Consider the following 72089-nt stretch of genomic DNA (forward strand, 5'->3'; position numbering starts at 1 on the left):
GCAACTACAAACCCAGACTTAGTTAAATGAGGCACATGGCATTTTAGGTCATCCATAGTCCTCTTTTCCTGTTCTAATTTTCTTTCATGCAGATTTAGACAAAAGTAAGTTGTTTGTTGTTGCCTTCAGATAGTATTTCAAGATCCACTCTGGTGAAAATGTATATACAATGTATACACTGATAACTACATCTTTAAAAGTGTGTGTGTGTGTATATATATATATATATATATATATATATATGTATATATGACTCGTACAGATTTTATGTTTTATGTACTGCAAATTATAGTTCTCACACATTTTAATGTGGCCGACAGGGAAGAAGAAAAATCATGCTCAAATCATGTCTAATTTTGTAAAAGAAAGTATCACATTAGTCGCGAGGTAATAAAAAATTAAGTTTAGAAGTGTGTGTAGATTTTCTATATTGCTGAATTGTCATTAAGTTATATAATGCACACATACAATACCATGTTGAAAACCTTAATTTAAGTACCACAGTATAACTCATCTCCTGACAGTTACCACAATGTGAGCACATATGAGGAAAAATGTTGCAGTTTCACAGTTTTGACATTATTCCCAATGACCAAGTAACCCAATCGTGAGGTATGAGGTATGTGAGTGCAGTATGACTTTAAATGTCCTGACACCACAGCATGAACTTTGTATCTGTTCCATATGCAGATTAGTTCTGTTCAGCTCAGGTAATGCATTTAAGAAACCGCTGATGACTTCTTCAGCAAACAGCACGCTATCTGTAATAATCTGTAATCTTAAAGAAGCCGTCAACTCTTATAATGAGCATTGCTAATGGTTTAAAGTAATACATTTATCACTGAAGGCCATTGTGTCATGGCACACTGAACATTCTGTAGTAAACAAACACACTTTATGGGGGGACGTGTTTCGCAACCATCTGAAGGCGACAGAGCGTGACATCCACAAGTGTGATGACGGAAACTGGAAAAATACAGAAACAAGTGAACCTCTGAATGAGGGCAAATGATAACAAAATGTAGCTTCCTTGAAAGAACGAAGTCCCATGCAGATGATTTAAAAGACATGAAAAGATTAGTCAGCTGCACAGAAAAATTAACTGAAACTATTATCTTGCACTTGGGAAATATACTGACTCTCTTATTTAAAGCATTAAATGTCCACATTCCTGAATGTAGAGCATACTATCAGAGCAATGTGAGTGTTTTTAGAGGTTCCTGTGTGCATAAACTGAGCATTTGATCCTGTATTGCTTTTTAATGTAATTATATATGTATGCACATTTAGGCAACAATTTGCACTAACTACACCACTGACATCAAAATCCTGTCCTTACGTTTTAAAATGAGCTGAATCAAACTGCAGCCAGATTAAACAGACTCAGGGTTAAAAGGGTTCTGCAGTCACATGCATGGTAGAAAATACAGTAAAAAAATATGAAATAGTGACAGAAAAGAACCATGAAATCGGCATTTGGTTGATACCAAAACTCAAGTGTGGTTCTTTCTAGGAATGTCTAACCAGATAAGTCCATAGAGGCCCTTCTGTAGATGCACTCCCTGTACCGATATAACTCAAAACAGGGATCCAAGTTTAATAAAATAACAGAGGTTTGTCTTTAAGCCAGTAGGTCATTGCTTTCAATTAAGTAAGTTCCATTATAGCCTGTAACCACTGTGAGAACTTAAGAGGTTTGTCAGAGATCCACTGAAGTAGGACGCACTGTCTGGCACCAAACAGAGGAACATCAGGCAGTCTCATCATACAGGGTTTTAGTTTCAGGGCAGGATGTAATCCAAGGATGCAAGACAGTGGAGTGAGATCCAGGTCTTTACCGAATATGCTGGAAATTTCTTTGCAAACCTTTCTCCAGAAATCAAAGAAACAATGGTAGTGTGAACCCTCTGAGATCTTGCATTTATTACAAGATTTGGAAAGTTTAGGATGAAATGTAATCCATTGCACTGGTATAATCTGGAGTCTATGGAGCCTAACTTTATTGGTGGACAAACAGCCAGATGAGCTCAGCCACACATCACCCCACTCATCATTTGAGATTGTTACCCCCAGGTCAGCCTCCCAGAGCAATTTAAGATGACCAGTGCCCTCTGCTGGAGGAGACAGAGCATTATAGAACCTGGTTGTCAGTTTTCACGGCCCACGTCTTGCAGTACTTCTTCTATAGAAGAGCGAGAAAACCCACCACCAACCTTACTTTTGAAGAGACAAAGCTACAGATCTGCAAATACCTAAATAAATGTCTGGAGGGAAGCTTGTGTTGTTCAATTAGCCAATTAGAGGATTTAACAGTGTCAGTGTCAGATAGTAAGTCTCCCATAGTAAAAATACTCTTCTCAGACCACAAGAAAAATGCGTTGTCTTTAAGGAGAGCGGGAAAATCTGGGTTTAAATGAATAGCGGTGAAAAGAGAGAGAAAATCCTCCTGAACTAGAATCGGAGGAATAATTTGACACATGTAATCTAACTGTAAAAATATAAACAGAGAAGAGAAACAATATCCTGACAGGTCATCATGGTGGCACCTCAGACAGTTTGGGATGACAGGTTATCAAGCAGTTTAAATTGTCAGGCTTGTTTTTTTTTTTAAAGAAAAAAATAGAAAAGCAAACCATGGCCCACTACATAACAGTTAAAGCACAGATATAGGCTGCTGTGTAACAAATACAGCCGCCAAAGTCCCGAACATCATATGATATAGCAAAGAGTTTGTAGAGCCAGTTTGTCAAACAGTTCAATTCACAAAGCCTGCAACATTTAAAGATGTAACTCACCCTGAAGCAGAAGGCTGTGGTGTAGTGCGCACAGAAGTCTCAGTCCCAAACATTAAGTCCACGGATTCTGCCTGGCGACTGGGTACATAGACCCTGAGTGGGGACAGCTGGGCCTTCTTGATGAGGTGGGTGGTGTTTGCTCTCCAGGTCAGGTCCTCTGAGATGTGCAAGCAAAGTGTAATTCAAACAGGCTTAGCAAATGATAAGGTGTCCTCTGATATGACAATGGATTCAGGATAAACACTTGAGGAACACATCTGAGGAACTTGAAGTTGGAGACCTGCTCCATCTCCACCACACTGATTTTAAGTCCTCTGTGAACAGTTTTCTTCCTTTTCCTAAAGCCCAGGTCAGTTCTTTTGTTTTGTTGGCGTTGAGGTTCAGGTCATTGGTCCAGCACCATGTGGAGAGTGCTTGGACTTGTATGCAGCATCATTATTGTCTGTTGTTAAACCTATCAGTGGTTGTGTCATCTGCATATATTGTTATGGTGTTCGAGCTGTGGGTGTCGGTGCAGTGGTGGGCGTAGCGGGAGTAGAGGAGTGGGCTGAGGCCGCATCCTTGGGAGATGTTGTGGTAAAATTCCATTCATACCTTTATGAATTTTATCTGTCTGGACCTTGACGTTTAGTCAGGATCACAATAGGCCAGACTCTGAGTAACTTTCTCTCTGTTTTCTGTGATACGTGATTATGTTGTGACCAGCATCGATCACCAAGGTCTCACAAACTCCTGTGAAGGACAGATACTTTTATAAATTTGTGCTTTATGTTTTTGTCTGTAGGGCTACACAGTGGAATAGTGGTTAGCACTTTCACCTTGCAGCGAGAAGATCCCTGGTTCGCATCCCAGCATCTTTCTGCATGGAGTTTGCATGTTCTCCCTGTGCATGCGTGGGTTTTCTCCAGGCAGTCCGGCTTCCTCCCACAGTCCAAAAAATGTGCTGAGGTTAATTGATTACTCTAAATTGCCCGTAGGTGTGAATGTGAGTGTGATTGTTTGTCTGTATATGTAGTCCTATGACAGACTGGCGACCTGTCCAGGGTGTCCCCTGCCTTTGCTCGAGTCAGCTGGGATAGGCTCCAGCCCCTCCGCGACCCTAGTGAAGATAAAGCAATGTATGGAGAATGGATGGATGGATGTTTTTGTCTGTGTCAGACCTCTGAACACGAGCTTGGTGTAGGAGCTCTGCCTTTTCACCTGAAATACTCATCCTGCATTTCTCTTCTTTATTGTTCAGTGCTACTCCTTTATTACCTGTGCTCAGTTTGCTGACCAGAAAGACAGTTACATAACCTCGGTTTTGACAAAACAGCATGGCACACACGACCGGTGGCATATTTCTCCACCAATCTAGACTCAGTAGCAGCAGGTCTCTCTGTCTCCATGCAGTGGCTGAAGTAGAGAAAGCTGTCACTGCTTCATGATTTGGCAGGTTATAATAATCTCACACTCATGGTTCGTCATGCTGTTGCAAGGATTTTACAAAAATACCTCATCTCTCAGCACAGCGATGGCTGAGATATCACATACAGTAACCTTGCTTGCCTTTCCCTAATGTTACTGTGCAAAGGTGCATTTTTTAAAATCCTGCTACTTTTCTTCCCACTGAAGCAAATGTTGAACCGCATGATTGCATACAGGTACTGGAGCAGAGCAACACACCAAGACCGAATCTCTCAAAAAATTCCACTGCAAAATGCTGACATGGAACTCTTTGTTAATGGGTCAGCGTCACACTCCCCTGACACAGTTTGAATCGTGGGTTTTGCAGTACTCACACAACATGAGGTATTGTTTTCAGGTCGTTTGCCGTGACATTTTTCTGCGCAATCAGCAGAACTTGTTGCAATCACTGAAGCCTGTAAACTGCTTCTGAGGTCTCTGTAAACATTTACACAGACTCACGTTACCCATTTGGCTTAGTTCATGATTTTGGGGCCCTCTAAAAACACAGATGCTTCCTCACTTCATCTGGCAAACCCATCTCACATCCCCGACTTGTGTCTGTGTTGCTTGAGGCTATTCTTCTCCCTGTAGTAATTTCTCTAAATAAATGTGATGCTCACACACCTAACACTAACCCTGTTTCAGCAGGAAACACATTTGACACTAAGGCAGCTGCCTTCTCGGAAATTTTGTCTGTTCAAAAGCTATTGGTGTCTCTCCCTCCAGCAACTCATCCTCATACTGAGGTCTCAGATATGCAGGCTGTCTGTACCCCACATGAGCCTACTCTGTAGGCAAAGTCTGGGCCTGTGTACTGGGACACAGTGTAGGTTGGCCCAGATTTTACAGCATTTGCACAGGACTATTTCAAGAAATGTGGTGTTGTTGTTGTGTTGTTTGTGCACCCTCTCAGACCTCTGGGGTGCAAGCCTTTCCTAATGTTGATCTCCATACTGATAGTCGTTCATCGTTGGGAAGAAACAATGACACCTTCTCAAAGTTCCAGTTCCCTGAACGTCTTTCCAGGATCTGTGTCAGAAGGTGCTCACATGTTTTCTGTCAAATCTGGATCCAGTGTCTCAGTCAGCAGTCATGTCCATAATAATAAGATCTACTCAGTTGATCTTTCTCATAAAGGAGAAACCAGCACTCTGGAATATAGATTTGCAGATAAGTTTTATAATTCATAGAGTATCCAGGCAGTGGCAGCATATAATATGTACTTGTTTCCCTGTGGACATGTAACATAAATATACAGATGCTTTTACTCAAGCATGAGTACAACTGTAACAAAGCTCAGTGGTTCAAGATCTGGTCATCGGCAGCTACCAAATCTTGGGCAACTGGAGTTTTCACGTAAGCATTGGAAAGTTTTGGCCATTTTGCTATTTGGTAAAAATACAAAGCCCTGTTACTCCTTCCGCTTTGATCAACAGCATGTCACAGAAGAAATATTGTTCTTGCAGAATTTTTCAATATGGTCTCCTTCAACTTCAGTGCTCCTGGTTCACTTATGTTCAAGCTTTGCAACCCATTCACAGAAGAAGGTCACATCTTGAGCCTCCAGATGCTCCTTATCAGCATGAATGACTTCATCACTCTGCAAAATGGCAGTTATGCAAGTGGGTTTCAGTTTGGAATTCAAAAGTTCACTTAAGTAAAAGTGTGTAAGTGTTATCCACAAAATCTCCCTAGATTGATAGATATCAAAATTAAGCTCTCTCATCGTGCAGTAATATCAATATTACTATGAATATTGATATTTTAGTACTATATGTGATGTTTTTAAATGATTATAGCTGCTGCAGTAATGTGTAGGTGGCCTGTTGCTGCCACTGATGTTTGTTCAATACATCATATGTTAAGATCATCATGTATTTGTAGTTTTCACTGCACTGTGAGGACCATGCATCTGTAAAAAGTCAGCTTTTCATGAGCTCAAAACAACCTCTCTGTTGTCAGCCTCCCTCTGTTGGGCAGCATGCTGCATTTTATCTGTTGCTCTTTAAAACACTTTGAGTACTGAACAGTTAGAACCCAGATCTACAAAACTGACCTCAGAGAGCGTCTACTGAAACGTATCAATAATGTTGTATCAAAATGAATTCATGTATCTCCACTTATAATGGCAGCAATAAGTTTGTCTTCATTTTTTAAGGTGTAAACAATCCATGCTTATTATAATGCCAAAACTCACACAAACCTATATTCATATAATATAATGTATCTCTAGGTGTAGAACAGAATTGGGAAAAAGCATGTTGTGTCTTTTTCTTTAATAAAGAAAGCTATAATAGAAGACAGGGATGAAATTGCACAAAACATGAATAGATACATTTTGTGAGCATTTTATTAAAGTGCATTAATAAAAGTTCAATATAAATAGGCAAGCCACTTTTTACAGTATAAATTTAAATCAAGTTAAAGATGATGTTCATTAATGAGGAACTGCAGCTCAAGAGATGGAGCTGTCTGTATACTAGTCCAAGGATGGAGGTTCGATCTTCGGCTTGTGCATGTGCCAAAGTGTCCTTGGGCACTGAGCCCCAAGTTGCTTCTGACAGCAGGCAAACCGCCTGCATTGCAGGTCTGCTGCTGTTGTTGAAAGTGTGTGGGTGAATGATGCAAAGACATTACAAAGTGTTTTTTCACCGCTTTGGTAAAAAGTTTTGCATACTGTATTTGCAGGCCATTTACCATTTACAGCAACACAGCAAGTGAACTAATCTTGCATTTTATTGCATTCTGATTTGTTTCATGAAAATTAAGATAGCTGGCAGATTGTTTCACTCATTTTTTTCTTTTTCTTGCAGGTCACAATTACCAGCCTACATAATGCATACAGAGGTACTGTCAGACTGGGGACTCCCGCCAAAAGAAAGATGACTGCACTGATCCACGAAGGGTAAGGTACTGATGCCAGAGATGGAAAATCATCCTGTAAACCAAAAAAGAATATAGTGACATTCAATACGTTACCATTCTATGCTGTACTTTGACTACTACTACTACTTACTTGTGATACAAAATGTTTGACACATCACAAATGAATCTTTGCAAAGCCTATAAAAAGTACTGACCCTCCTTGAGAGTTTTCCCTTTTTATTGATCTTAATAAAACTAAAGTAAGTCATTACATAAGTGACTCACCTAATTTAACACGGGTGTAGCCACATGGTTCTAGAAATCACACAATTAATGAAACTGAGCTCATCTGAGTGTAGTGAATGTGTCTCAGATGATTGTAATGCAAAAACATCTGTATCTGCAAAATCTGGTCACTGGTGAAGCAGTACTTCTGGCTATAACTACACCATGAGGACAAAAGAACACTCCAGACACCTCTGTGAAAATGTTGCTTGTCAGGAAACGGATACAAGAAAATGTCCTAGTCACTGAATATTCCTTGTAGTACAGGTAAATCCATCATTGAGAAATGCAAGAAATCTGGCATGTGTACATTTGCCTAAAGCCTGAAGCAGGACGTTGTCAAAAACTGAATGACCATGTAAGAAAGAGACCAGTGAAGGAGGCCACCAAGACACCTATGACTCATCTGAAGGAGCTACAAGCTTCAGTGGCTGACATGCAACACACTGTGCATACAACAATCATAGCCTATTCTTCACCAGTCAAAACTTCATGGCAGATAGCAAAGAGAAAGTTACTGTTGAAAAATGCTAATTAAGTCTCGACTAGAGTTTGCCAAAACACGTGGGAAACTCTGAAGCTAACTGAATGAAGGTTCTTTTGATCAGACTAGATGCTGTGTTTGTCAGACACCAAACTCTTTACATCAGTACAAACACACCATCCCGCTGTGAAGCATGGTGGTGGCACCATCATGATGTCAAAATGAATGCAGCAAAGTATCGGGATGTCCTAGAGAACAATCTGATGCAATCTGCAAAAGAACTGAGACTTGGGAGAAGATTTGTTTTCCAGCAAGACAATGACCAGAAGCATACAGCCAAAACTACACAGAAATAGCTTAAAGACAACAAGGTAAATGTTCTGAAATAGTGAAGTAAGAGTCCAGACCTGAGTTGAACTGAAAATTAGTCTTTGGACTTGAAAAGGGCTGTTCAGTCACAGTCCCTGTGTAACCTGACAGAGGCTGATTAGTTTTGCTAGAAAAATGAGGAAAAATTGCAGTGTCCAGATATGCAAAACTGACTGAGACCTGTTTACACAGAATCATGGATGTATATCTGGACAAAGGCACCTGTACTAAACACTGAATCAAATGTAGTGAATGCATCTGCAATCAGTTATTCTATACTTTATATTTTAAATGAATTGACATTGCTTTGTTATTTTTTTTTACTTTGACATGAAACTGTCTGTTTTGTTAGTGAGAGGAGAAAACTTCCAAGTGGGAGCAATGCTTTTTATAGGCACTGTATAGAAATTCTTCCACGCTTACGGAAAATGTAAATGTACACAGATTCATTTTATGTGAGCTTACCGAGTTGGGGTCCCAGACTAAGTAGGTGAGCTCTTTTTGGACTTCAGTCACCAGGTAGGCTACTAAGATAACCAGAATGATAACGGGACCGATGAACCTCCATGAAAGCTGCCAGAAGATGGAGGGCTTATATCCAATCATGAACTTTATGTCCTCGTTGAACCTGCCAGATAAGAGCACTTGTAATTCCATTTTGATATATAACTTTATGTAGTCAGTAAAGTACCACCCTGAGATTTTTACAGTTTTACAGTGTGATCAAGGCCAAAATAGCAGCAACACAGAGAAGGGATTGCAAAACAACAAGGACTTGAAATCCAATTGATGCAATAGAAAGAGAGGAATCAATGCACAGTAAAGTTGCAGGCTGTAAAACAAAACAATGAATTAAGAAGCCTGTTTAAACTGTTCCGTAACTTAGGATTGCAATTACTTGTATGTTTGTCACCATGAAAAGACATTTTAATATTAGACTACCATTTCTTATTTTTTTAAATATTGCAGCTATAACTATATGTGAAGATAGGATCATTATCAGGGATTTTAATGACTGACGGTTTAAGCACAGCAGCTGCATATTCAGGCAAAAGATGTCTGTTAACTTGTATAATTGTGTTTTATGCCTGGCAACATCATAAAATTGACAAATAGAGAGCCTGTGCGGACTAACCTGTCTATGCCGTAGATGTAAACAACAGCTATCATCTCAAACAATCCAATGGTCAACAGTGGAACAGATCCAGCAAAATCATCGAAGAGAGTTACCCAATAAATTCCTGAATGCTGTGCAAACAGGAGGGTAATGACGAAGGCGACAGCACATGTAACTCCTGAAAGACACAAAGACAAGGGAGCTGATGGTAAGACACAACGCAGGCAATCAATTCATTTGTGGTTGCATGGACGGTGTATTAGTTTCAAACCTATACAAAAGATGGATGTAATTTCCAGGTCTGACAAGTGAAGCTAATTGTTTTAAGGGCCAGCAGGGGCCGACTCCTCAAGTTGTAAAAAGAAGTCAGATTGTGAGGTAATCTGTGAAAAAATTACCCTATTTTTGACTTGAATTATTACCTCAGTCCATATTTTTCAAATGTGTTCATGGGCTAATCTACTAGTTTTACGCCTTCTTTAATACAGCATGGTGTTCATTTTTTAAAATAATAATTCCATTTAAAATAAAGCAAACCATAAAGCAGGATATGCTACAGGATGGGGCTACATTGTGATTGAGGATGCTACCATATTGCTCTATGTAGTGTACTCAACTTCTCAGTCAGACCCACCCCTTACGTCCAGTTTCAAAACATCAAACTATGGCAACAACCATGTTTTTAACTCGAGATGTAGAAAGTGGTTCAAAAGTTAGTGGGTGACAGGATCAACGCTACATCCATCTTATACATACATTGTGTATTGGTTGTTTTAGCAACAAAACAGAATACCAGTCAGTGCTTCTTGGGGCCACTTTTTAGGTAACACATTCAAGTCTTTCAAGGGGACCACCACTCCCTCAATGTTGCCAAACAGGGTTGAGATTCCCAGACAGAGAAGCATGATGAAGAAGAGGATAGACCAGGCTGGGGAACCAGGCATCTTGATGATGGCTTCTGTAAAAACAATGAAAGCCAGACCTGTTCCCTCCACTCCCTGAAAAACACAATGGAGATTAGAGTAAAAAATGATAACATGGAGATCTGATGGGTTTTGATCAAGATAGTCACCTCACTGAGAAGTTTCTGCATGTCACAGTTTTCAAAATGCAGTCCAAGAATGATATCAGGAGAGGAGCTGTTCAGGTGATTCAAGGCTGCATCGTAGTTGCTTGCAGTGATGCTGTCTTCAGGAAGATGAAATGCATTCACTAATGTCATGATGTTTCTAGGGAGTAAATATGAGGAGTTTTAGTCCAGGCAGTTGTCGATGAAATTGTGACACTTGCATGTCAGTTTATCGTAAGGCATCATTGATATCTCTAAACTTGGTTTTGGTGTTGGGGCGACCTGTTTGAATAATTTTTGTAGCCTAGCCGCGCTAGACCCAGCTCTGAAGACACAAGGGTCTAGGAACTCTCGACAGGGAGGGAGGCGGGCTAAAAGGTTGTCTTTCAAATCACTCTGCAGCAATTGGGTAGGTATAGAACCAATCAGCGCAACGAATAGGCTGACGTAGTTCCTAGAGCATCGGAAATCAGAAGCCTTATTTATACAGTCAATAAGTGAAGCTCAAGTATATTACAGACATGTTAACAGAAAGATTATTCAGAGTCGGTGCTAATGGAGCTCAACGACTGTTGTCGTTTTTGTTGTCGACCCTGGCAGAGAATTAAATTAGTTGCCGTGGGTTGTCTAGCGCGGCTAGGCTAGTTGTTTCCGGTTGTTTCTGTCAGAATCGTCGCGCCTTTGTCGTCACTTAGTTATGCCCGCCTTCTGACTCTACACTTCATGGTGATTTGTCGGCCAGTTTTAGGAGCATCCAACCTCTAGGCTTACCGAGGTTAACTAGACCTACCCTGGCAGAGAATTAAATTCGTTGCCGTGGGTTGTCTAGCGCGGCTAGGCTATAACTTTTGATCACAGATTGTGAAATAAGCAGTGGTCTGTGAATGCTCTGTTAGAAAATACTGAAGTCCCATGTTTTGTGAATACTCACTCACTCATACACTTTTCATATTTCTCAGTGGCCCTGAAGCCAATGATGGTATAGGTGGCTGTGGCAGCGTAGATGGAGGTGAAGCCAGTTATAATGGACAGTATCACAGCATCTTGCATGCAGTTGTTGCTTGGAGAAAGAAAAAAGGCAAAAGATTGAGAACCCACCATGTCTGACAGCTACGCTTTAGCTAAGCTGTTGTGTGGTTACAAAAACACTTTAAAATGAGCCTTACTGGACAGGGTTGTAGCTTGAGAAGGAGATGAGTCCTCCCCATGCTATGCTGAAGGCATAAAAGACCTGGGCACCAGCATCTAGCCAAGTTTGTGGATTCATCAATTCGTCCACCTGCAGGATCAAGACATAGAGACATGTGACTCAGTATTAGCACATTTCTAAATGTTTTTGGGTGATCAAAATGTGAAACATACATCTGGTGTGAAGAGATATTTTAGTCCAGTCACTGAGCCTTTGAGAGTCAGTCCTCGGATCAGGAAGATGGCCAGCACTATGTAAGGCAGGATGGCTGTGACGTACACTGCCTGAGGTCATGACAAGATATAAAAAATATAAGTAATACTAATAGCAGTCACTGAGAAATACTTTGGTTTTTATTGCCGGTTCAAACCTTTCCTGAAGTACTGATCCCCCGTATATAGCAAATAAAGATGACTGTCCAGGCAGCGAACAGACAGAGCACTATCTGCCACTGGAGTCCTCCAGAGTCAGCTATGGAGGGTGTGCTGTTCAGGGTCACTCGGTAAAAGTAATAATCCACAGTGGTGCTGCGTTGACACTCTGATACAAATTCTGAAGAAACATTTAACAGTCAGTTGTTTTCAGTAGAGACTGAAAGGTTGATCTGTTTAAAAATTTCCATATGCATTTTCAGATAAATACCTGTTCTGTTTTCATTGAGAGGACACTGGGCCCAAGGCAGCGGGTCTTGAAAGGAGTTGAAGAAATACCACAGGATCCAGGCTAGTAAGGTGTTGTAATACAGTCCAATCAATAAAGACACCAGCATTGAGGCGATACCTGTAGGAGAACATCATTACTTGTCACCACACTTACAAGGAGCCAGATATCCATTAGTCTTCCTTTGGTACCAACAGTTGTTTTGTCTTCTCTGGGTGCATATTCTTATAGTCTTAATACTTACCAATACCAGTCAGGTAAGGATTGATGGCCTTCCAAACCCCCACACTACCTTTCCTGAGACGCTGGCCGATGGCAAACTCTAGCAACAGGAGAGGCATTCCTTCTAGTACCAGCAGGATCAGGTAGGGGATCAGAAAGGCACCTGGTAAATGTTGAATAATTAGCAGAACATTTGTAGAAATAAAGAGTCTTTCCAACATTCCAAACATGACAATACATTCACAGGCAAATAAAGTCTCTTTACAGTGTAGACTAAAGAGTCTGATCTGTAAAACCGGGCTGCCTATCTGTTTTTGCTTTGTAGTGTTTTGTCAGTGCAGAAGCCCAGCAGGTACAGTTGGTGTTATTGGCTCCTGGCTTTGACCTCTGGGCCACCTTCATGTGATTTTTAGACTCCTTACATCTTCCATGGATCCACGTAACTAATCTGCAGCATTGTAGTTTGTCTGTGCGCCACGTGCAGATGTTGAACTACTGTGCATGAAAAGAATGAAGTCCTCCAAACAGACTAGAAAGTAGTGTAACAACAACTAAAAATCTGAGGTGATCGCAGCTGTCCATCTCCAAGGGAGTATAATCAAGGATTGAGATCGGTGTTGGACTTCATGCATCTGGAAGGGTCCAAATGGCTCAAATTTCATCGTCTCCCAAAATGTGTAAGAATCTGTATGGACTCCTCCACACACTTTCAGTTTTAAACCCCAAATGTGTCCACATGAAGACTATGCTGTAAGGGCATGTCGAATATGTAGACCCCAATCCACTATACATAGATGGAACACAGTCAACTGAGCCCACTTTGAGCATACCAGAAGATGGTGTAGCAACAGTTCCGTATCCTTGGTGTCTTCAAACAAGTTCAACCAAGTCCTTGAACTGCCTTTTTGTGTGTAGTTGACAGTGTTCCAAATTTCCAAGCTGCTCTATTTTGCTAGTTGATGATGACATGCAGGGTCAGGAGAACCCCTTTCGAGAGCTCAGCGGCTATGGACATTGAGCAATACCTAAAAGTTATTTTCCACTTAAATAAACATTGTGGCAAGTTCTGGCAACTAAGTCAAGGTAATAAAAATATAAATTTTATGGTTACAATGGGTTGTTGTACAATCCTGAGATTTTTTTTTTTAAATTTTCACAAGGTCATCTTTGCTATCTCAAGGTTTCTGTGTACATGATCCCAGACAAGGGAATTATTTCTACTTTTCATGACATCAGCATGAGAAAAGAGCTTGAACATCAAGTTTTTAAAAAAATCATGGAAAATGATGAGATTTCAAGGTTAGATTAAACTTTAAAATGCTCTGTGGCTTAATCTGTAACATTTAAAAGTTATGTAACATAGCCACTTTAGAAAAAAAAAAACAATTACCGTCCATGCACAAAGATCAGGTATTTAAAAGGGAAACAGTGTGAATATTTGGAATCAACATTGGGCTTTCTGTGGGTGCTGAAAGACCATTACTAATTCAGCCAATTCAGACAATAAGTTTGTCCAGGAAAATGTTTTTTAAAGAAAAATAACTCATTGTGCAGTAGTCTTGACCACACTGATTTGTTCATCACTTCAGATAGAATTAACATGTCCCTTCACTACTTTGATCTGGGCTTACCTCCTCCATGACTTTGACACAAGTAAGGAAACCGCCACACATTGCCAATCCCAATGCAGAAACCCACACATGTTAAAATGTACTGGGCTTTGTTGTCCCACTTAGGTCTGTCCTCAGCCTCCTCCTTTTCCATCCTCTCCAGATCTTCATGGCTGAAGATCCGGTCTTCCAGTCCAGGGTTAGGAAGTACCAGTCTCATGGTGACCACTCTGAATCCTGGATGTTACACTGCTGTACTTGGAAGTGCAACTGAGGGATTATTATAAGTGCTTGGCAATGAGGTTTATGATCTGTCACTTTATCTGGTTCTGTTCATAGATTAGCAAGAGTGTACTCTGCTCTTCTGCTTTTGTGCCATTATGCGCTTTATAGCAACATCAAAACAATGGTGCAGTAATTTCCATTGTTCCCTCCCAGCATGAAAATTGTCTCAGTCCACAGGTGTACCTCACCTGTCATCCTGTTTTCCAACTCAGTTACTTCTGCAAGTCATATTGTTGTGTATCCCTGGAGCTGATAACGGGGTAGATGGGTGCAGGCCCCAATGATGATGACGAGCATGTGGAACATGTGAATAGAACTGGCCCTAATTGTGTACGGTATCCAAGGCAGCTATTTGCTCAGTGGAGTTTTACTGAAAGAACAAGATGAAATCTTTAAGGTAGAGTAATTACAATGTGATATTTTTCATTTTTACATTATATCTTAAATGTAGTTTGGTTTTAGTTCAGTTTTTATTGCTTAAAAATGGTCAGTTTTAGTTTAGTTTTCATTCATTTCAAGGTAAGATTTAGGATTTTTTTTAAAGTAACAGTATAAAATGGATATTTTTCAAAATAGGTATAACAATACAAACATACCACTTTGTAAAAGCAGTTTTCTCATGGTTATGTAGACATCTCAATCTGTTGCACTCAGTACTGACCAAGCCAACACAAAAACACTTTCTGTATATTTTTCTGTTATTTTAGTCATGAAAGTACACAATATTGTTTCAGCCAATTCTCTTTCCCTCTAAAGGTAGTTTTTATTTTAATTTTAGTCAACTGAAATATTTTTTCTCGTACATAGTTTCAGTTTAAGTTTGGTTAACTTTAATAACCTTGGTCCTTGAGAAAAACATCTTTGTATCTGCTGGCGCCCAAGTTAATTGGTTTGAAAAGTAATTAAGGAAGGATGATTTCATTGTAAAATTTAGGATTTCATTGCTACTTTTAGCTAAAAGTAAACACTATTTCCAGTTGCCTTGGATTTTTGATCATATGTATAATGCTGTTATTCATACATCATGCATATTGTTAACACTTTGATCTTTGTTTTATCACAGATAGTAGACATACATTCTTTTCTGGTTAATAGGGCAGCTGGCCCAGACCTCCAAAAATCCAGAGGTACCTTGTGTAAATGTTTTTGTGACGACACTTAAACCCATCATTACCTGAGCTAATAAGGTTGTCAGTCTTTATTGTAACATGTTTATTCTTGTAGGCTGTATATTCCTAAATTATTTTTCATCAAAGGAATGATCTGGGGGAAAATTAATGACAAAACCATGAACATTTAGCCCTTGGGCAGCAAGATCTGTAGGTCAACATCGAATGAATCCTTCACTGGTTTTAAGAAACTGGTAAAAACAGTGGACTTTGGCTCGAGACTTGTCAATGATAAAATTTACAAGTGTGCTTTATGCTGAATGTTGCCAAATATACCTCAGTAAAATACATTTCTCGCTGAAAGTTTACCTACCCTCTTTATTGTTCATGATAGGATCGTTAACAGCAACATAGAAGCTGCTTTATTTTCTTACATAACGGTTAGTTTGAGATAAAACGTGTTTTGGATGTGTATGAGGATTTTACAACATACATATAAAACTATATCTTAACAACAGGGCTTAAAAAGATACTCCTCTCTCTTGGCTGAGATTGCTAATTTCTTTTTTCTATGAGAAAACAAAACTCAGGGCTTCTTACTCGTGCTGATTTCACTCATGCGATAACTTTGAGGGCTGAAAATGGAAGCCAAAGCACACATGCCAAAAACTGCAATTCCTCAAGTGGCCACTTGAGGCTTGATCTCAAAGTGAGGCACTTCTAATAGACCCTGATGTAAAAAATGTCAAACTTTACAGGAGAAATAAACATTTTCACAGCCTGGCACAAAGATCTGTTTTGATTGGCATCGCTAACATCCATGTTTATGAGAGCTGTAGGATGGTAAATTTTATATAACTCATAAAGTTACACATAATTCATTTGAGTGACACGTGAGTGTTGTCACTTGACAGTCCATGCCTGACAGACATTGGCATTGCCCCTCTCAGCTCCATCAAGCTCCGCCTCTTTACTCGTGTTTGGATGGTGACAAGGTGATCGGAGCCAACACAATGAGCTTCAAAACCACTTCTTAGGAAAGCCATGCGTGATGTCACAGAGGGTTCATCCATCTTTGCATACAATCTATGATTTCACTCTGCCATACTCCTGAAAGCACTCTCATGTATTTCATTTGTCTTTAGCTCATTTGGTTCATCCCAAATCAGAAGTGTTACGGTGGCACAGTCTTCTAGGTCTGCCTGAGTATTCAATTTTACTCATTTCGTTCCTTCCGTGTTAGCTGATAATATCCGTTCATCTCAAATACATAGTGTCGTGTGAATTTTACTTCATTCTATTTTCTTACATTTTTCATAAAATCTGACAGGTACTGACTGAAATGTTTTTAAATGTGCGCCATGGTGGCATCTTTAAAATTACACAGATTTGTTATTCCACATGGTTTCCCTTTAAATCAGTGAAGCAGAAACAAATGGCGATTTAGTCAGTATATCAAGTTAAAATTCATGACCCATACCCTACATTATTTAAATTGTGGTGATGGATTATTTGTTCATTCAGAGAATGGACATTTAAAGAGAAAAAAAATGTGTTTTGACAATGAATTAATCATAATGATGGACTTTTTTTTCACAGTACACATGAATCCACTATCACTCAGACTTCAAGGCTAAGCTGCAGAGCTCATGTTGTCTGCAGTGGTGTATTCATATTAATAAGTGATCCGGTGATGATAGGAATGAGTAGTTTTAAACAAAATCAGTATAGAACATCATAATGTGTAAGTTTATCTTGCTTTATCATTATTTTTGTAAATCATTGAACGGTAATAGTTTGGCTGTTATCCATGCACAGCGGATGAGCAAAGTTCAGTTTGGCTTATTATTAGTTATTTAGGTTACCTATTATTATGGTATGACGGGCTATTTTAGCTTTTGCTTGTTCATTTGTACAATGGAAAAACTGTTTGACCGAATCAAATATAATAACACGAAAAAGTATCTAAGTCTTTGGAATTATCTGCAGTCTTTTTGGCATAGAACACAAAAATAACTATTGTTATTGTCCATATTGCACACATTAATCATTCACAGACCTGGACAAGATTACTGGATAATGTTTTATTGACAGAAGAAACTAAAAGCACTGCCCTCTGTATGGTGTCATAAAGACAAGCATGAAAGCAGCATCCCAAAGTGGAAATGTACTGGAGGGAATATAATTATTTGAGGCTTATTTGCTGCCTCTGAGTCTCAACAGCTTGCCATCATTGGTGCAAAAATCAATTCCCAGGTTTGTCAAGGTATGTCTCAGGATAATGTTAAAGTGGCTTTACACAGTAAATCTACGAGTGAAACGCACAAAGTTCACCTTTTGGAGGAGCTGATGCAGTTTGAATTGCAGTTACATTTTACTACCAATTAATGTAGAATAGTGGTCAGGTAATGTTTTTGAAGTACATTCCTGCTTATGTCTCCACCATTTTCCTATTTCCTACAGTGTGTTGTTTAGTCAGTGTGAGGTGTCCCTCTTCTGGCCAATTTGAAGCACTACATCTTCTACTTTCTCACTTATGTTCAAATATTTGTACTGTAGAATTAGGTTCTAAATGCAACAAAGAAATGATTCTGGTTAAAACCCTTTAATGTTATTTGTTGCAGAAGCAAAATGTAATGTCACAGAAACAAACATGATGACAATGTAAAGCTATAAATGGAGGATAATATGCCAATTTTAAAAAGGTAAGTGTCCATAAAACATATCTGGATGGGAAACAGAAATATGAGTACTAGCAGACAAACATTAGAATTTTATCTTGATAACAGGTCTACTTATTTTTTTAATATGCTGGACGACACATCATGAGCAAATTAGGCAGTTATTCTTCTGCAGAATGAATTTTTAATGAATTAGTCCAAAATTCCAACTTGTCCTTTTGTAGCATTAAGTAGCAATCAAGGGTGAGCTGGTTATGCTCGAGTAGCAATGAGCAACGAGGGGTGATTGGAGAGAGAGGGGAATGAGGGTTGGGGACAAACTTCCATGCAGAAAGATCCCGGGAAGACTGGGACACGAACTGGGTATCTTCTAACTGCAAGGTGAAAGTGCTAACCAAGCTACTGTGCAGCCTGTTACAAAGATCTGCACATTCTAAAGTAAGTAACAGAGCTTTATCGAAGACATTTTATGTCAGAAAGTGGATGCTTTCATGTTCTCTGCATGATATTTTTTCTGCAGCTCACCATGACCAGTCTCCATAATGCATACAGAGGTACTGCCAGAATGGGAACTCCCGCCAAAAGAAAGATGACTGCATAGATCCATGAGGGGTAAGGTACCGATGCCAGAGATTGGAAACTGAATCTGTAAACCACAAAACAGTATGAATAATTGTTTGGGTATACAATGACTTTTCAACATTTACCTTAGAATATATGCCATGCTGTATAATCTATGAATGTTGTGATGAAGGAACATAAAGATTAGATGTTTAAGCTGACATGCCAGCTGATCATAGAACATGTTAGCTTACAGAGTCAGGGTCCCAGACTAAATAGGTGAGTTCTTCTTGGGTTTCAGACCACAGGTAGAGAACGAAGATAACCAGGATGATAGAGGACTAGTGAACGCCACGGAAATCTGCCAGAAGATGGAGGGCGTATGTCCAGCCATGAATTTTATGTCCCTTGTTGAACCTGCCACAGAAAAGATTAGTTTTGGAATATTCATGTTGCAAAAAAAAACCCTGGTTCATATTGGTCATTTTACCACACACCTGAAGATGTAAAGCAATCACAAAAAGACAATGTGCTGTTCAAATTCTTGGTATGTGAACAAACCTGTCTATTCCATAGACGTAAACAACAGCTAACGTCTCAAGAACTCCAATGATCAGCAGTGAAAAAGATCCAGCAAAGGTATCGAAGAGAGTTAGCCAATAAATTCCTGATTGCTGTGCGAATATGAGGCTGATGATGAAGGCGACAGCACATGTAACTCCTGAAAACACAAAGACAAGGGAGCGGGTTGTTGAGACACAATGCAGAGCCAACACTAAGGTGATTCCTTGTGAGGTGAAAAGTTGGAAGAACCAGTGCAGTTACCAGTCATTGCTTCTTGGGCCACTTTTTAGGAAACACATTCAAGTCTTTTCAAGGGGGACCACCACTCCCTCAATGACCCCAATCACAGATGAAACTCCCAGAGAGAGGAGCATGACAAAGAAGAGAACAGACCAGACCGGGGAACCAGGCATCTTGGCGATGGCTTCTGTGAAAGCAATGAAGGCTAAACCTGTTCCCTCCACTCCCTGGAAAAACACAGTGCACATTAGAGTAAAAAAAAAGATGAGTAACATGGAGATCTGATGGATGTTCATCAGATTATCACCTCACTGAGAAGTCTTTCCATGTCACAGACTTTGATGTTCAGTCCAAGAATGATATCAGGAGAGGAGCTGTTCAGGTGATTCAAGGCTGCATTCATAGTTGGCTTGTAGTGATGCTGTCCTCAGGAAGATTGAAATGCATTCACTAATGTCATGATATTTCTAGGGAGTAAATATGGGGAGTATTGGTAAATATGGCGTGAGCATCACAATCCAGTTAGTATTTGTTGTTTGATATGCACATAGCTAGGAATTGAAACTGTTGATGAAATAAGTATGAATTAAGCAGTGGTCTGTGAATGCTCTGTTTAAAAAACACTAAAGTCCCATGTTTTGTGAATTACTCACTCACTCATACAGTTTTCATAGTTCTCAGTGGCCCTGAAGCCAATGATGGTATAGGTGACTACAGCAGAATAGATTGAGGTAAGGCCAGTTATAATGGATAGCATCACAGCGTCTCGTGGGCAGTTGTTGCTTGGAGAAAGAAAGAATACAGATTGAGAACCCACCATGTCTGACAGTTAAACTTTAGCTAAGCTGTTGCGTGGTTAAAAAACACTTTAAAATGAACCTTACTGGACAGGGTTGTAGCTTGAGAAGGGAGATGAGTGAACCCAATCCTATGCCAAAGGCGTAAAGACCTGGGAATTTGCATCCAGCCAAGTTTGTGGATTCATCAATTCGTCACCTGCAGGATCATGACATAGAGTGTGATGTGACTCAGTATTAGGACATTTCTAAATTGCTTTGGGGCGATCAAAATGTGAAACATACATCTGGTGTGAAGAGATATTTGTAGTCCAGTCACTGAGCCTTTGAGAGTCAGTCCTCGGATAGGAAGATGGCCAGCACTATGTAAGGCAGGATGGCTGTGGACGTACATTTCTGAGGTCATAACAAGATATAAAAAATATATAAGTAATACTAATAGCAGTCACTGAGAAATACTTTGGTTTTTATTGCCAGTTCAAAACCTTTCCTGAAGAACGGATCCCCCGTATATAGCAGATACAGAGGACTGCCCAGGCAGCTAACAGACACAGCACTATCTGCCACTGGAGTCCTCCAGAGTCAGCTATGGAGGGTGTGCTGTTCAGGGTCACTCGGTAAAAGTAATAATCCACAGTGGTGCTGCGTTGACACTCTGATACGAATTCTGAAGAAAACATTTAACAGTCAGTTGTTTTCAGTAGAGATTGATAGGTTATTCTGTTTGAATATTCGCATTTTTAAAAAAATACCTGTTTCTATTTTCATTGAGAGGACACTGGGTCCAAGGCAGAGGGTCTTGAAAGGAGTTGAAGAAATACCACAGTCATCCAGGCTATTAAGGTATTGTAGTACGTTAGAATTATTGAAGACACCAGCATGGAGCGATACCTGCAGGAGAACATCATTGTTACACTTCACTTACAAGGAGCCAGATATTTATTAGTGTTCCTTTGGTACCAATAGTTGTTTTGACTCCTAAGGGTGCAAATTCTTCCAGTCTTAATACTTACCAATACCAGTCAGGTAAGGGTTGATGGCCTTCCAACCCCCCACACTGCCTTTCCTGTGACGCTGGCCGATGGCAAACTCTAGTAGCAGGAGAGGTGTTCCTTCAAATATCAGCAGGATCAGGTAGGGGATCAGAAAGGCACCTGGAAAATGATCAAAAATAATGAAAATAATCAGCAGAACATTTGTAAAAATTCCAACATTTCAAACATGACAATGCATTCACAGGCAAATACAGTCTCTTTACAGTGTAGACTAAAGAGTCTGATCTGTAAAACAGTCCTTTCTGCCTCTTAGTGTATTTTGTTTTGCAGTGTTTTGTCAGTGCAGAAGGCTGGTCGGTACGTTTGGTGTTATTGGCTCCTGGGTTTGGCACGTGACGTTCTGGCTACCAAGTCAAGGTAATAAAAATATAAATTTTATGGTTATAATGGGTTGTTGTATAATCTTGTCACTTTTTTTCAAATTTCACAAGGTCATCTTTGCTATCCGCAAGGTTTCTGTGTACATGATTCCAAATATTGAAATTATTTCTACTTTCCATGACATCAACATGAGATAAGAGCTTAAACACCAAGCCTTTTTTAAAAATAAAACAAAAACAAAACCTCACAGAAAATAGTGAGATTTCATAGTTAGATTATCCTTTAAAATGCTCTGGGGCATATTCTGCAATATTTAAAATTTAAATAACACAGCATCTTTGGAAAAGAAACCCAATTACTGTACATGCACAAAGACCAAGTATTTAAACGAGAAACAATTTGGATTTTTTTTAAATACTTGGTCTCCCTTGCTATAATAAGTCTATCTAGGAACTTTTTTTTGAATGATGGAAAAAATAACTCAATGTCCAGCAATTGTGACCACACTGATTTATACATCACTTCAGATAGAATTAACATATCCCTTCACTACTTTGATCTGGACTTACCTCCTCCATGACTTTGACACAAGTAAGGAAACCGCCACACATTGCCAATCCCAACGCAGTAACCCACACAAGTTAATATGTACTGGGCTTTGTTGTCCCACTTAGGTCTGTCCGCAGTCTTCTCCTTTTCCATCCTCTCCAGATCTTCATGGCTGAAGATCCGGTCTTCCAGTCCAGGGTTAGGAAGTACCAGTCTCATGGTGACCACTCTGAAGCCTGGATGTTACACTGCTGTACTTGGAAGTGCAACTGAGAGATTATTGTACGCGCTTGGCAAGGTTGTGACAGGTTTGTGATCAAGTTTTATCTGGTTCTGGTTTTCTGATTAGCAAAGGCGTACTCTGCTCTTTTGCTTTTGTGCCATCATTTATAGCAACATAAAAACAACTGCACAGTAGTTTCCTGTCATCCTTTCACAGCAAGAAAATTTTGGTCTTTCAATTATCAGATGTCTTGCACCAAGAAGATAACATCTGAAGAGTGCTGTAAGGTGCAGACACTGATGATGACGATGAACATGTGGAGCACATCCTCAACAACATGGTTTTAAAAAGATGCCCCTCTCTCCTGGTTCAGATAGCTCATTTCTTTGTTAAATGACAAGATGCAATCAGGACTTACTACTCAAGCTTATTTCACTCATGCTGTAATTCCTCAAATGGCCACTTGAGCTGGATCTCACAGTGAGTCAGTTCTCATAGACCCCCATGTAAAAATTTAAAACTTTACAGGAGAAATTTATGTGGAAACTAAGTCCCAAATCATGGACCAGAGTCTAAGACTTGACCAAGCTCAAATGTCCAAAAAACTTCTTTAAAGATCTACGAAATAATCAGGAGGAGAAGTCAGCATTCAAGGGCAGCAGGAGCTATTGTCGACAGTACATCCAGGAGCAGTTCTTAGCAGCGATTAACACCACAAGAAATATTGAAGATACTAAGCTGTGCATCGTCTTTTATGCTGTGAGAGTTGGTCAGATTTTCCATGCGTTTAGGGTGTATTTTTGGAGAGACAGTTGAGACACCATTATACTTTTCTAAATCTGTTGGTCAGATCTTGACGTCAGGTTGTCATATTTCACCATTAAGTCACACTTTAACTGAGGACATGTGCATTAGGTTATCATTAGGTGGTGTTTTACTGAGAACATGGCCAGACATGCTCAGACTTTGCCCTGGTCTCCTGTACACTCATCCCATTTTTTTTAATGATAATTTATTTCGTTTTATTATGCTTCTTGTACATTTTAAAACAGTCATACTGCCTTAAGTATAAATTATTATGCTTTAAGTACTCCGTCTTTCATTTTCTTAAAAGCATATGATTTGTTTTCACACAAAAATGCATATTATACTTTATGATCTTCCAACTGTGTGTGTGTATGTCCTCCTCAAACACACATACAAATAGACCACTATGGTTTCAACCTGGTTACTATAAACTGGTATCTATCATCATTAAACAGTACAGAGCTATATATCCAAGGGAACTGTACTGCGGTATCTTCAAAGGGTACGAGGCTAAGCCTTATCACTGAATAACACTACTTCAAATATGATGCACAGTGAGTATATAAGACTACCATAAAACCGCCAATGATTATTAAATTAAACGTTATCATATCAGTTAAGGTAATCAGAAGAGGCATGATAATCTTGAGCCAAATCATAAGTCAACGTGATCACAAAGTGGTAGGAATACTAAAGGTCATACACAATCAAAACACATGTTTACCAGGTGATTATACCATTTATAGCATATTAGGCAGTGTTTATGAGATGGCACTGTTCATTCAAGCAAGACTGGCGTCCATCGTTCAGGGACTTGTATGATTGTAGGAGGGAGAATGTCCAATTGGGGGACTCATTGGGGTCAGGCCCGGTGGTACAGGACCTGAACTATTGCATGCAGGCATCCCATTGGAGTTTTGGTTTCGGGCCACCATCTCCTCAAAGTTGTACTGAGTCAATATCGTTCAACACAGAGCTCGACCCCTTCCTAGATAAGGTCGTACCATTCTTGATAGAGGTAGTTCTTCTGAAGGCTGTCCCTTTGTTGCATGAGGCATTCTTCTCTTGAACTTTGTCTCTCTGAAACTTTGTCTCTCTGACTCAATTCAAAAACCTGTAAAAGGAAAATGCAATCCATATGTGTAACTGTTTTTCCTGATGTGCCTTTTCTCTTTCTTTTATTTTTGTTTGAACCTGTTTCGATATTTCTTATTTATATATCTGAATTGGGCTGCTCAGCGGCGTAGTGGTTAGCACTTTCACCTTGCACGCAAGGGCCAGCCGCGTATACCTGTAGATGGCGATCAGCCCTCTGGGATCGAGTCCTGCCAGGGGCAGCCTTGATTTACAGTTAAATTATATTTGAGCTATATTTTTAAAGTTGTAAGTGAAAAGTTTGCATCATTACTGTTTTTTTTAACTGTGCAACCACTTTTTAAGTGTTATTACATTTTTAGCAGTTCAGAGTTGTGACCCAGTTTTAAATGGAGACTTTATTGAATTATTACTCTTCTAAAATAAAACAAGACATTTTTATAATAAGGCTCAAATCACTTGTTTTTAAAATGTACTACAGAACATATATATATATATATATATATATATATAAATATGGCATGCCTATGGCATGCCGTTTAGGAAATTATATATATAATGAAAGTCGATATATATATAATGAAACTTGATATATATATAATGAAACTTGATATATATATAATGAAACTTGATATATATATAATGAAAGTCGATATATATATAATGAAACTTGATATATATATAATGAAACTTGATATATATATAATGAAAGTCGATATATATATAATGAAACTTGATATATATATAATGAAAGTTGATATATATATATATATCAACTTTCATTATATATATATCGACTTTCATTATATATATATATCAACTTTCATTATATATATATCTCGACTTTCATTATATATATATATATCGACTTTCATTATATATATATCGACTTTCACTATATATATATCAACTTTCATTATATATATATCAAGTTTCATTATATATATATATCAACTTTCATTATATATATATCAAGTTTCATTATATATATATCGACTTTCATTATATATATATATCAACTTTCATTATATATATATCAAATCTTTTTTTCCTACCGAGCCCCGGAAGGGACATGTCCGTATGGCGAAGCGACAACGAAGGACACTCACCCGGACGAGAATTTTATTGAGTTTTATTTTAAAATCGGCCTGAAACACACAGACATTCAAGCAGTGCGATGCGCTAAGAGTCTGCCATGCAGACCAGCGATCCTGATAATGGTAAGTTTTATTTCTCCAACATCCTGCTGTTATCCTACTATGAATACGCTAGCTACAACAGTCCCACATCAGTATTATGAACGTTCCGCCAGCTAACGCGGTCCGGACACCGGATCAGTGATTAGAGGTTGGCGTTCAACTATTGTTTGCCAGCCAGTTAGCCGCTGGTAAGCTAACAAGCTATGAAACAACTCCTTATAAAACCGGAGGAAAGCAGCAGCAATATTTCAGTCCAAGACCTGTATTCAGAACCTCCCACGCTGTTGCACAATGACCCATTAATCATATTACTGAACTATATGGTTATCATTGAAATTTCCCTTGAAGAACCAGTGAACTCTTTGCGAACACATTTTAATTTATGTGTTGATTATGTTTCGTATCAGTAATACAAGTCTAAAAAACTGATTGAAATGATCAAGTTAACACAATGAAGTAAAGAGTACTGGTAATCTGCAGCTATTTTCATAATTTCAAGGTGAAATTCTGATGTGTGATTTTCTAGCTTTGCAGATGTGGAAATCCAATGCACTGATTTCTTATACACAGATGCTTTTGGTGTTTTTTGTTGTAAAATAAAACAAGGCATTTATCACTGTTGGAAATTATTACAGGTATTATTTGTAACACTTTCTAACATTGTATGGACAAAGCAATAAATCAGTTAATGGATAAAATCATTTGTATTACAGATGCTATCAACAGCATGTCTTGTTCATTTTATTTAGTTGTCGGCCTTGGATGATGAGGTCCAGTTACCAGGAGCACTAGTCTGCAGCTTACTGGTTCCGTCCTGCAGCTCCTCCACGCTGTCCTCCTCTCTACAGACCAAATCAAGTAAGATCTGTTTAGACTATGCAGACATCAACATGATCAGTATGTTATCTTTTGACCCATCCTAAAATCACAAAATAGAACATTTACTTTAAGTTAACTGTGTTTATGAAAATAGAAAATAATTACTGACAACTAGTACTTTTTGGTGCTTTTATGCAGGAAAAGGGAACCAGGAAGCTGCTGTGGATCCTCTGCAGTATCTGGAGAGGTCAGAGGAACGGTTCTTGGAACAGATCGGAAGACACCAAGACGTGACCTCTGCCATGCTCCAGAACATCCAGAAGATGAATGAAAACCTTGGTTGCACTGATGGGACGCATGGTGTCGGTGCTGGAGCAACTGTCCCAGAATTAAACTGCATTGTTGACTATTGGCTTTTCTAGAAAATAAATCTTTTTTAGTACTTCACCTGTTTTGTATTTTACTCATGCACTTTGGATGAATGAACAGAAATTTGTGATGAGAGATGCAAATTTTGTCTATAATCTACAGAGACTTTATTCAGTGTTCAGTGCACACTTTTGTTACACACATTTTGACAGATAAGCAGTTGTGCTTTTCAAGCAGATTTTAGTCAGAAACATCAGTAGCATACGTTGTTGTTTTTTTACTGTTACACCAATCTAGGTAGATAAACTGCACTACTGCAGCAGACATATTATTGAAATGTGCTTCTATTATGTGTCTACATACACTGCTCACAAATAGTTATTCAACTTTTGGGTGAAATTGATGGAAAATATAAAAAGTGCATGCTGTAGTGATATATCATAAAAGTAGGGTATTTAACTAGAAACATGCAATAGTGATTTCCTCATCTCAAAAAAATTATTGAATCAAAAGCTAACAACAGTGGAGGGTATGTCACAATAAAAATGTCTCAGTTTGGACAGAACAGCAGCCTTCAGCTGAAATCCAGTACAATTGTGTCCCACCAGTGGCGTGATCATGGATGTGTCCAGGCAGCAGCTGACCTCTGCCTCGTAATTAGCCTTAAGACCAGCTATAAAGATAAACATAGATATTATCATTATCATCAACATATGGTGCATGTGTTTAACCTTTAAGCTATGTAGGGATGCAAATGTAGTCGAAGCTAAGTAGCTAAGCTAATGCTAACACGTTCAGTGTTCAGAATCAAAACATCTCTAAAAATTACCTGTTTTCTCAAACGTAGTCGCCATTCCCTGTGACAACCATGAAGACAGATAGATAATCACAGAAGAGCTCATCTGAAGAGCAAATGTCCAATAAGGTTCCTGTTTTTGTTTGCCATGTCCTTCCAGGGCTCAGTAGGAAAAAGTCTGAATATATGGAATGAAACTTTGAATAGATGGAATGAAAATCTGAACATTCTATATTCCGACTTTCATTATATATATATCAAGTTTCATTATATATATATCAACTTTCATTATATATATATATCAACTTTCATTATATATATATCAATTTTCATTATATATATATCAAGTTTCATTATATATATATCGACTTTCATTATATATATATCAACTTTCATTATATATATATATATATCAACTTTCATTATATATATATCAACTTTCATTATATATATATCAACTTTCATTATATATATATATCAACTTTCATTATATATATATCAATTTTCATTATATATATATCAAGTTTCATTATATATATATCGAGTTTCATTATATATATATCAAGTTTCATTATATATATATCGAGTTTCATTATATATATATCAAGTTTCATTATATATATATCGAGTTTCATTATATATATATCAAGTTTCATTATATATATAATTTCCTAAACGGCATGCCATACATGCCGTTTAGGAAATTATATATATAATGAAAGTCGATATATATATAATGAAACTTGATATATATATAATGAAACTTGATATATATATATATATATATACATCAACTTTCATTATATATATATCAACTTTCATTATATATATATCGACTTTCATTATATATATATCAACTTTCATTATATATATATCAAGTTTCATTATATATATATCGACTTTCATTATATATATATCAACTTTCATTATATATATATCTCGACTTTCATTATATATATATATATCGACTTTCATTATATATATATATCGACTTTCACTATATATATATCAACTTTCATTATATATATATATCAAGTTTCATTATATATATATATCAAGTTTCATTATATATATATCAAGTTTCATTATATATATATCGACTTTCATTATATATATATATATCAACTTTCATTATATATATATCAAATCTTTTTTTCCTACCGAGCCCCGGAAGGGACATGTCCGTATGGCGAAGCGACAACGAAGGACACTCACCCGGACGAGAATTTTATTGAGTTTTATTTTAAAATCGGCCTGAAACACACAGACATTCAAGCAGTGCGATGCGCTAAGAGTCTGCCATGCAGACCAGCGATCCTGATAATGGTAAGTTTTATTTCTCCAACATCCTGCTGTTATCCTACTATGAATACGCTAGCTACAACAGTCCCACATCAGTATTATGAACGTTCCGCCAGCTAACGCGGTCCGGACACCGGATCAGTGATTAGAGGTTGGCTTTGAACTATTGTTTGCCAGCCAGTTAGCCGCTGGTAAGCTAACAAGCTATGAAACAACTCCTTATAAAACCGGAGGAAAGCAGCAGCAATATTTCAGTCCAAGACCTGTATTCAGAACCTCCCACGCTGTTACACAATGACCCATTAATCATATTACTGAACTATATGGTTATCATTGAAATTTCCCTTGAAGAACCAGTGAACTCTTTGCGAACACATTTTAATTTATGTGTTGATTATGTTTCGTATCAGTAATACAAGTCTAAAAAACTGATTGAAATGATCAAGTTAACACAATGAAGTAAAGAGTACTGGTCATCTGCAGCTATTTTCATAATTTCAAGGTGAAATTCTGATGTGTGATTTTCTAGCTTTGCAGATGTGGAAATCCAATGCACTGATTTCTTATACACAGATGCTTTTGGTGTTTTTTGTTGTAAAATAAAACAAGGCATTTATCACTGTTGGAAATTATTACAGGTATTATTTGTAAGACTTTCTAACATTGTATGGACAAAGCAATAAATCAGTTAATGGATAAAATCATTTGTATTACAGATGCTATCAACAGCATGTCTTGTTCATTTTATTTAGTTGTTGGCCTTGGATGATGAGGTCCAGTTACCAGGAGCACTAGTCTGCAGCTTACTGGTTCCGTCCTGCAGCTCCTCCACGCTGTCCTCCTCTCTACAGACCAAATCAAGTAAGATCTGTTTAGACTATGCAGACATCAACATGATCAGTATGTTATCTTTTGACCCATCCTAAAATCACAAAATAGAACATTTACTTTAAGTTAACTGTGTTTATGAAAATAGAAAATAATTACTGACAACTAGTACTTTTTGGTGCTTTTATGCAGGAAAAGGGAAGCAGGAAGCTGCTGTGGATCCTCTGCAGTATCTGGAGAGGTCAGAGGAACGGTTCTTGGAACAGATCAGAAGAGACCAAGACGTGACCTCTGCCATGCTCCAGAACATCCAGAAGATGAATGAAAACCTTGGTTGCACTGATGGGACGCATGGTGTCGGTGCTGGAGCAACTGTCCCAGAATTAAACTGCATTGTTGACTATTGGCTTTTCTAGAAAATAAATCTTTTTTAGTACTTCACCTGTTTTGTATTTTACTCATGCACTTTGGATGAATGAACAGAAATTTGTGATGAGAGATGCAAATTTTGTCTATAATCTACAGAGACTTTATTCAGTGTTCAGTGCACACTTTTGTTACACACATTTTGACAGATAAGCAGTTGTGCTTTTCAAGCAGATTTTAGTCAGAAACATCAGTAGCATATATTGTTGTTTTTTTACTGTTACACCAATCTAGGTAGATAAACTCCACTACTGCAGCAGACATATTATTGAAATGTGCTTCTATTATGTGTCTACATACACTGCTCACAAATAGTTATTCAACTTTTGGGTGAAATTGATGGAAAATATAAAAAGTGCATGCTGTAGTGATATATCATAAAAGTAGGGTATTTAACTAGAAACATGCAATAGTGATTTCCTCATCTCAAAAAAAATTATTGAATCAAAAGCTAACAACAGTGGAGGGTATGTCACAATAAAAATGTCTCAGTTTGGACAGAACAGCAGCCTTCAGCTGAAATCCAGTACAATTGTGTCCCACCAGTGGCGTGATCATGGATGTGTCCAGGCAGCAGCTGACCTCTGCCTCGTAATTAGCCTTAAGACCAGCTATAAAGATAAACATAGATATTATCATTATCATCAACATATGGTGCATGTGTTTAACCTTTAAGCTATGTAGGGATGCAAATGTAGTCGAAGCTAAGTAGCTAAGCTAATGCTAACACGTTCAGTGTTCAGAATCAAAACATCTCTAAAAATTACCTGTTTTCTCAAACGTAGTCGCTGTTCCCTGTGACAACCATGAAGACAGATAGATAATCACAGAAGAGCTCATCTGAAGAGCAAATGTCCAATAAGGTTCCTGTTTTTGTTTGCCATGTCCTTCCAGGGCTCAGTAGGAAAAAGTCTGAATATATGGAATGAAACTTTGAATAGATGGAATGAAAATCTGAACATTCTATATTCCGACTTTCATTATATATATATCAAGTTTCATTATATATATATCAACTTTCATTATATATATATATCAACTTTCATTATATATATATCAACTTTCATTATATATATATATATCAACTTTCATTATATATATATCAATTTTCATTATATATATATCAAGTTTCATTATATATATATCGAGTTTCATTATATATATATCAAGTTTCATTATATATATAATTTCCTAAACGGCATGCCATATATATATATATATATATATATAAAGGCCACTGTAAAGAATAAAGGCATGTGAGATTCATTTCAATTGAATATTTATTAATAAAAGAGATAAAACAATTTTCTTTACAAATAATGACAAAAACAAAATGAGTAAAAATGCACTGTACAAAACATAAACATATAAAAGTATACTGATAGAGGAAAAACAAAACTAGAACTAATATAAAGTAACTACAATTATTTACAGTTTTATGTACAAATGAAAAGTCTACTTCTGCTTTTCTTTCTCATTCACCCATCTGTCCCTCAAAACCTCATAGAAGGCAGACCTCTGGAACTCCCTCCATGTCAGCTCTTTGGTCATACCCTGGCTCCTGTACACAGAAAACACTTTGGAGGGACAGTATATATATTTTCCAGGCACCCCAGGAAACCCGGTGTGAATGTCAGGACTGCCTGGGCCCTGCTTCAAGGGAAGGTGGCAGAACCTGCAGCGGCGTCCAGTGGGAGTTTTTGCCTCTACTTTCTTCTTTTCTCTCTCACTTTTCACCCTCTTCCATTCATCTCCTCTGTCCCTAACACCTTCCAACTCCCTCTCAAATAAGGGGGAAGCAGAAAACTCTTCAAAGGTCATCCTTGGGTTGGTCAGGCCTTCACTGGAGTACTTTTGATGCACTTTTGTAGAACAATAAAAATGCTTCACTGTGGCACTCTGATAAAAAAAAGTGAATGGTTGATCCATCTCCAAGATAACGGGACTTTGGTTGCCCACAGGCCAAGCAGGTCCTCGTTCTCTTCTTCTCCTTGGTCTCCTGTTGTGGTGGCTGTAGAGGCTGTTGTTGTTGCTGCTGCTGCTTTAGTGCTTCCTGCACTATTTGCTCAACAGCTGCCCGGGTCAGTGTTTCATGGCCTGACTGTACTGTTGGAGGGCTGAGGACTGGAGGAGGAAGAGTAGTCACAGGCACACTGGTGGTCTTGCTGCCTGTGGTTAGAGTGTGCCAGAGCTGCTGTGTGGAGGTCACCTGCTCTGAGCTGGTGTTAAGGGCAGAGTGAGTGTTTTTCAACTTGGCCAGATGTTTCACATATCGAGAGATATGTTGCCATGTTGTCGGGTGGAGAAGGCTGTTTGGGTCAGTGCAAGTACTCTGAACCATGAATGCATATTCTGCATCCACCCTCCTCAGCGTGTCCTTGGTGCCACGGCGCTTCACTAGCAGATCATCAATAGCAACTCTCACAGGCTGTGTCCACCGAGGATGATCCAGAACATGAATCAGACCACCAGCTTTAACAGGTCCTGTTCGAGTGGCCCGGGGAGAAGCAGTAATGGGGAGAGGGTCAACCGCTGGAAGATCTGTGATTGCAAGTAAAAGAAAAATATTATATGTATCAGTGTTGGGGTATCATAAAGAATAATGCAATATGTTTTTAAAGATAATTGTTTTGTCTTTTTATTATCAATGCACTTGGCCATACTAGCCTTATTACCTGACTCTGTCTTGTGAGGTGACACTGGTCTCATGAGGGTGAAGGGCTGGGGGACAGAGATCAACTGAGCTCCAAGAACTGGAACAGGTCTCTCCAGGATCTCACCACTCATCTCCTTGAAACACAGCATAAAACATAAACAATATGGTTAGGAGTTATTATCACTTTTAACCACCAAACTATGTATTTGCTATTTTAGTTACCTGACAGGACACATCCATGTCAGCTTCAGGTTGATGTTCTTCAGCCTGAATCAATGGCTGTGGCACTGCTTCACCAACTCCAACTTCACTTTTATCCCAGTTGAAAACAAGGGGGCGACATCCAGGCTCCACATACTGCAGTCCAAATCTCTCCCCTGTGTCCCGCTGAGATGTTGTCAGAGGTGGGTACTTCTGCTGTCCAGTGACCCGCAGGCAGGAGCTGTTCAGATCAGCAATAAGCTGAGGATCAAAAACAGAGGGCAGGTTCACTCCCGGCTGTTTAAGGTCCACCAGCCTCTGGTAGTTCCAGCGAACCACTCCTGTCATGGCCTGTGCCTGGAAGAGCTTATTGGAGACCCGAGTGCCAGTCACCCACTGTGCTTGGTGAGAGTGAAAGCCCTCCTGCTGAGAGGTCCCTCTCACTGGGATCCACACAGGCACGGCAGCACCTTCCCCTTGACATGGTTGAGCTGCACAGTGCCTCCATAACAGTACAGAACCCCTCTCCCACCTCAGGGTCACTCAGGCAGCCTCTCAGAATGTGGACCCGCTGAATTCTCCACACCTTGAGCATAGAGGGCTTAAACAAAAGCTCATTGTTGGCATCTACTGAGAGATAAAAATGATGCAGGACATCCTCCACTCTCTGCAGCAGCTCCTGGGGCTGTGGCACTTTTGTCCTGCAGTGCTCACCAATGTGCTGTTTGGTGGGATTTGGTGTTGTGATCCCACAGAAGGTGTAAGCCTCTTTCAGCTTCTTGAGGTCATCTTGGTCCACAACCACAAAGGCAGCCGAGAGGTACTGGCAGAATCGACTGTAGGCAGAATGGTGCTCTGACACACACTCCCTAGTGAAGCGACGCATGCAGTGAAACAAGTCCAACTTAGCGTTTATGTCTTTGTTGAACTTGAGTCTGGCTGCGAAGATGTTGACCAGTTCACCAGAGGTTGCTTCTGCTACAATAGCAGCTGTGGTCTTCCAGCTGTCCCACAGAAGATGCTCCTGTTCTGCTGGATTTGGAACCCTGAAGGCTGCACAGCAGTCCCTGTAAAATCAAAAATATTTTTCCTTGCTTCAGCTTTTGTTACAGTGAAATTAACTTTAATGTATTATTAATTGTGTTTAAAAAATAATTTTGATTTGTATTTGCAAACAATAAAACTCTAATGAAATGTTATAATGTGTTCAGTGTGATAAATACCTGTTCACCCACTGGAAGGCTGCCTTCTCCAGTCCAGCAGCGGTGCAGCGTCGAGCCAGCCTTTCATACAGGGGACCAAGAGAATTCTCAGACTCGGACTGCAGTATGACCCAGCTGAGAATGGTCCAATGTTCACTCATCACAGCATAAGATGACATTGTGCCAGATGAAAGTACCACCTTCCTCGCTACTTTCCGAGTGTGGTCTGGCCTCAGCATCTGCCCAAATGTGCCCTGCAGGAGCAGATTTAGGAGCTGCTCCTGCTGCTGGTAGTCTTGGACCAGGCAGACCACCAAATAGTGGGAAGAAATGGACACTCCAGCCCAGCCGTCAGCATCGTCATATCCCCCAAATGGAGCAGGCTCTTCCCTCTGCCTTAGATGACCTGTGATGGTTCTCTGCCCGTAGACTCCAGCCTCAGCATCCCAAATGTTCTGCACACTGAGAAGATAAGCCAGATGTGGCCGCTCATACTTGAGATGCAGTCCCTCTATCAGCTGCTTGGCCATGTCCTCAGATGACCTCCCACTTCTCCGCAGCTCGTCCATCACCGACTTGCAAATGGCCTTCTTGTGGGTCATGAAAGCTGGCACAATCATGCTGAATCGCTTTGGAAGTTTCTCCAGCCACTGGGGGTTGTCAGCATGCCAGTACTTTTTACAGACTTTGCAGGTAAGTCTGGAAGCAAAAATATAGTACTGACCGCTGATGCCAACGATGACTCTTGGTCGTCCCACTCCTGAAGAAACTACCTGAGGATTAGTGCAGCCGGAAAGACAGGGCAGGATGTAATTATTCCTCAGTCTCTCCATAATTTGATTTTCTGGCTTCCAAATAAAAAATGGGTGAAGCTGTAAATGTTTGAGAGATGGGAGGTCTGAGACTGTGTCTATGAGCTCAGGCTGAGGAGGATGACGCCACAAAGGAAAGGGAACATGTCCTGGGGTAGAACCGGGCCACAGTCCTAGTGTTTGGAGCTCTGTCCTCATCCAGATCTTTTGTTGGTGAGAGCACCTCCACTGGACAATGTCATGGTCCACTAAAGCCTGGGCACGATGAACTGTGTGTGGGACATTAGAGGCTGCAAGGAGAAGGAAAAATATTGTTTATATTATTGTGTATAATAAGTCTTGCATTTTATCACTTATAATTTGAATAAAGCATTTGCCACTTATGGTATATTACCACAACAACTATATGTATTATATAAATAGATTTATTCATTGCATCTAAAATCATACAAAATGATGACAATAAATTCCATTGACCTGACATGATGTTGAAGCAGGTGGCTGTTCCCCAATGCCCAGCTGTGTTGCAATGGCCAGCAGTTGAGGAGGAACTGGAAGAGGAGGCTTCAATGCAACTGAGAAAGACAAAAAGTGCATATAAACTCCATAATATAAAATTACTTAGCACACATTAAAGGACTGACCTGTGCTGCTGTCAGCTGCCGTGGAAACAGGTTGAGCTGGATCAACATTCTGACCTGCTACTAAGAGAAGATGTTTAATTGAATGAATGAGAAAAGTGCATAATAATAAAGAAAGGAAAACAAAAAAAAAAACTGTTACTGACCCGTGCTTGTATCAACTGTCCTCTGAACCATGCTAACAGGAGGAACTGGAGCAGCAGTCTGTTTCCCTGATTCTAAGAAAACCAGATTGGTGTTAAACTATTAATATTGTTTTAATGTGCTAATTTAATGGCAAAATGTCTGCTCCAAAGATAAACATCATTATAAATGAAGACATGCCAGTAATGCATACGTCTAAGATGCAGGAACAAAACATGCAATAACGCTTACCATTTTGTTGACATTTTATATCCTTAATATATAAGAGAAGAACAATAGAACACATGCATCAAAACACGCCAGAACATGGCCAAACAGAATCACTGAACGGCAGGATTCAGAACAGAATCCATTGGTGAGCGACGTGGTGAACCTGTGACTGAGGACACAGGCTGTGGACTGTGACTGCTGACTGTCTCTGATAGTCCTGAGAACAGAAAGAAGTTTTAAATAAAAGCACATGACAAGGCCTTCACAAGACTTACTCTCTCCTCTTATCCATGTATTTGGATGGAGAGAGCTTCAACATCTCCTGCTCTAGCTCTTCATCCTCTTCCATCACTACAGATAAAGAGTCAGAGAAGACAATCGGTATTATACACCCGAAGGCTAACTAAATATGCTTGAACAGAGGTGTACATTACTCAGAGAGTCAGCCACTGCACTTGGGGTCTCTGGAGGTGGGGACTGCTGTTGACTCTGCTGTTTCAAGAGGTACTGCTGAAGGTTGTACATTTTACTATTTTTTACACACAAGATGAAGTCAGCATATCCATCACTCCTGCTCTCCCAGATCTTCTGCCAGGTGTCTTTGGCTCTGACCCCAAAGCCCACAACATTGTCCCCTTCAGACAGCACCGCTTCTGCTGGCTTCCTGGACTTTAAATATTCCTGAAGGTCCCTGATGTCTTTAAAGGAGCCAGCATAATCCAAGGAGGACAGGAGGCTCTCCTTACTTTGACCCTCAGGATTAAAAGTCCCCTCACTCTCCTCCTGCTCTACTTTGTTGAGCAGGTAGATTATGTAGCCAACATCATTTTCAAGGAGCCAGCGGAAAGTTTGTCCTTTATATTTTCCAAACTGAAGGACATATTCTTCCATTACCTCCAGTTTGTCTGTTCTGTCTCCTCCTCGGCTTATAACTGTTGCCAAGGCTTTGGCCCTCACAGCCTCCTGGCTCTGTGCAGGGAAGGTGGGGGATGGTCTCCTCTTTAGCTCCATGGCCGCCACTGAAGGGTCCTGTCTTAGATGGCCAGAGGGACCCCTCCTGAAGGAGACTGTCACTCTCCCGGGATAGAAGCTGAAGCCTCTCCTCATGTTTTACTATACAGAATCACATTAAAAAATTATACCAAAATATCAGTGTCATTAGAGCAACTAAAAAAATCTTTATGTATGAAAAAACAAAAACATTTAAAATACACTGTGGATGCTATAAATATATAATGACAAGCCATGTAATATTTATTGAAATATCTTAACAGTAAAATCAAACAGGAGTATTCTTTTCACAGAAACAAAATACAGAGCTGTTGCAAATACAAATAAAAAAAACTCAACTTGAATCTGTCACTATTTTCTCTTTGGATCTTATTGTAAAATAATGTGCATGCAAGGGGCCCTTTGCATTTTTAAGTTTGCAGCTGTAGATTTCTGTTTAACTTTGTTTCTTTCCACCATTAACTCAGGCTGCTTGGCAGTGTTTGTCTCCGTAATGGCGACACCTTGTTTGGCACAGTAGCTTCACCTGATTCATGATTAAACTCAATGACGAGTCAATTACAACGTCATTAAGATTGTCAGTTTAGCTAAGGTTCTTTTATAACTTCATATTTAACACGTACCTTAATTGATGCAAACAACCTTTGAGACAAAAGTGATGAAAAGTGTTGCTGTCGATGTCCTAGGACTATGCAAGTACCACATTATGGTTAAAATATTTGCATAACTGAGTAAGTCTTGTAAGGTATACTGCAATGCATATATGTACCTGCATACAAAAACTGTTAATACATTGTTCAAAAAATCATATCCAGTTACACAAGCACACCCTCTTTACCAATTAACCCAAGACATACTTTGCCAAAATCCATAATATAATCTGTATTTGCACCAGCCTCATGTGAAAATTGCATCAGTCTGTATTTATAGAGCACATTTCATGAATGTAGCAGCACCATTTAAATGTTTCATAACACAGAATATCAGTGAAGAGTATATAGGGTTACAGACAGACATGGGAAATAAGAAACAGGCTCTTCAGTAGTTATTGGCATTATTATTACTGGTATTATTATTATTGTAGCCACTACAACACATACAATCATCTAATGTAGTGAAACAGGAATGTGCATGGGGAATCAAATCCAAAACAATCCATGAACCAATCAGTGACATGAATCGATTGCACTTCATTTTATTGACCACTAGATGTCCTACTCGAGCACTGAGTGTCAGTGAAGCCTCGAGTAATGAAGCATGTATTGGATAAAGTGTTGAAGCTTCAACAAAGCCTCGATCTCCCATCACTACCCAAAGGCACAACAGCCCGTCATTTTTCAGGTATTTATGAAGCCAAAAAAGACCTAGAATTACTCTCTGCGTTGTAAACGTTAACAGGCATAACCGGCGTTCATGAATTGGAAACAAAATGGCTCCTATAGATCACGTGACCAAACTTTTGTGGACCCGTCATGTCGCCACTCTCATTATATAGGCACTCTAATGCAAGGGAAGAAACAGCGCCCCCAATTTTACGCTGGTGGTCGCAAAGTGTATTGCACCCGTACTGCAAGAACTTACCATTGGAAATGAATGGGGAAAGCTAAGAAAGTAAGCTTAACTAGCGATGGAGAGAGTGTAGGCAGTTCTTGTTTTACACGGCTGGTCTGCTCTAATCTCTATAATGCGCATTTCCCAATGACTCAAATAACTTATCCATTCCTCTTAGTATATTGAAATCAAAGCCTACACTCTCTCCATCGTGAAATTCCACACCCGGTCCGGAAGTCGGTAAAGCGACCTCGGACGGAATAAAAACCTCTGATTGGCTGGGCGGGCAAAGCGTCTCAATGACTGGCCGAAAAGTCTGTCAATCTCAGAGCATAGAATTTATAGACAGATCGGATCGTTTTGTAGTTTTGCACCAAATATCTCACCGGGACCGGAAGTACAATTTCTGATTTGCACCTGGAGATTTCTGATTTGCACCTGTAGAGGATTCAAGTGGTGTAAGTAGCAATGTGTGTTCGTGTGTTAGAGGACACAGCTATTTTTGTGGTAAATTGTTTCACATACTTATTGCACAAGTTCACATTCAGATTTGCACATATTCAAATTCTCACTTCAACTTCACTTCGTACAATACAGGTGCACAAGTATGTTTTGCACTTAGTGTGCTGCAACAATAGGTGCAAAATGTGAGCTTGTCAGTGTTGAAATATGTGACATGTAGAGAAGGATTTGTGCACCTGTGAATGTGATTTGTGCACCTGTAATTACGATTTTGTGAATGTGTATTTTTGTGTTGTATTTGCGGGGAAATAAAATCGACACATACAAGAAATTATTTTACAAGTACATAACTCATAGAGTGTGGGAATTCAGATTTGCTGATGCACATACAAATTCAATGTACACAACTACAAATTCAATGTTACAGGTGCTCAAACATTTTGCACCTGAAATACCTCCATACAAAAATCAATTCCCAGGTTTGTCAAGGTATGTCTCCGGATAATGTTAAAGTGGCTTTACACAGTAAATCTACGAGTGAAACGCACAAAGTTCACCTTTTGGAGGAGCTGATGCAGTTTGAATTGCAGTTACATTTTACTACCAATTAATGTAGAATAGTGGTCAGGTAATGTTTTTGAAGTACGTTCCTGCTTATGTCTCCACCATTTTCCTATTTCCTATAGTGTGTTGTTTAGTCAGTGTGAGGTGTCCCTCTTCTGGCCAATTTGAAGCACTACATCTTCTACTTTTCTCACTTATGTTCAAATATTTGTACTGTAGAATTAGGTCCTAAATGCAACAAAGCAATGATTCTGGTTAAAACCCTTTAATGTTATTTGTTGCAGAAGCAAAATTTAATGTCACAGAAACAAACATGATGACAATGTCAAAGCTATAAATGGAGGATAATATACCAATTTTAAAAAGGTAAGTGTCCATAAAACATATCTGGATGGGAAACAGAAATATGAGTACTAGCAGACAAAACATTAGAATTTTTATCTTGATAACAGGTCTACTTATTTTTTTTAATATGCTGGACGACACATCATGAGCAAATTAGGCAGTTATTCTTCTGCAGAATGAATTTTTAATGAATTAGTCCAAAATTCCAACTTGTCCTTTTGTAGCATTAAGTAGCAATCAGGGGTGAGCTGGTATGCTCGAGTAGCAATGAGCAACGAGGGGTGATTGGAGAGAGAGGGAATGAGGGTTGGGGGACAAACTCCATGCAGAAAGATCCCGGGAAGACTGGGACACGAACTGGGTATCTTCTAACTGCAAAGTGAAAGTGCTAACCAAGCTACTGTGCAGCCTGTTACAAAGATCTGCACATTCTAAAGTAAGTAACAGAGCTTTATCGAAGACATTTTATGTCAGAAAGTGGATGCTTTCATGTTCTCTGCATGATATTTTTTTCTGCAGCTCACCATGACCAGTCTCCATAATGCATACAGAGGTACTGCCAGAATGGGAACTCCCGCCAAAAGAAAGATGACTGCATAGATCCATGAGGGGTAAGGTACCGATGCCAGAGATGGAAACTGAATCTGTAAACCACAAAACAGTATGAATAATTGTTTGGGTATACAATGACTTTTCAACATTTACCTTAGAATATATGCCATGCTGTATAATCTATGAATGTTGTGATGAAGGAACATAAAGATTAGATGTTTAAGCTGACATGCCAGCTGATCATAGAACATGTTAGCTTACAGAGTCAGGGTCCCAGACTAAATAGGTGAGTTCTTCTTGGGTTTCAGACCACAGGTAGAGAACGAAGATAACCAGGATGATTAGAGGACTAGTGAACCGCCACGAAATCTGCCAGAAGATGGAGGGCGTATGTCCAGCCATGAATTTTATGTCCTTGTTGAACCTGCCACAGAAAAGATTAGTTTTGGAATATGTCATGTTGCAAAAAAAACCCTGGTACATATTGGTCATTTTACCACACACCTGAAGATGTAAAGCAATCACAAAAAGACAATGTGCTGTTCAAATTCTTGGTATGTGAACAAACCTGTCTATTCCATAGACGTAAACAACAGCTAACGTCTCAAGAACTCCAATGATCAGCAGTGAAAAAGATCCAGCAAAGGTATCGAAGAGCGTTACCCAATAAATTCCTGATTGCTGTGCGAACATGAGGCTGATGATGAAGGCGACAGCACATGTAACTCCTGAAAAACACAAAGACAAGGGAGCTGGTGTTGAGACACAATGCAGAGCCAAACACTAAGGATGATTCCTTGTGAGGTGAAAAGTTGAAGAACCAGTCAGTTACCAGTCATTGCTTCTTGGGGCCACTTTTTAGGAACACATTCAAGTCTTTCAAGGGGACCACCACTCCCTCAATGACCCCAATCACAGATGAAACTCCCAGAGAGAGGAGCATGACAAAGAAGAGAACAGACCAGACCGGGGAACCAGGCATCTTGGTGATGGCTTCTGTGAAAGCAATGAAGGCTAAACCTGTTCCCTCCACTCCCTGGAAAACACAGTGCACATTAGAGTAAAAAAAAAGATAATAACATGGAGATCTGATGGATGTTCATCAAGATTATCACCTCACTGAGAAGTCTCTGCATGTCACAGACTTTGATGTTCAGTCCAAGAATGATATCAGGAGAGGAGCTGTTCAGGTGATTCAAGGCTGCATCATAGTTGCTTGTAGTGATGCTGTCCTCAGGAAGATGAAATGCATTCACTAATGTCATGATGTTTCTTGGGAGTAAATATGGGGAGTATTGGTAAATATGGCGTGAGCATCACAAATCCAGTTAGTATTTTGTTGTTTGATATGCACATAGCTAGGAAATTGAAACTGTTGATGAAATAAGTATGAATTAAGCAGTGATCTGTGAATGTTCTGTTAAAAAACACTAAAGTCCCATGTTTTGTGAATACTCACTCACTCATACAGTTTTCATAGTTCTCAGTGGCCCTGAAGCCAATGATGGTATAGGTGACTACAGCAGAATAGATTGAGGTAAGGCCAGTTATAATGCATAGCATCACAGCGTCTCGTGGGCAGTTGTTGCTTGGAGAAAGAAAGAATACAGATTGAGAACCCACCATGTCTGACAGTTAAACTTTAGCTAAGCTGTTGCGTGGTTAAAAAACACTTTAAAATGAACCTTACTGGACAGGGTTGTAGCTTGAGAAGGAGATGAGTGAACCCCATGCTATGCCAAAGGCGTAAAAGACCTGGGAATTTGCATCCAGCCAAGTTTGTGGATTCATCAATTCGTCCACCTGCAGGATCAAGACATAGAGTGTGATGTGACTCAGTATTAGGACATTTGCAAATTGCTTTGGGCGATCAAAATGTGAAACATACATCTGGTGTGAAGAGATATTGTAGTCCAGTCACTGAGCCTTTGAGAGTCAGTCCTCGGATCAGGAAGATGGCCAGCACTATGTAAGGCAGGATGGCTGTGACGTACATTGTCTGAGGTCATGACAAGATATAAAAAATATATAAGTAATACTAATAGCAGTCACTGAGAAATACTTTGGTTTTTATTGCCGGTTCAAACCTTTCCTGAAGAACGGATCCCCCGTATATAGCAGATACAGAGGACTGCCCAGGCAGCTAACAGACACAGCACTATCTGCCACTGGAGTCCTCCAGAGTCAGCTATGGAGGGTGTGCTGTTCAGGGTCACTCGGTAAAAGTAATAATCCACAGTGGTGCTGCGTTGACACTCTGATACGAATTCTGAAGAAACATTTAACAGTCAGTTGTTTTCAGTAGAGATTGATAGGTTAATCTGTTTAAATATTAGCATTTAAAAAAATACCTGTTCTATTTTCATTGAGAGGACACTGGGTCCAAGGCAGAGGGTCTTGAAAGGAGTTGAAGAAATACCACATCATCCAGGCTATTAAGGTATTGTAGTACGTTAGAATTATTGAAGATACCAGCATGGAGGCGATACCTGCAGGAGAACATCATTGTTACACTTCACTTACAAGGAGCCAGATATTTATTAGTGTTCCTTTGGTACCAATAGTTGTTTTGACTCCTAAGGGTGCAAATTCTTCCAGTCTTAATACTTACCAATACCAGTCAGGTAAGGGTTGATGGCCTTCCAAACCCCCACACTGCCTTTCCTGTGACGCTGGCCGATGGCAAACTCTAGTAGCAGGAGAGGCATTCCTTCAAATATCAGCAGGATCAGGTAGGGGATCAGAAAGGCACCTGGAAAATGATCAAGAAAATAATGAAAAGAATCAGCAGAACATTTGTAAAAATTAAGTTTTTCCAACATTTCAAACATGACAATGCATTCACAGGCAAATAAAGTCTCTTTACAGTGTAGACTAAAGAGTCTGATCTGTAAAACAGTCCTTTCTGCCTCTTAGTGCATTTTTGTTTTGCAGTGTTTTGTCAGTGCAGAAGGCTGGTGGGTACGTTTGGTGTTACTGGCTCCTGGTTTTGACATCTAGGCCATCTTCATGTGATTTTTAGACTCCTTGCATCTTCCATGGATCCACGTAACATGATTCCAATTTCATCGTCTCCCAAAATTTGTAAGAATCTGTATGGACTCCTCCACACACTTTCAGTTCTAAACCCCAAATGTGTCCACATGAAGACTATGCTGTAAGGGCACATCGAATACGTAGACCCCAATCCACTATACATGGATGGAACACAGTCCACTGAGCCCACTTTGAGCATACCAGAAGACGGTGTAGCAACAGTTCCGTATCCTTGGTGTCTTCAGACAAGTTCAACCAAGTCCTTGAACTGCCTTTTTGTGTATAGTTGACAGTGTTCCAAATTTCCAAGCTGCTCTATTTTGCTAGTTGATGATGACATGGAGGGTCAGTAGAACCCCTTTCGAGAGCTCAGCGACTATGGACATTGAGCAAGATGTGATCAACTTTGTTCGTACTGGAGGTGATAGTTTTGCCAGAGCACATTACAATAAACAAAGGTTAGTGATATATACACAGTTACACAAAGGTTAGTAGTAAAATAGAAGTCAAAAAGAATGCAAAGCACAAAATGCAAATTGTCTAAGTTTGTGTCTTAGTGTTTGTATGAAGTATCTTATGTGTGTAAAGTGTCTAAATGGAATAGTGTCTAAAAAATTTTTAAATAAATAAATAAAATAACAAAAGAAGAAAATGTAAACTGTAAACTAAATAACAAGACACAAATAAACAAAAAGTGAACTGAAAGTAAGAGTAAACAGATGTATTGCACCAAAAGTGAACTGAAAGTTAACAGATGTAATTACACAGGAAACAGATGTATTCCACTAGAAATGTTGCACTTGACAATAATGGCGAGATATATCAAGACTATTATGAAAAAGTCAGATGATATTGCACATGAAAATGAAAAAAAGCTCATTCATCATGCATCCCTCCTACAGAAGGGAGAAATTGTACAGTCTGATTGCCACATGTAGTAAAGAAGTCCTGTGGTGTTCTATACGATCTCGGAGCTGTGGAGCAATACCTAAAAGTCAATTTTGTTTTCCACTTACAAAAACATTGTGGCACGTTCTGCCTACCAAGTCAGGGTAATAAAAATATAAATTTTATGGTTATAATGGGTTGTTGTACAATCTTGTCATTTTTTTTCAAATTTCACAAGGTCATCTTTGCTATCGCAAGGTTTCTGTGTAAATGATTCCAAATATTGAAATTATTTCTACTTTCCATGACATCAACATGAGATAAGAGCTTAAACACCAAGCCTTTGTTAAAAAAAATAAATAAATACTCACAGAAAATAGTGAGATTTCATAGTTAGATTATCCTTTAAAATGCTCTGGGGCATATTCTGTAATATTTAAAATTTAAATAACACAGCATCTTTGGAAAAGAAACCCCATTACTGTACAAAGACCAAGTATTTAAACGAGAAACAATTTGGACTTTTAAATACTTGGTCTCCCTTGCTATAATAAGTCTATCTGGGAAAATTTTTTTGAATGATGGAAAAATAACTCAATGTCCAGCAATTGTGACCACACTGATTTGTACATCACTTCAGATAGAATTAACATATCCCTTCACTACTTTGATCTGGGCTTACCTCCTCCATGACTTTGACACAAGTAAGGAAACCGCCACACATTGCCAATCCCAACACAGTAACCCACACATGTTAAAATGTACTGGGCTTTGTTGTCCCACTTAGGTCTGTCCGCAGTCTTCTCCTTTTCCATCCTCTCCAGATCTTCATGGCTGAAGATCCGGTCTTCCAGTCCAGGGTTAGGAAGTACCAGTCTCATGGCGAGCACTCTGAATCCTGGATGTTACACTACTGTACTTGTAAGTGCAACTGAGGGATTATTGTAAGTGCTTGGCAATGAGGTTTATGATATGTCACTTTATCTGGTTCTGTTCATAGATTAGCAAGAGTGTACTCTGCTCTTCTGCTTTTATGCCATCATGCGCTTTATAGCAACATAAAAACAATGGTGCAGTAATTTCCATTGTTCCCTCCCAGCGGGAAAATTGTCTCAGTCCACAGGCGTACCTCACCTGTCATCCTGTTTTCCAACTCAGTTACTTCTGCAAGTCATATTGTTGTGTATCCCTGGAGCTGATAACGGGGTAGATGGGTGCAGGCCCCAGTGATGATGACGAGCATGTGAAACATGTGAATAGAACTGGCCCTAATTGTGTATGGTATCCAAGGCAGCTATTTGCTCAGTGGAGTTTTACTGAAAGAACAAGATGAGATCTTTAAGGTAGAGTAATTACAATGTGATATTTTTCATTTTTACATTATATCTTAAATGTAGTTTGGTTTTAGTTCAGTTTTTATTGCTTAAAAATGGTCAGTTTTAGTTTAGTTTTCATTCGTTTCAAGGTAAGATTTAGGATTTTTTTTAAAGTAACAGTACAAAATGGATATTTTTCAAAATAGGTATAACAATACAAACATACCACTTTGTAAAAGCAGTTTTCTCATGGTTATGTAGACATCTCAATCTGTTGCACTCAGTACTGACCAAGCCAACACAAAAACACTTTCTGTATATTTTTCTGTTATTTTAGTCATGAAAGTACACAATATTGTTTCAGCCAATTCTCTTTCCCTCTAAAGGTAGTTTTTATTTTAGTCAACTGAAATATTTTTTCTCGTGCATAGTTTCAGTTTAAGTTTGGTTAACTTTAATAACCTTGGTCCTTGAGAAAAACATCTTTGTATCTGCTGGCGCCCAAGTTAATTGGTTTGAAAAGTAATTAAGGAAGGATGATTTCATTGTAAAATTTAGGATTTCATTGCTACTTTTAGCTAAAAGTAAACACTATTTCCAGTTGCCTTGGATTTTTGATCATATGTATAATGCTGTTATTCATACATCATGCATATTGTTAACACTTTGATCTTTGTTTTATCACAGATAGTAGACATACATTCTTTTCTGGTTAATAGGGCAGCTGGCCCAGACCTCCAAAAATCCAGAGGTACCTTGTGTAAATGTTTTTGTGACGACACTTAAACCCATCATTACCTGAGCTAATAAGGTTGTCAGTCTTTATTGTAACATGCTTATTCTTGTAGGCTGTATATTCCTAAATTATTTTTCATCAAAGGAATGATCTGGGGGAAAATTAATGACAAAACCATGAACATTTAGCCCTTGGGCAGCAAGATCTGTAGCTCAACATCGAATGAATCCTTCACTGGTTTTAAGAAACTGGTAAAAACAGTGGACTTTGGCTCGAGACTTGTCAATGATAAAATTTACAAGTGTGCTTTATGCTGAATGTTGCCAAATATACCTCAGTAAAATACATTTCTCGCTGAAAGTTTACCTACCCTCTTTATTGTTCATGATAGGATCGTTAACAGCAACATAGAAGCTGCTTTATTTGCTTACATAACGGTTAGTTTGAGATAAAACGTGTTTTGGATGTGTATGAGGATTTTACAACATACATATAAAACTATATCTTAACAACAGGGCTTCAAAAGATACTCCTCTCTCTTGGCTGAGATTGCTAATTTCTTTTTTCTATGAGAAAACAAAACTCAGGGCTTCTTACTCGTGCTGATTTCACTCATGCGATAACTTTGAGGGCTGAAAATGGAAGCCAAAGCACACATGCCAAAAACTGCAATTCCTCAAGTGGCCACTTGAGGCTTGATCTCAAAGTGAGGCACTTCTAATAGACCCTGATGTAAAAAATGTCAAACTTTACAGGAGAAATAAACATTTTCACAGCATGGCACAAAGATCTGTTTTGATTGGCATCGCTAACATCCATGTTTATGAGAGCTGTAGGATGGTAAATTTTATATAACTCATAAAGTTACACATAATTCATTTGAGTGACACGTGAGGGTTGTCACTTGACAGTCCATGCCTGACAGACGTTGGCATTGCCCGTCTCAGCTCCATCAAGCTCCGCCTCTTTACTCGTGTTTGGATGGTGACAAGGTGATCGGAGCCAACACAATAAGCTTCAAAACCACTTCTTAGGAAAGCCATGCGTGATGTCACAGAGGGTTCATCCATCTTTGCATACAATCTATGATTTCACTCTGCCATACTCCTGAAAGCACTCTCATGTATTTCATTTGTCTTTAGCTCATTTGGTTCATCCCAAATCAGAAGTGTTACGGTGGCACAGTCTTCTAGGTCTGCCTGAATATTCAATTTTACTCATTTCGTTCCTTCCGTGTTAGCTGATAATATCCGTTCATCTCAAATACATAGTGTCGTGTGAATTTTACTTCATTCTATTTTCTTACATTTTTCATAAAATCTGACAGGTACTGACTGAAATGTTTTTAAATGTGCGCCATGGTGGCATCTTTAAAATTACACAGATTTGTTATTCCACATGGTTTCCCTTTAAATCAGTGAAGCAGAAACAAATGGCGATTTAGTCAGTATATCAAGTTAAAATTCATGACCCATACCCTACATTATTTAAATTGTGGTGATGGATTATTTGTTCATTCAGAGAATGGACATTTAAAGAGAAAAAAAATGTGTTTTGACAATGAATTAATCATAATGATGGACTTTTTTTTCACAGTACACATGAATCCACTATCACTCAGACTTCAAGGCTAAGCTGCAGAGCTCATGTTGTCTGCAGTGGTGTATTCATATTAATAAGTGATCCGGTGATGATAGGAATGAGTAGTTTTAAACAAAATCAGTATAGAACATCATAATGTGTAAGTTTATCTTGCTTTATCATTATTTTTGTAAATCATTGAACGGTAATAGTTTGGCTGTTATCCATGCACAGCGGATGAGCAAAGTTCAGTTTGGCTTATTATTAGTTATTTAGGTTACCTATTATTATGGTATGACGGGCTATTTTAGCTTTTGCTTGTTCATTTGTACAATGGAAAAACTGTTTGACCGAATCAAATATAATAACACGAAAAAGTATCTAAGTCTTTGGAATTATCTGCAGTCTTTTTGGCATAGAACACAAAAATAACTATTGTTATTGTCCATATTGCACACATTAATCATTCACAGACCTGGACAAGATTACTGGATAATGTTTTATTGACAGAAGAAACTAAAAGCACTGCCCTCTGTATGGTGTCATAAAGACAAGCATGAAAGCAGCATCCCAAAGTGGAAATGTACTGGAGGGAATATAATTATTTGAGGCTTATTTGCTGCATCTGAGTCTCAACACCTTGCCATCATTGGTGCAAAAATCAATTCCCAGGTTTGTCAAGGTATGTCTCAGGATAATGTTAAAGTGGCTTTACACAGTAAATCTACGAGTGAAACGCACAAAGTTCACCTTTTGGAGGAGCTGATGCAGTTTGAATTGCAGTTACATTTTACTACCAATTAATGTAGAATAGTGGTCAGGTAATGTTTTTGAAGTCCATTCCTGCTTATGTCTCCACCATTTTCCTATTTCCTACAGTGTGTTGTTTAGTCAGTGTGAGGTGTCCCTCTTCTGGCCAATTTGAAGCACTACATCTTCTACTTTCCTCACTTATCTTCTCGCATCAACCTATGTTCAAATATTTGTACTGTAGAATTAGGTCCTAAATGCAACAAAGCAATGATTCTGGTTAAAACCCTTTAATGTTATTTGTTGCAGAAGCAAAATGTAATGTCACAGAAACAAACATGATGACAATGTCAAAGCTATAAATGGAGGATAATATGCCAATTTTAAAAAGGTAAGTGTCCATAAAACATATCTGGATGGGAAACAGAAATATGAGTACTAGCAGACAAAACAGAATTTTTTCCTTGATAACAGGTCTACTTATTTTTTTTAATATGCTGGATGACACGTCATGAGCAAATTAGGCAGTTATTCTTCTGCAGAATGAATTTTTAATGAACTACTCCAACTTGTCATTTTGTAGCATTAAGTAGCAATCAAGGGTGAGCTGGTATGTTCGAGTAGCAATGAGCAACGAGGGGTGGTTGGGGAGAGAGGGAATGAGAGTTGGGGGACAAACTCCATGCAGAAAGATCCCGGGAAGACTGGGACACGAACTGGGTATCTTCTAACTGCAAGGTGAAAGTGCTAACCAAGCTACTGTGCAGCCTGTTACAAAGATCTGCACATTCTAAAGTAAGTAACAGAGCTTTATCGAAGACATTTTATGTCAGAAAGTGGATGCTTTCATGTTCTCTGCATGATATTTTTTTCTGCAGCTCACCATGACCAGTCTCCATAATGCATACAGAGGTACTGCCAGAATGGGAACTCCCGCCAAAAGAAAGATGACTGCATAGATCCATGAGGGGTAAGGTACCGATGCCAGAGATGGAAACTGAATCTGTAAACCACAAAACAGTATGAATAATTGTTTGGGTATACAATGACTTTTCAACATTTACCTTAGAATATATGCCATGCTGTATAATCTATGAATGTTGTGATGAAGGAACATAAAGATTAGATGTTTAAGCTGACATGCCAGCTGATCATAGAACATGTTAGCTTACAGAGTCAGGGTCCCAGACTAAATAGGTGAGTTCTTCTTGGGTTTCAGACCACAGGTAGAGAACGAAGATAACCAGGATGATTAGAGGACTAGTGAACCGCCACGAAATCTGCCAGAAGATGGAGGGCGTATGTCCAGCCATGAATTTTATGTCCTTGTTGAACCTGCCACAGAAAAGATTAGTTTTGGAATATGTCATGTTGCAAAAAAAACCCTGGTACATATTGGTCATTTTACCACACACCTGAAGATGTAAAGCAATCACAAAAAGACAATGTGCTGTTCAAATTCTTGGTATGTGAACAAACCTGTCTATTCCATAGACGTAAACAACAGCTAACGTCTCAAGAACTCCAATGATCAGCAGTGAAAAAGATCCAGCAAAGGTATCGAAGAGCGTTACCCAATAAATTCCTGATTGCTGTGCGAACATGAGGCTGATGATGAAGGCGACAGCACATGTAACTCCTGAAAAACACAAAGACAAGGGAGCTGGTGTTGAGACACAATGCAGAGCCAAACACTAAGGATGATTCCTTGTGAGGTGAAAAGTTGAAGAACCAGTCAGTTACCAGTCATTGCTTCTTGGGGCCACTTTTTAGGAAACACATTCAAGTCTTTCAAGGGGACCACCACTCCCTCAATGGTCCCAATCACAGATGAAACTCCCAGACAGAGGAGCATGACGAAGAAGAGAACAGACCAGACCGGGGAACCAGGCATCTTGGTGATGGCTTCTGTGAAAACAATGAAGGCTAAACCTGTTCCCTCCACTCCCTGGAAAACACAGTGCACATTAGAGTAAAAAAAAAAGATAATAACATGGAGATCTGATGGATGTTCATCAAGATTATCACCTCACTGAGAAGTGTCTGCATGTCACAGACTTTGATGTTCAGTCCAAGAATGATATCAGGAGAGGAGCTGTTCAGGTGATTCAAGGCTGCATCATAGTTGCTTGTAGTGATGCTGTCCTCAGGAAGATGAAATGCATTCACTAATGTCATGATGTTTCTTGGGAGTAAATATGGGGAGTATTGGTAAATATGGCGTGAGCATCACAAATCCAGTTAGTATTTTGTTGTTTGATATGCACATAGCTAGGAAATTGAAACTGTTGATGAAATAAGTATGAATTAAGCAGTGATCTGTGAATGTTCTGTTAAAAAACACTAAAGTCCCATGTTTTGTGAATACTCACTCACTCATACAGTTTTCATAGTTCTCAGTGGCCCTGAAGCCAATGATGGTATAGGTGACTACAGCAGCATAGATTGAGGTAAGGCCAGTTATAATGGATAGCATCACAGCGTCTCGTGGGCAGTTGTTGCTTGGAGAAAGAAAGAATACAGATTGAGAACCCACCATGTCTGACAGTTAAACTTTAGCTAAGCTGTTGCGTGGTTAAAAAACACTTTAAAATGAACCTTACTGGACAGGATTGTAACTTGAGAAGGAGATGAGTGAACCCCATGCTATGCCAAAGGCGTAAAAGACCTGGGAATTTGCATCCAGCCAAGTTTGTGGATTCATCAATTCGTCCACCTGCAGGATCAAGACATAGAGTGTGATGTGACTCAGTATTAGGACATTTGCAAATTGCTTTGGGCGATCAAAATGTGAAACATACATCTGGTGTGAAGAGATATTGTAGTCCAGTCACTGAGCCTTTGAGAGTCAGTCCTCGGATCAGGAAGATGGCCAGCACTATGTAAGGCAGGACGGCTGTGACGTACACTGTCTGAGGTCATAACAAGATATAAAAAATATATAAGTAATACTAATAGCAGTCACTGAGAAATACTTTGGTTTTTACTGCCGGTTCAAACCTTTCCTGAAGAACCGATCCCCCGTATATAGCAGATACAGAGGACTGCCCAGGCAGCTAACAGACACAGCACTATCTGCCACTGGAGTCCTCCAGAGTCAGCTATGGAGGGTGTGCTGTTCAGGGTCACTCGGTAAAAGTAATAATCCACAGTGGTGCTGCGTTGACACTCTGATACAAATTCTGACGAAACATTTAACAGTCAGTTGTTTTCAGTAGAGATTGATAGGTTATTCTGTTTAAATATTAGCATTTAAAAAAAATACCTGTTCTATTTTCATTGAGAGGACACTGGGTCCAAGGCAGAGGGTCTTGAAAGGAGTTGAAGAAATACCAAATTATCCAGGCTATTAAGGTATTGTAGTACATTAGAATTAGTAAAGACACCAGCATGGAGGCGATACCTGCAGGAGAACATCATTGTTACACTTCACTTACAAGGAGCCAGATATGTATTATTGTTCCTTTGGTACCAACAGTTGTTTTGACTCCTAAGGGTGCAAATTCTTCCAGTCTTAATACTTACCAAAACCAGTCAGGTAAGGGTTGATGGCCTTCCAAACCCCCACACTGCCTTTCCTGTGACGCTGGCCGATGGCAAACTCTAGTAGCAGGAGAGGCATTCCTTCAAATATCAACAGGATCAGGTAGGGGATCAGAAAGGCACCTGGAAAATGATCAAAAAAATAATGAAAAGAATCAGCAGAACATTTGTAAAAATAAAGTTTTTCCAACATTTCAAACATGACAATGCATTCACAGGCAAATAAAGTCTCTTTACAGTGTAGACTAAAGAGTCTGATCTGTAAAACAGTCCTTTCTGCCTCTTAGTGCATTTTTGTTTTGCAGTGTTTTGTCAGTGCAGAAGGCTGGTGGGTACGTTTGGTGTTACTGGCTCCTGGTTTTGACATCTAGGCCATCTTCATGTGATTTTTAGACTCCTTGCATCTTCCATGGATCCACGTAACATGATTCCAATTTCATCGTCTCCCAAAATTTGTAAGAATCTGTATGGACTCCTCCACACACTTTCAGTTCTAAACCCCAAATGCGTCCACATGAAGACTATGCTGTAAGGGCACATCGAATACGCAGACCCCAATCCACTATACATGGATGGAACACAGTCCACTGAGCCCACTTTGAGCATACCAGAAGATGGTGTAGCAACAGTTCCGTATCCTTGGTGTCTTCAGACAAGTTCAACCAAGTCCTTGAACTGCCTTTTTGTGTATAGTTGACAGTGTTCCAAATTTCCAAGCTGCTCTATTTTGCGAGTTGATGATGACATGGAGGGTCAGTAGAACCCCTTTCGAGAGCTCAGCGACTATGGACATTGAGCAAGATGTGATAGTTTTGCCAGAGCACATTACAATAAACAAAGGTTAGTGATATATACACAGTTACACAAAGGTCAGTAGTAAAATAGAAGTCAAAAAGAATGCAAAGCACAAAATGCAAATTGTCTAAGTTTGTGTCTTAGTGTTTGTATGAAGTATCTTATATGTGTAAAGTGTCTAAATGGAATAGTGTCTAAAAAAATTAAAACAAATAAATGAAATAACACAAGAATAAAATGTAAAGTAAATAACAAGGCACAAATAAACAAAAAGTGAACTGAAAGTAAGAGTAAACAGATGTATTGCACCAAAAGTGAACTGAAAGTTAACAGATGTAATTACACAGGAAACACATGTATTCCACTAGAAATGTTGCACTTGACAATAATGGCGAGATATATCAAGACTATTATGAAAAAGTCAGATGATATTGCACATGAAAATGAAAAAAAGCTCATTCATCATGCATCCCTCCTACAGAAGGGAGAAATTGTACAGTCTGTTTGCCACATGTAGAAAAGAAGTCCTGTGGTTGAAGAAGAACAATTTGGATTCTAATGTTCTTAATAACTACAGGCCAGTGTCCAACTTACCATTTTTAAGCAAAATTTTTAGAAAAACTTGTTTTTATTCAGTTGAACGATTTTTTAAATCACCATTCTATTCTTGAGAAATTTCAATCTGGATTTAGGACGAACCACAGTACAGAGACTGCACTACTGAAAATTGTTAATGATTTTAGGTGCAACTTGGACTTACACAAGCTTACAGTCCTTGTGCTGCTGGATCTAAGTGCTGCTTTTGATACAGTAGATCACATGATTCTTTTAAATAGACTAAGACACCTAGTAGGCCTCTCTGGTACTGCCTTTCAATGGTTCAGTTCTTATCGCACAGATCGAAAATTCCTTGTAAGTCTGGACACATGCTCTTCAGGGATCCATAAAATAAAATGTGGTGTTCCCCAAGGCTCAATTTTAGGCCCCATACTTTTTAACCTATATATGCTTCCATTGGGAGACGTCATCAGGAGGCATGGTGTCACGTTCCACAGCTACGCTGATGATACACAGCTGTACATCTCCATGTCTCCTGATGACACAGGGCCGATTGATGCCCTTTTTAACTGTATTTTAGACATCAAATCCTGGATGGCAGAAAACTTCCTCCAGCTCAACCAGGGCAAGACTGAGGTTTTAATTATTGATCCTAAGGCTCAGGGAGAGAAACTTTTATCAAAACTCCAAACACAGTCTTTAATTCCATCCAATCAGGTGAAGAATCTGGGCGTCATTTTTGACTCTGAGCTCAACTTTATTCCACATATTGAAAACGTAACGAAAACAGGGTTTTATGATTTAAAGAACATCGCCAGAATCTGCCCCTTTCTCTCCCGGGCAAACACAGAGACGCTGATGCATGCTTTTATCTCCAGTCGTATTGACTATTGTAACGCCCTGCTTTCTGGTCTTCCAAAAAGAAACATTTCAAGTTTACAACTGCTATAGAACTCTGCGGCACGTGTGCTGACGAAGACCAGAGGGCGGGCACATATTACACCGGTTTTAAAATCACTGCATTGGCTCCCTGTGTGTTTTAGGATTGATTTCAAGGTCCTTTTTAATGGTTTTTAAATGTCTTAGGGGTCTTGGACCTTCTTATCTCTCAGAATTGCTTTTACCATATGAGCCCTCGCGGACCCTGAGGTCCTCTGGCTCCGGCCTCTTAATGGTTCCCAAAGCTTGAACACAGACTTACGGTGAGGCATCTTTCCAGCACTATGGCCCCCGTCTGTGGAACAGCCTGCCAGAGGACCTGAGGGCCGCAGAGAATGTTCATATTTTTAAAAGCAGGCTCAAGACCCACCTATTTAATTTGGCTTTTAACTAATGTCTTATTTTCATTAATATTTTTATTTATTTATTAATCTTAGCCCTCTTTTTACTTATTTTTATTTTATTACTTTTAAATGATATTTTAGCTATTTGTTAGTATTTTACTTTATATTTTATTTCATATTTTATTTAACTTTACTTATTTATTTAGTTTTATGTTCTTAGTCTTTGTAGTTTTATGTTTTTATTCCAGTGTTTCCTCAGTGGGGGCCGGCTGCACTGGGGGCTGCAATTGGCCCTGGTTGGGATGTCTCCGTCTTGTGGCTGGCATCATCTTGGCCACATCGGGGGTCTGCAACACTGTTTTGCTGTGTGGGCCCCTCACTGTCCTTGTGGCGGGGCATGCCCGGGCAGAGGCATCTGGCCCTGTGCTGTAGGCGGCGCCCCGTGCAGTCGGCCCCCTCTGACCTGGCTCCTCTGTACTCAGCCACGCGCTTTTAAGATCACTTCATCTGTGTGTGTGTGTGTGGGTGTGTGTGTGTGTGTGGTGTGTATTTGGTGTGTGTGTGTGTGTGTATGTGTTGGGGTTGGAGATGGGGCGGGGGGAGGGGACTGTTTTTAACATGTATAGCACTTTGTGCTGCATTTTAATGTATGAAAAAGTGCTCTATAAATAAAGTTTGATTTGATTTGGTGTTCTACGATCTCGGAGCTGTGGAGCAATACCTAAAAGTCAATTTTATTTTCCACTTACAAAAACATTGTGGCACGTTCTGGCTACCAAGTCAAGGTAATAAAAATATAAATTTTATGGTTATAATGGGTTGTTGTATAATCTTGTCACTTTTTTCAAATTTCACAAGGTCATCTTTGCTATCTCAAGGTTTCTGTGTACATGATTCCAAATATTGAAATTATTTCTACTTTCCATGACATCAACATGAGATAAGAGCTTAAACACCAAGCCTTTAAAAAAAAAAACTCACAGAAAATAGTGAGATTTCATAGTTAGATTATCCTTTAAAATGCTCTGGGGCATATTATGTAATAATTGAACTTTAAATAACACAGCAGCTTTGGAAAAGAAACCCAATTACTGTACATGCACAAAGACCAAGTATTTAAACGAGAAACAATTTGGATTTTTAAATACTTGGTCTCCCTTGCTATAATAAGTCTATCTAGGAAGATTTTTTTTGAATGATGGAAAAATAACTCAATGTCCAGCAATTGTGACCACACTGATTTATACATCACTTCAGATAGAATTAACATATCCCTTCACTACTTTGATCTGGACTTACCTCCTCCATGACTTTGACACAAGTAAGGAAACCGCCACACATTGCCAATCCCAACGCAGTAACCCACACAAGTTAATATGTACTGGGCTTTGTTGTCCCACTTAGGTCTGTCCGCAGTCTTCTCCTTTTCCATCCTCTCCAGATCTTCATGGCTGAAGATCCGGTCTTCCAGTCCAGGGTTAGGAAGTACCAGTCTCATGGTGACCACTCTGAAGCCTGGATGTTACACTGCTGTCCTTGGAAGTGCAACTGAGGGATTATTGTACGCGCTTGGCAAGGTTGTGACAGGTTTGTGATCAAGCTTTATCTGGTTCCTTTTCTGATTAGCAAAGGCGTACTCTGCTCTTTTGCTTTTGTGCCATCATTTATAGCAACATAAAAACAACTGCACAGTAGTTTCCTGTCGTCCTTTCACAGCAAGAAAATCTTGGTCTTTCAATTATCAGATGTCTTACACCAAGAAGATAACATCTGAAGAGTGCTGTAAGGTGCAGACACTGATGATGACGATGAACATGTGGAGCACATCTCAACAACATGGTTTAAAAAGATGCCCCTCTCTCCTGGTTCAGATAGCTCATTTCTTTGTTAAATGACAAGATGCAATCAGGACTTACTACTCAAGCTTATTTCATTCATGCTGTAATTCCTCAAATGGCCACTTGAGGCTGGATCTCAAAGTGAGTCAGTTCTAATGAACCCCCATGTAAAAATTTAAAACTTTACAGGAGAAATTTATGTGGAAACTAAGTCCCAAATCATGGACCAGAGTCTAAGACTTGACCAAGCTCAAATGTCCAAAAAACTTCAAAGATCTACGTCAAAGATCTCCGAAATAATCAGGAGGAGAAGTCAGCATTCAAGGGCAGCAGGAGCTATTGTCGACAGTACATCCAGGAGCAGTTCTTAGCAGTGATTAACACCACAAGAAATACTGAAGATACTAAGCTGTGCATCATCTTTTATGCTGTGAGAGTTGGTCAGATTTTCCATGCGTTTAGGGTGTATTTTTGGAGAGACAGTTGAGACACCATTATACTTTTCTAAATCTGTTGGTCAGATATTGATGTAAGGTTGTCATATTTCACCATTAAGTCACACTTTAACTGAGGACATGTGCATTAGGTTATCATTAGGTGGTGTTTTACTGAGAACATGGCCAGACATGCTCAGACTTTGCCCTGGTCTCCTGTACACTCATCCCATTTTTTTTAATGATAATTTATTTCGTTTTATTATGCTTCTTGTACATTTTAAAACAGTCATACTGCCTTAAGTATAAATTATTATGCTTTAAGTACTCCGTCTTTCATTTTCTAAAAAGCATATGATTTGTTTTCACACAAAAATGCATATTATACTTTATGATCTTCCAACTGTGTGTGTGTATGTCCTCCTCAAACACACATACAAATAGACCACTATGGTTTCAACCTTGTTACTATAAACTGGTATCTATCATCATTAAGCAGTACAGAGCTATATACCCAAGGGAACTGTACTGCGGTATCTTCAAAGGGTACGAGGTTAAGCCTTATCACTGAATAACACTACTTCAAATATGATGCACAGTGAGTATATAAGACTACCATAAAACCGCCAATGATTATTAAATTAAACGTTATCATATCAGTTAAGGGGCTGCACAGCGGCGTAGTGGTTAGCACTTTCGCCTTGCAGCGAGAAGATCCTGGTTCGAATCCCGGGTTGGGCCTGGGATCTTTCTGCATGGAGTTTGCATGTTCTCCCTGTGCATGCGTGGGTTTTCTCCGGGTACTCCGGCTTCCTCCCACAGTCCAAAAATATGCTGAGGTTAATTGATTACTCTAAATTGTCCATAGGTGTGAATGTGAGTGTGCTTGTTTGTCTGTATATGTAGCCCTGTGACAGACCGGCGACCTGTCCAGGGTGTCCCCTGCCTTCGCTCAAGTTAGCTGGGATAGGCTCCAGCACCCCCTGCGACCCTAATGAGGATAAAGCGGTGTATAGAGGATGGATGGATGGATATCAGTTAAGGTAATCAGAAGAGGCATGATAATCTTGAGCCAAATCATAAGTCAACGTGATCACAAAGTGGTAGGAATACTAAAGGTCATACACAATCAAAACACATGTTTACAAGGTGATAATACCATTTATAGCATATTAGGCAGTGTTTATGAGATGGCACTGTTCATTCAAGCAAGACTAGCGTCCATTGTTCAGGGACTTGTATGACTGTAGGAGGGAGAATGTCCAATTGGGGGACTCATTGGGGTCAGGCCCGGTGGTACAGGACCTGAACTATTGCATGCAGGCATCCCATTGGAGTTTTGGTTTCGGGCCACCATCTCCTCAAAGTTGTACTGAGTCAATATCGTTCAACACAGAGCTCGACCCCTTCCTAGATAAGGTCGTACCATTCTTGATAGAGGTAGTTCTTCTGAAGGCTGTCCCTTTGTTGCATGAGGCATTCTTTCTCTTGAACTTTGTCTCTCTGAAACTTTGTCTCTCTGACTCAATTCAAAAACCTGTAAAAGGAAAATGTAATCCATGTGTGTAACTGTTTTTCCTGATGTGCCTTTTCTCTTTCTTTCTTTCATTTTTGTTTGAACCTGTTTCGGTATTTCTTATTTACAGTGCCTTGTGAAAGTATTCGGCCCCCTTGAACTTTTCAACCTTTCGCCACATTTCAGGCTTCAAACATAAAGATATAAAATTTTAATTTTTTGTCAAGAATCAACAACAAGTGGGACACAATCGTGAAGTAGAATGAAATTTATTGGATATTTTATACTTTTTTAACAAATATAAACCTGAAATTGGGGCATGCAATATTATTCGGCCCCCTTGCATTAATACTTTGTAGCGCCACCTTTTGCTGCAATTACAGCTGCAAGTTGCTTGGGGTATGTCTCTATCAGTTTTGCACATCGAGAGACTGAAATTCTTGCCCATTCTTCCTTGCAAAACAGCTCGAGCTCAGTGAGGTCGGATGGAGAGCGTTTGTGAACAGCAGTCTTCAGCTCTGCCCACAGATTCTCGATTGGATTCAGGTCTGGACTTTGACTTGGCCATTCTAACACCTGGATACGTTTATTTGTGAACCATTCCATTGTAGATTTGGCTTTATGTTTTGGATCATTGTCCTGTTGGAAGATAAATCTCCGTCCCAGTCTCAGGTCTTTTGCAGACTCCAACAGGTTTTCTTCCAGAATGCTCCTGTATTTGGCTCCGTTTATCTTCCCATCAATTTTAACCATCTTCCCTGTCCCTGCTGAAGAAAAGCAGGCCCAAACCATGAGGCTGTCACCACCATGTTTGACAGTGGGGATGGTGTGTTCAGGGTGATGAGCTGTGTTGCTTTTACGCCAAACATATCGTTTTGCATTGTGGCCAAAAACTTTGATTTTGGTTTCATCTGACCAGAGCACCTTCTTCCACATGTTTGGTGTGTCTCCCAGGTGGCTTGTGGCAAGCTTTAAACAAGACTTTTTATGGATATCTTTGAGAAATTGCTTTCTTCTTGCCACTCTTCCATAAAGGCCAGATTTGTGCAGTGTATGACTGATTGTTGTCCTATGGACAGACTCTCCCACCTCAGCTGTAGATCTCTGCAGTTCATCCAGAGTGATCATGGGCCTCTTGGCTGCATCTCTGATCAGTCTTCTCCTTGTTGGAGGTGAAAGTTGAGAGGGACGGCCGGGTCTTGGTAGATCTGCAGTGGTCTGATACTCCTTCCATTTCAATATGATTGCTTGCACAGTGCTCCTTGAGATGTTTAAAGCTTGGGAAATCTTTTTGTATCCAAATCCGGCTTTAAACTTCTCCACAACAGTATCTCGGACCCGCCTGGTGTGTTTCTTGGTCTTCATGATGCTCTCTGCACTTTAAACAGAACCCTGAGACTATCACAGAGCAGGTGCATTTATACAGAGACTTGATTACACACAGGTGGATTCTATTTATCATCATCAGTCATTTAGGACAACACTGGATCATTCAGAGATCCTCACTGAACTTCTGGAGTGAGTTTGCTCCACTGAAAGTAAAGGGGCCGAATAATATTGCACCCCCCACTTTTCAGGTTTTTATTTGTTAAAAAAGTATAAAATATCCAATAAATTTCATTCCACTTCACGATTGTGTCCCAATTGTTGTTGATTCTTGACAAAAAATTAAAATTTCATATCTTTATGTTTGAAGCCTGAAATGTGGCGAAAGGTTGAAAAGTTCAAGGGGGCCGAATACTTTCACAAGGCACTGTATATATCTGAATTGGGGCTGCTCAGCGGCGTAGTGGTTAGCACTTTCACCTTGCACGCAAGGGCCAGCCGCGTATACCTGTAGATGGCGATCAGCCCTCTGGGATCGAGTCCTGCCAGGGGCACCCTTGATTTACAGTTAAATTGTATTTGAGCTATATTTTTAAAGTTGTAAGTGAAAAGTTTGCATCATTACTGTTTTTTTTTAACTGTGTAACCACTTTTTAAGTGTTATTACATTTTTTAGCAGTTCAGAGTTGTGACCCAGTTTTAAATGGAGACTTTATTGAATTATTATTTTTCTAAAATAAAACAAGACATTTTTATAATAAGGCTCAAATAACTTGTTTTTAAAATGTACTACAGAACATATATATATATATATATATATATATATATATATATATATATATATATATAAAGGCCACTGTAAAGAATAAAGGCATGTGAGATTCATTTCAGTTGAATATTTATTAATAAAAGAGATAAAACAATTTTCTTTACAAATAATGACAAATGGAATGAGAATGGTTCAATGCTCACTCATCACAGCATAAGATGACATTGTGCCAGATGAAAGTACCACCTTCCTCGCTACTTTCCGAGTGTGGTCTGACCTCAGCATCTGCCCAAATGTGCCCTGCAGGAGCAGATTTAGGAGCTGCTCCTGCTGCTGGTAGTCTTGGACCAGGCAGTCCACCAAATAGTGGGAAGAAATGGACACTCCAGCCCAGCCGTCAGCATAGTCATTTCCCCCAAATGGAGCAGGCTCTTCCCTCTGCCTTAGATGACCTGTGATGGTTCTCTGCCCGTAGACTCCAGCCTCAGCATCCCAAATGTTCTGCACACTGAGAAGATAAGCCAGATGTGGCCGCTCATACTTGAGATGCAGTCCCTCTATCAACTGCTTGGCCATGTCCTCAGGTGACCTCCCACTTCTCCGCAGCTCGTCCATCACCGACTTGCAAATGGCCTTCTTGTGGGTCATGAAAGCTGGCACAATCATGCTGAATCGCTTTGGCAGTTTCTCCAGCCACTGGGGGTTGTCAGCATGCCAGTACTTTTTACAGACTTTGCAGGTAAGTCTGGAAGCAAAAATATAGTACTGACCGCTGATGCCAATGATGACTCTTGGTCGTCCCACTCCTGAAGAAACTACCTGAGGATTAGTGCAGCCGGAAAGACAGGGCAGGATGTAATTATTCGTCAGTCTCTCCATAATTTGATTTTCTGGCTTCCAAATAAAAAATGGGTGAAGTTGTAAATGTTTGGGAGATGGGAGGTCTGAGACTGTGTCTATGAGCTCAGGCTGAGGAGGATGACGCCACAAAGGAAAGGGAACATGTCCTGGGGTAGAACCGGGCCACAGTCCTAGTGTTTGGAGCTCTGTCCTCATCCAGATCTTTTGTTGGTGAGAGCACCTCCACTGGACAATGTCATGGTCCACTGAAGCCTGGGCACGATGAACTGTGTGTTGGACATTAGAGGCTGCAAGGAGAATGAAAAAATATTGTTTATATTATTGTGTATAATAAGTCTTGCATTTTATCACTTATAATTTGAATAAAGCATTTGCCACTTATGGTATATTACCACAACAACTATATGTATTATATAAATAGATTTATTCATTGCATCTAAAATCATACAAAACGATGACAATAAATTCCATTGGCCTTACATGATGTTGAAGCAGGTGGCTGTTCCCCAATGCCCAGCTGTGTTGCAATGGCCAGCAGTTGAGGAGGAACTGGAAGAGGAGGCTTCAATGCAACTGAGAAAGACAAAAAGTGCATATAAACTCCATAATATAAAATTACTTAGCACACATTAAAGGACTGACCTGTGCTGCTGTCAGCTGCCGTGGAAACAGGTTGAGCTGGATCAACATTCTGACCTGCTACTAAGAGAAGACGTTTAATTGAATGAATGAGAAAAGTGCATAATAATAAAGAAAGGAAAACAAACAAACAAAAAAAACTTACTGACCCGTGCTTGTATCAACTGTCCTCTGAACCGTGCTAACTGGAGGAACTGGAGCAGCAGTCTGTTTCCCTGATTCTAAGAAAACCAGATTGTTGTTAAACTATTAATATTGTTTTAATGTGCTAATTTAATGGCAAAATGTCTGCTCCAAAGATAAACATCATTATAAATGAAGACATGCCAGTAATGCATACGTCTAAGATGCAGGAACAAAACATGCAATAACACTTACCATTTTGTTGACATTTTATGTCCTTAATATATAAGAGAAGAACAATAGAACACATGCATCAAAACACGCCAGAACATGGCCAAACAGAATCACTGAACGGCAGGATTCAGAACAGAATCCATTGGTGAGCGACGTGGCGAACCTGTGACTGAGGACACAGGCTGTGGACTGTGACTGCCGGTGATTCAAAGCAGTGGACAAGAGAAGGCTAACAGACAGCTAATTAGCACCACTGCCAAGGATGAAGAGGCCTGTCGAAACAGCCACATATCAGCCAGCAGTACTCCCTGGAACTTGCTTGGAGCAAAGCCAAAGCAGACCTCAGGTATGAATACAGCTGATATGGAAAGGCAGGCTACAGGCAGAATCCAACACACAGAGATTAGTGATGAAACTGGTTGGCCGGCTCTGCCATCCTGTAGCAATATCTCCTCCACACCAATCCAGAGAAGTAAAGAGCCCTGGACAGTGGCTACAACCAGGAATAAGAGTAAACAAAACCAAGAAACAGAGGTTCAGTTGGAGAACAGGTTTGCTGTACTGCAACAAGATTCTGACACCCCCCAAAAGAGTTCATCTCCTGAAAGAAGACTAAGGTATGGCACTAAAAGGCTGCAGAATGAGCTAACTGCTGAGCCAAAAAGGTTGAGGAAAGCGCTTACTACTGGGCCTCAAACTCTGATAGTGGGTGACAGAGCTATGAATGATCTAAAGCACTTTTGTAGCAAAAAAAGCACCTAAGTGTTGTGCTTTAACAATGATACGGTGTCTGACATTTCTAAGAAAATTATGAGGATCACTGCTGAGCATCCCACAGCTAAATCCCTTGTCATACATACGGGAGCCCTCGACGTAGAGAAGCAGCAGTCAGAAGTGCTGAAACAGGACTTCATGGATCTGCTGAACAGAGTCAGAGGTCTGAAACCTGTTGTTTATGTGAGCGGTCCACTACCTACAGTCCGGAGAGGAGATGAGAAATTTAGCAGGCTGATGCTGCTAAACAGATAGCTCAAAGCTACATGTGCTGCTCAATCAATAAACTTTATTGACAATTTCAACCTCTTTTGGGAACGCAGACACCTCTTTAAGGCAAATGGAATTTTCCTTAACAGATCAGGACTGCTGCTACTGTGCTCAAACATTTTCTACTCCGTACGTTAGACACCAGCCACGGTCAGAGATAAAAGCCAAGGACATTCAAAACAACAGATTGCACAGCACACTGGAGAAGAACTGTTGCTGCTGAAGATAAGGACTGACCAAGGACAACAAGGAACCCAGGAAGAGGCCCCAACTACGTCACCACCTCCTGCCCCTCATCCAACAGATCAAAGACAACAAGAAACCCAGGAAGAGGCCTCAACTACATCACCACCTCCTGCCCCTCATCCAACAGATCAAGGACAACAAGGGACCCAGAGAGAGGCCTCAACTGCATCACCACTTCCTGCCCTTCATCCAACAGATCAAGGGCAACAAGGGACCCAGAGAGAGGCCTCAACTGCATCACCACTTCCTGCCCTTCATCCAACAGATCAAGGACAACAAGGGACTCAGAGAGAGGCCTCAACGACATCATCGCCTCCTGCCACTCATCCAACAGACCACTGTCCATCTTCACCCCCACAGCAAGAGGAAACCTCCCCTAACTCCTTACCCTCCCCAGCCAGTCTCTCTCCTTCCCCTACTCATCTGGATTTCACAGATGACATGAAAAGGTGTGTTAATGCTGGAACAAAACTGACACCACGCCGAAATCCCATATGCTTGCCAACTAGTCTTGTCTTTGAAAATTCAGTTGTTTCTGATGTCTGATATGTGCCAGGTCCAGGCTTCAAAGCTGATATTAATGTCATCAACCAGGAAAAGCCGGGGCCTTATGGAAATCAGGTAACCAGTATCTCTGTCCTAGTAGGCAACAGAAAAAGAAAGGTGGTTATGTCAAGACACAGAAAGAAAAAGCTTTTAAATATATTACATATTATTTGTGAACCACAAACATCTTCTGCTCACATGGCAGGCAAAACTCCTCAAACATTAAAGATGGCTCTATTAAACATTAGATCTTTAGCTGGGAAGACATTTGATTTTGTTATTGAGCACAATCTTGATTTTATGTTTTTAACTGAAACTTGGTTAGACCAAAATAACAGTACAGCTGTTCTCATCGAGTCGACCCCTCCCAATTTCAGTTTTATCAGTGAGGCCAGGGTGTACAAGAGAGGGGGCGGTGTTGCAATTCTATTCAAAGAATCTTTTCAATATCAGCAGTTATCCTTTGAACATTTCTCCTTGTTTGAGTACATAGCCCTTCAACTGAAGTCCTCATCTCGAGTTGTGCTACTTAATGTTTACAGGCCTCCTAAATACTGTGCAAACTTTTTTGATAATTTTAGTGAACTGCTGTCTATGATCTGCATTGATTTTGACTGTGTAATTATTGCTGGCGACTTTAACATCCATATTGACAATCCTCAGGGCAGAGGGACTATAGATCTATGTAACACTCTTGACAGCTTTGGGCTGGTTCAGCATGTAACAGAGGCCACACATGACAAAGGGCATACGTTAAGACCTACTTATCTCCAAGGGTCTGAGTATTTCCAATGTTACAGTGTCTGACGTTGGTCTTTCTGATCATTCCTGTGTTTTCTTTGAGAGCACTGTCTCGGCGCAGCCAGCAACTTTCACGGAGGTAACCAAAAAAACGGTGTATTACTGAAAACACCTCTGAAATATTTAACCAGGCTTTTTCTTCTACACCAGCTCCGTCTGGGGCTTCAGTCGATGAGCTGATAGGTAGTTTTAATGCTAAAATTGTAAACATTATGGATGCCATTGCTCCAACTAAGGTGAAAGTTATCTCTGGTAAGAAAAAATCTCCATGGAGAAATGCCACACTGGTCAGAAATGGCAAAAGAGAGTGTAGGAAAGCTGAACGTAGATGGTGAAAATCAAAACTCCAGGTTCATTATGACATTTACAAAGAGAAACTGTGGACTTACAATTTACAACTTAAAAATGCAAGACAATCTTATTTCGCAGATATAATCACCAAAAACAGTCACAGTACACGAGCCTTATTTGCTACTGTGGAGAGACTAACAAACCCTCGTGTGTCAGTAGCCCCTGAGCTGCATTCTACCAGGGCCTGCAACGACTTTGCATCATTCTTTATAGAGAAAATCCAAAACATTAGACAAGCAGTTAATGCCTCCACAGCAGGTTCAGGATATGCCCTGTGTCAGCGTAAAACCATTTTAAACACCATGACGCAATTTAATCCTATTAATCACAAAAACCTGGAGGACATTATACATCAACTAAACTCCTCCTCCTGCTGTCTGGATAGTCTGCCAACAAGGTTACTCAAAAAAGTCTCCCAAGTACTGCTGGCGGATCTTTTATGGATTGTGAACTTGTCTCTTATGTCAGGTGTTTTTCCTCAGGCTTTAAAAACTGCTGTGATTACGCCACTTTTAAAAAAGAGCAGCCTCGACAAGTTACAAATGAATAGCTACAGACCAATCTCTAATCTCCCATTTTTAAGTAAGATCATTGAAAAAGCAGTTTTTCAACAGCTAAACAATTACTTAATAAAAAATAGCAGCTTCAATGTTTTCCAGTCAGGTTTTCGACAGCACCACAGCACTGAGACGGCTCTCATTAAGGTAATTAATGACATCCGCTTAAACACAGACAGCGGCAGGATGTCAGTCCTAGTCCTGCTGGATCTGAGTGCTGCGTTTGACACAGTTGACCACAATATACTACTTAACCGACTGGAGAACTGGGTGGGACTATCCAGCACAGTACTTAACTGGTTCAAATCTTACCTAAAGAATAGGAACTACTTTGTGTCTATAGGTAACTTCACGTCTGAGCAGACAGTAATTACATGTGGAGTTCCCCAAGGTTCCATTCTGGGGCCTCTTCTGTTTAACATCTATATGCTCCTACTGGCTCAGATTATTGAAAAGAATAATGTAAGTTACCATAGCTATGCAGATGACACGTAGATCTACATTACAATGTCCCCAGGAGACCATGGCCCTATACAGGTGCTGGGAAAGTGTACTGAACAGATAAATGAGTGGCTGTGTCAAAACTTTCTTCAGTTAAATAAAGACAAAACTGAGGTAATGGTTTTTGGAGCTAAGGAAGGGCGATTAAAGGTGAGCCTAGAGCTTCAGTCTTTACAGTTAAAAACTGCAGACCAGGCCAGAAATCTGGGTGTGCTGATGAACTCAGAACTCAGTTTTGGAAAACACATTAAAGCAGTTACAAAGTCAGCTTACTATCACTTAAAAATTATCTCAAGAATTAAAGGGCTGATGTCTCAGCAGGACCTGGAAAAGCTAGTCCATGCATTTATTTTCAGTCGGCTTGATTACTGTAACAGTATCTTTACAGGTCTACCTAAAAAAACACTCAAACAACTGCAGCAGATTCAAAACTCTGCTGCCTGAGTCCTTACTAAAACCAAGAAAAGAGATCATATCACTCCAGTTTTAAAGTCCTTACACTGGCTTCCTGTCACTCAGAGGGTAGATTTTAAAGTCCTGCTGCTGGTCTACAAAGCTTTAAATGGTCTAGGACCAAAATACATCAGGGACCTCCTGACTCAGTATGAACCACCCAGACCACTCAGGTCATCTGGATCAGATCTTCTAGTAGTTCCTAGAGTAAAAACCAAACATGGAGAAGCTGCATTCAGCTTCTATGCCCCATATATATGGAACAAACTCCCAGAAAACTGTAGATCAGCTGAAACTCTCAGCACACTTAAATCCATTCTTAAGACGTACCTGTTCTCAGCTGCTTTTGATTAAAGTATTTTAAATTATTTTAAAGGTAGTGTCTACAGATACGGACCCGTACGGCACTTTCCATTTGCCAGACAGATACGGACCCGTACGCGAGTCTCGCAAGTCAAGAAGCTGCTAACCACTGCAAACTGTTGAAAGGTAAGCAAAGGTTAAGGTTAGGGTTAGTGTTAGGGTCAGGTTTAGGGTCCGTACCTGTAGTACCGATGCTACGGGTCCGTACCGCGTCTACCGGGAGTCACGTGACCAGATCTCGCGTATCTGATTGGCAAATGGAAAGTACAGGTCCGTACCTCTAGCAACTACCTATTTTAAACCTTATTTTATGACAGTTACTTTTAACAGTTATTTTAACTCTTATTTTATGACAGTTATTTTAAACAGCCCTTGTTTTCTGACTCTTGTTTTTGATCTTTTTACTGTTCTGTTTTTTTTTAATAATTGCCCTTGTTTTTGATGTCTTTACTGTTCTGACTTTTTTTAAAAAATGATGTCATAAATGTTTTCTTTTGTTCTTCTTTTAATAATCGTCATCCTCTGTTCTTAATGTCTTTGTAAAGCACTTTGAATCGCCTCGTTGTTGAAATGTGCTATATAAATAAATTTGCCTTGCCTTGCCCTTGCTGACTGTCTCTGATAGTCCTGAGAACAGAAAGAAGTTTTAAATAAAAGCACATGACAAGGCCTTCACAAGACTTACTCTCTCCTCTTATCCATGTATTTGGATGGAGAGAGCTTCAACATCTCCTGCTCTAGCTTTTCATCCTCTTCCATCACTACAGATAAAGAGTCAGAGAAGACAATCGGTATTATACACCCGAAGGCTAACTAAATATGCTTGAACAGAGGTGTACATTACTCAGAGAGTCAGCCACTGCACTTGGGGTCTCTGGAGGTGGGACTGCTGTTGACTCTGCTGTTTCAAGAGGTACTGCTGCAGGTTGTACATTTTACTATTTTTTACACACTTGGCCCTCAAGATGAAGTCAGCATATCCATCACTCCTGCTCTCCCAGATCTTCTGCCAGGTGTTCTTGGCTCTGACCCCAAAGCCCACAACATTGTCCCCTTCAGACAGCACCGCTTCTGCTGGCTTCCTGGACTTTAAATATTCCTGAAGGTCCCTGATGTCTTTAAAGGAGCCAGCATAATCCAAGAAGGACAGGAGGCTCTCCTCACTTTGACCCTCAGGATTAAAAGTCCCCTCACTCTCCTCCTGCTCTACTTTGTTGAGCAGGTAGATTATGGAGCCAACGTCATTTTCAAGGAGCCAGCGGAAAGTTTGTCCTTTATATTTTCCAAACTGAAGGACATATTCTCCCATTACCTCCAGTTTGTCTGTTCTGTCTCCTCCTCGGCTTATAACTGTTGCCAAGGCTTTGGCCCTCACAGCCTCCTGGCTCTGTGCAGGGAAGGTGGGGGATGGTCTCCTCTTTAGCTCCATGGCCGCCACTGAAGGGTCCTGTCTTAGATGGCCAGAGGGACCCCTCCTGAAGGAGACTGTCACTCTCCCGGGATAGAAGCTGAAGCCTCTCCTCATGTTTTACTATACAGAATCACATTAAAAAATTATACCAAAATATCAGTGTCATTAGAGCAACTAAAAAAATCTTTATGTATGAAAAAACAAAAACATTTAAAATACACTGTGGATGCTATAAATATATAATAACAAGCCATGTAATATTTATTGAAATATCTTAACAGTAAAATCAAACAGGAGTATTCTTTTCACAGAAACAGAAGACAGAGCTGTTACCAAATCAAAAATAACTCAACTTGAATCTGTCACTGTTTTCTCTTTGGATCTTATTGTAAAATAATGTGCATGCAAGGGGCCCTTTGCATTTTTACTTTAAATTTGCAGCTGTAGATTTCTGTTTAACTTTGTTTCTTTCCACCATTAACTCAGGCTGCTAGGCAGTGTTTGTCTCCGTAATGGCGACACCTTGTTTGGCACAGTAGCTTTACCTGATTCATGATTAAACTCAATGATGAGTCAATTACAACGTTATTAAGATTGTCAGTTTAGCTAAGATTCTTTTATAACTTCATATTTAACACGTACCTTAATTGATGCAAACAACCTTTGAGTCAAAAGTGATGAAAAATGTTGCTGTCGATGTCCTGGGACGCTCTCTCTGTGATGAATTAAACTGTAAAGAACAGCTTTTCTTAACTTTACGCAAGGGAAGAAACAGCGCCCCCAATTTTACGCTGGTGGCCGCAAAGTGTATTGCACCTGTACTGTAAAAACTTACCATTGGAAATGAATGGGGAAAGTTAAGAAAGTAAAGGCCCGGTCACACTGCCCGAACTTTGCTGTAGCGTTCCTTGAACGGTAGGGGGGGGGGGTGAATTTCGACAACGCTCGTCACCACGCACAAAATGGGAAAAAAATCGAAAACACGGGCGTTGGCTGTGCGGTGACGCGAGCGTTGGTATAGCGGCGTTCTGCGCATGCGGGCGTTGGCTCGGCGGGGGTATAAAGTTGGTTTAGCGGCATACCGCTTGTGACTACGGAGCTGAACGGATCGTTTTGATACAACCCTCCAGGCATACTGCATGTTTCTGTAGGTGTTACCAGAGGCCAGGTGCCGTAGGGTGATTGCCACTTTGAGACCAGGTTCCAGGCTTGCACGGTAGTTGGTGTCTTGCTTGGTCAATCTGGGGGTTAGCCTCTGTACAGGTTCATCAAACATGGCTGGTGGCATCCTCATGAAGTGCTGGAAGGCTCGTGGATCCTCATTCCTCAGCTCCACCATCAGCTTGTCATACAGTCCATGTTCAGGCCTTCTCTGTGTGACCCACACATGTGTCTCCTTCTTCTCTCGCTTCTTCTTCTGTCAACAGCTTGTTGCAATCTGAGGAGGTTCTGATTCTGCTGCTGGACTAGTGCACCAATCATAGCAAGTCTCTCAGCATCCATGGTGATAGTTTTACTGTAACTTTGAGCAAATTCGATATAGATGAGGTCTGAACTCAACGGCAGCTCGATTTCAAATGAGCTCCTGGTCCATTCCCGCTCCGACACCGCTATACCAACGCCAAACCAAAGTTCATCGCCACCATGGATCGCTGCTTCAACGCCTGACACCGTTCCAGCAACCCCGTGTCCGATCGTAAAACACTTACAACCGCTCCACTGAAGTTTGTGCAACGTTTAATCGCTGCCCGGGCAACGCTGGTGAAGCAGCGGTGGTCCAGCGTTCAAGATTTCTGCGTTCTCCTAGCGGACCCAAGCGTCCACGAACTTGCGTCTAGCGGTGCCAAACTTTGACTGGGCGTTGGTGGAGCGGGGGTGAACTTTGCCGGGGCGGAAAATTGCCCCCTCCTCACCGCTCGCAATATTTTGTGCAGCTCAAAACTTTCGGAGCGGTAGGAGGGCCCCTCCAGAAACATTAGCGGTGGCCGACCGTATACGGCGTTGCTTTATCGGGGGCCAACTTCTGTTAAACGGTGGTGAACGGTTACGAGCGGTGATGAATTTTTTTCACCGTTCAAGGAACACTCCAGCAAAGTTTGGGCGGTGTGACCAGGCCTTAAGCTTAACTATACGCCGCCGCGGGCCTGACTGCAGATGAAAATTAGCTTAAAGCTATCTCTGGTACAATGCATCAAATGGAAACATTTAAGTTTAACATTGTACATGGTCCCTTTTTAAATAAACTGCTAATAATAATAACCCATGCACGCACAGGGAGAACATGCAAACTCCATGTAGAAAGATCCCAGGCCCACCCCAGGATTTGAACTGGGGATCTTGGCCCTAGTGAGGATAAAGCGGTGTATAGAGAATGGATGGATGGATGGATGGATGGTGCACTCCTGTAGCCGAACTGAAAATTTTGTGGAAAAAAAAAATTGAAATCCTGCAGGCTGAGTGGCAGATAGATGTCCTCTCCTTGGGTGCAAACCGAGTGTGGACTTTTTAGAGATGCACAGCAATGTTTTCTGTGGGGTTATGGAAATAGCAGAAAGTGACAAAAAATGCGGGGAAGAGAGCAACAGAGTATCTTGCTGCAAAGCTCAGGCCTACTGGGAATTAAGTACCAAAGACTGTATTTAAAAGATTGATGAAGCCTCCAGGTCTGAAAAGTGGAGTCAATGTGGAAATGCCATACACCTGTATTCTTTCAAACAGACCGCAGGGGGCGACTCCTCTGGTAGCAAAAAAGAAAGAAATCAGATGATACTTCATACATCGCAAATAATTGATTACTTCAGTGGATATTTTCCTCACGAGTTTATGGTCTCAATGCCGAGTTTCAAGACCCCGTCCATACAGCAAGATGTTCATTTTGTAAATCATGGTCCCATTAAGAGTCAAATAGATGAGAAAGCGGGGTATGTTTAATGGTGAGGCTACCTTGTGATTGACAGGTCACTGCCATGCTAGAGTGCTCAGTCAGATCTGTCCCTCACTTTTTACGTCTGATCTCAAAAGATGAAAATGGCAGCAAAAAAATGCTGAACTGAAGGTTTTAACACAGTCCACCTTTTAGAATACAGTTTATGTGTCAGT

General features: G+C 39.9%; 3 protein-coding genes, 2 long non-coding RNA genes and 1 pseudogene across 5 annotated transcripts; 2 read left to right on the forward strand and 4 right to left on the reverse strand.

Annotated features, from left to right (window-relative positions):
• Positions 1–7008: 7008 nt before the first annotated feature.
• LOC110953665 (sodium-dependent neutral amino acid transporter B(0)AT1-like) lies at positions 7009–14334 on the reverse strand. Its single transcript, XM_051955576.1, has 12 exons — positions 14136–14334; positions 12527–12667; positions 12265–12402; positions 11993–12174; positions 11796–11906; positions 11600–11712; positions 11365–11493; positions 10437–10593; positions 10158–10362; positions 9383–9542; positions 8713–8875; positions 7009–7182 (listed from the first exon to the last, which is right to left on the reverse strand). The coding sequence occupies exons 1-12, from the start codon at positions 14332–14334 to the stop codon at positions 7009–7011; spliced, it is 1872 nt and encodes a 623-aa protein (XP_051811536.1).
• Positions 14335–20760: 6426 nt separating this feature from the next.
• Positions 20761–22495, reverse strand: LOC127536157 (sodium-dependent neutral amino acid transporter B(0)AT1-like; annotated as a pseudogene).
• Positions 22496–25303: 2808 nt separating this feature from the next.
• LOC127536159 (uncharacterized) lies at positions 25304–26866 on the forward strand. Its single transcript, XR_007945149.1, has 3 exons — positions 25304–25621; positions 26350–26458; positions 26618–26866. It is a non-coding gene; the product is annotated as an uncharacterized LOC127536159 (long non-coding RNA).
• Positions 26867–28682: 1816 nt separating this feature from the next.
• Positions 28683–30155, forward strand: LOC127536158 (uncharacterized). The gene is made up of 3 exons (XR_007945148.1): positions 28683–28910; positions 29639–29747; positions 29907–30155. It is a non-coding gene; the product is annotated as an uncharacterized LOC127536158 (long non-coding RNA).
• A 12206-nt stretch (positions 30156–42361) lies between these two features.
• Positions 42362–45296, reverse strand: LOC127536105 (sodium-dependent neutral amino acid transporter B(0)AT1-like). The gene is made up of 5 exons (XM_051955578.1): positions 45098–45296; positions 43103–43243; positions 42843–42980; positions 42579–42760; positions 42362–42490 (listed from the first exon to the last, which is right to left on the reverse strand). Exons 1-5 carry the CDS (start codon positions 45294–45296, stop codon positions 42362–42364), a joined length of 789 nt encoding a protein of 262 aa, XP_051811538.1.
• A 5435-nt stretch (positions 45297–50731) lies between these two features.
• LOC127536156 (sodium-dependent neutral amino acid transporter B(0)AT1-like) lies at positions 50732–56548 on the reverse strand. The gene is made up of 5 exons (XM_051955773.1): positions 56277–56548; positions 52324–52464; positions 52064–52201; positions 51799–51980; positions 50732–51710 (listed from the first exon to the last, which is right to left on the reverse strand). Exons 1-5 carry the CDS (start codon positions 56473–56475, stop codon positions 51582–51584), a joined length of 789 nt encoding a protein of 262 aa, XP_051811733.1. The 5' UTR covers positions 56476–56548; the 3' UTR covers positions 50732–51581.
• Between the last annotated feature and the right edge of the window lie 15541 nt (positions 56549–72089).

The sequence above is a fragment of the Acanthochromis polyacanthus genome, chromosome 11, assembly GCF_021347895.1.
Source record: "Acanthochromis polyacanthus isolate Apoly-LR-REF ecotype Palm Island chromosome 11, KAUST_Apoly_ChrSc, whole genome shotgun sequence".
NCBI lineage: Eukaryota > Metazoa > Chordata > Actinopteri > Pomacentridae > Acanthochromis > Acanthochromis polyacanthus.

What these genes read in the sequence shown, in the direction of transcription:
- LOC127536105 (XM_051955578.1), bottom strand. Translation starts at nt 45,296, where the DNA reads ATGAGACTGGTACTTCCTAACCCTGGACTGGAAGACCGGATCTTCAGC. An exon ending in GTGTCAAAGTCATGGAGGAG is followed by an intron (nt 43,244 to 45,097) that starts GTAAGCCCAGAT and finishes ATCATTTTCCAG; the next exon opens with GTGCCTTTCTGATCCCCTAC. An exon ending in CCCTTACCTGACTGGTATTG is followed by an intron (nt 42,981 to 43,102) that starts GTAAGTATTAAG and finishes GTTCTCCTGCAG; the next exon opens with GTATCGCCTCCATGCTGGTA.
- LOC127536156 (XM_051955773.1), bottom strand. Translation starts at nt 56,475, where the DNA reads ATGAGACTGGTACTTCCTAACCCTGGACTGGAAGACCGGATCTTCAGC. An exon ending in TCTCAATGAAAATAGAACAG is followed by an intron (nt 51,981 to 52,063) that starts GTATTTTTTTTA and finishes ATGTTTCGTCAG; the next exon opens with AATTTGTATCAGAGTGTCAA. An exon ending in GGATCGGTTCTTCAGGAAAG is followed by an intron (nt 51,711 to 51,798) that starts GTTTGAACCGGC and finishes TTATGACCTCAG; the next exon opens with ACAGTGTACGTCACAGCCGT.
- LOC110953665 (XM_051955576.1), bottom strand. Translation starts at nt 14,334, where the DNA reads ATGAGACTGGTACTTCCTAACCCTGGACTGGAAGACCGGATCTTCAGC. An exon ending in GGATCAGTACTTCAGGAAAG is followed by an intron (nt 11,907 to 11,992) that starts GTTTGAACCGGC and finishes TCATGACCTCAG; the next exon opens with GCAGTGTACGTCACAGCCAT. An exon ending in TATGAAAAGTGTATGAGTGA is followed by an intron (nt 10,594 to 11,364) that starts GTGAGTATTCAC and finishes TTTACTCCCTAG; the next exon opens with AAACATCATGACATTAGTGA.